We start from the raw sequence: 71,758 nt of genomic DNA, 5'->3' as shown, positions 1-71,758 counted from the left end.
AATTCCTCTCTGGCATAAAATATTATTTTCCCACAGCTTTTCATCCCCAGAAGTCACTTAACAGAGAACACAGCAGGAGTCCTCTCTGCAAGGACAGAAAGGATTGCTCACAGCACACAGCTCTATTCATCTCTTTTGAGCTGGGTTGTATTCAGTCCCTCTCTCCCTCTTCTCCCAGCTCAGCCAATGCCTTGAACAGTTCCCTCCACTTCCACCTCTCCCTGTGTTAAACCCCAGCTCGGTTGCACCCTCCTGGGAGGTGCAGTGCTTCCCAAAGACCATTAGTCCCAAGCCTCGAGGTGCATGGGCAGGAAGGTGGAGAGGCATGGGAGCTGCTCATCCTCTGGTGTCTGGTAGGAGCTCAACCCGTCCCCAGTGTGACTCACACCTCAGGAGGCTGACGAGGCAGAGGAATGCCATTTCAAGTCAGAGTCAAAGGATGACCTTGATTGTCATCACTGGCAGCTCAAATCAGCCTGTGTGCCTGTCCTGGACCAAACAGGAGTGTGTAAGAGCAGGAACAGCTGCCAGGAGAACTCCTTCCCTGGGGAAGTTCACCGGAGGCTCTCCTGTGTTGTCTATTCCCTGACTGCAGCTCCACCCTCATCCCCAGCCCCACATCTCCAGCCCCACATCTCCACCCGCCATCCCAGCCCCACATCCCCAGCCCCACATCCCAGCCCGCACAGCTCCAGCCCCCACATCCCCAGGCCCCACAGCTCCAGCCGCCACAGTTCCACCCCGCAGCCCCAGCCGGTGTGGCAGCTCCGGGTGCAGATGCAGTGTCAGTCCCAGCAGACAGTGCTTGCAGGCAGGACCTCAGCCCATGGATGAACAGACAGTGCTTGCAGGCAGGATCCCTCAGACCGTGGATGTGAATCTTAGGTGGGGTAGAAAGGAGGAGCCTTTTCCACCCCTCCAGGCAAATTTATCAGGAACTGTGGATTGATTTGAGCCAGCAGGTGCCTACAAGTACAGCCCTGCTTTTAGAGAGCAGAAGTGGGGATACATCCTTAGGAGGCCTCTTTAGGAAAGACCCATTAACCCCCCACCACTGTGAATCTGGAGACACTCCAGCCTTGTTTCATCTCTGTGCTCTTCACCTCAGCTGTGAGCTCCTGCTTCAGCCCTGAGAGCTGATTGCCTTCCCAGTTCTCCTTAAGCTGGCAGAGTGTCTTTGTACAGCCCATTACAGCTGCCAGTCATCTAAATTACATCATTTGCATTGATTTGATTAATACAAAGAGTTTTTAACCATTTAGAACAGAAAGTGGTTTTCTCTTGTGGTTGCACACACAGTGCCTGGAGACAAAGGTACCTTGGGCTTTCTGTGCCTTCCAGACACCTCCACTCCCCCCTGGTGCACAGCAGCTCACCCAGGGACCTCTGTGCAGTCAGCCAGGCACATTCCAGGGTGTTCCTGCTTGTTTCCCACCCACCACCAACCCTTTTATCACCGCTGAATTTTCTCTGCACTTTTCTTTTATCGATGTACCTGGTGCTGTGACATAACCACAGGAGAAAGTATTAAACTGAAGCTCATCACCTCATCAGGCCCTGAGTTGCTAAGTATTTATACAACAAATCAAACTTATTTCCATCTGTCTCCTAAATGGGAACCTCCCTCTAATGAAGAAATCCAAGCCTCTATTGGGGTTACAGCTTTGATTCAACACCACTTTTCTGCGGTAGCTGTGGAGGAATGTAATGATGAAAGAAGAAGAAAATGTATTTTATTTGTCAGTGAAAGTAAAATATGGGAAGCTTTAAAAAATAAAAAGTCAGAGATGGTTTTTACTACAGATGGAAGGTGGAACTGAAAACTCTGGAAAGCCAGATCAAATACCACGCTGATAGATTCCCTCAGTGATTAATTAGTTTGTCATCAAATAAACTGGTTTTTACTGTTTCTGGATCCCATGTTATGTTCCCAATGATCCCAAGGGGAACCCTCTGCTGCTGCCTGTTGGAATCCCTTTGCTCTGGTGCCCTCCTGGTCCCAGGCTGCTCCTGCCCCCAGAGAGCAGGGAAGGCTGACAGGCCCCTCATGCTGTGGGAACAGCTGTCCTGGGGGGTGGTGTCACTTCACCTTTTATCCCACTCAGTTTGGAGGCAGCAAAGCTTTTGCTGTTCAGTTCTTTGCTGTGCCATCTGCTCTGCTCAGTGACTTTAGGAGAAAACAAGTTGCTCATGAAAAAAACCTGTTCTCTCATGAAAAATATCCAGTCCTGGAAGGGAGCTGAGGACAGAATGGGGAGAGGGGAAGGGTTGTTATTAGCACAAATTGTCTCACTGCTCTGGTTTGGTTTCATCCCAACCTGCGGGGTAGGAAATGTTCTGACTGGCAGTAGCAAAGCCAGACTTAGTTTTTAATTATCCTCAGTCATTATATAAAATTGTTTTATATATGTAGGCAGTGTAAGAGAAAAATATCTCAACAAAATGTTTGTTTTGTGAAGCCATGGGAATGTTGCAGCATAAATAAATGTGTATGCATTGGTGTCAGACCTTATGGCATATAATACATGTTCTTGAGGGGAAAAAAAATCATATTTAATCCCTGTAGCAGTAACAGTGCTTTTCTGTTGTATGAGACACCCCCTAAACAGTGCCAGCCTGCCCCAGTGCCCAGGCCTGGCAGGGCGAGTGCCCTGGGGCTCTGTGCTCATGGGGCACCTCAGCCCTGCCCATCTCCCAGCTGTGCTGAGGGACAGATGGACACAGAAATGAGGGTTATACAGTGCTCCAGGAATAACCAGTGTCCTCAGTTATGTTTGCTGGGTGACTCTGGGAGTGAAATCTTCTCCCCCACAGTCAGACCCTGCCCAGGAGGGACCAGCCCAAGGGTTTCCAAACGTGCCCGAAGCCACGTTGTCCCCACAGAGCAGGTCTGGCAGGAGGATTTGGGGCAGTTTTTGTGATTCCTCAGCTGCTGCCCGAGCTGCTCTGACAGTGTCCTGCCACAGGCTCGGGCTCCCACCCCCCACAGCCTGTCCTTGCCCGGGGTGCAGCAGGCACAGTGCCCTGCCCGTGCTGCAGGCATGGCACATCCATCCCAGGAATCAGCTCCTCAGCCTCTCCTTTCTTTTTGTTGCTCCTTTTTCTTCTTGTGCTGAGGCTCCCTGGGGCCATGCAGAGCAGGGCATGGGTGAGGTGCTCTCATCCCTGCATGAGCAGGGTGAGCCCAGTCCCAGGAATGCTGGAGGAGAAATCGGGAAATTCCAGATTTATTTCAGGCTGCTGAAGGAGGCCGAGCTGGGTCAGTGACATTTAGCAAAACGTCTGTTTGTCCTGGGTCAGTGGGCACCAGAGCCATCCATCCACCCTGCCCACCCTCCCCTGCTGAGCCCTCACTGCCAGCCAGCCTTTCAGCTCATCCAGCAGTTTCCTGGAAAATAAAGGCAACAGAATCCTCCCCAAAGCACAGAAAGCTGGTTATTTTTCTGTGGTTTGTCCTTTGGGACCAGACCTTCTTGCTGCCACCACTGGCAGATTTGTCCAGGAAATTGGGAACCTTTTCCATTGGGAAGGGGAAAACCCGTGTGAGTGGTTCCTGTGCTTATCAATGTACAGGAAAGGAGCTGGTTGGTGCCAGAATAGTCAGTGATGCCTGCCCTGGTCCTTAAAAGTACAAATAATGTATCCACGAGGATTAAGAAATCAAATCTAACAGAAATAAAGGTCTGATGTTTGTCTGGTTTGGGTGTGGGTGGGAATGGGCTGCCCTGCCTGGCTCTTCTCTCTCCCCATGAACAACCAGCACCAGGCCAGGCAAGAGGGCACGTGGGAGCTCTTTGCCCCTCTATCCAGTGGGGTTATGCTTGTAAAAATGAAAAAAGACTGCAAAGCTGTCCCTTGTGCCCACACAGTGCAGAAGTGATGGGTCCCCTGAGCCTGCAGGAGCTGTGCTGCTCTGGATATCCAACCTGCTGCCTCCCAGCTGGAACACAGGTTAAGCCCAGGGCTCACAGGAGGCAGGAGGAAAGCAGAGGAGAGGTTTTGGGGTAGAGCCACTAATGAGTTCCTGTAAAATATTGTTTCCATTCTCACATCTATTAAAGTTTTTGTTGGTTTTTTTTTTGTTTTGTTTTGTTTTGTTTTTTTTCACACTCAAACTGATGCCTCTTTTCCAGGCTCAGGTTTGATTTAAAGCTCTGTAGGCTTCTTAGATCTATTTTGGAATAGCCTGTTCAGACAAGCCTGCAGGCAGATCCCATTAGCACCTGCTCTTTCCCCCACCTTGGAGAAGTCCCTGTGTGTGACCTGGAGGGTGAATTCAGCCCCCCAGAGTGCAGAGGGAGCAGCACATTCACCTGGGGGGCTGTGGGGAGGGACAACACCACAGACAGTGCAATGCAACATGGACCCACTCGTTCCTTTTGCTGGAACTTCTATTTCCTCTCTCAGCAAATGCCCTGGTGCATTACAAGTCTGATAATTCTTAGGAAAGTTCCCTATTTTTTTTCTTCTGTGAAAGCTTTTAATAATTAAAATATAACCTAGAAAATCACTGCAGGGGACACTTTGTCTTCTCAGTTGTGCAAAGGAGGGCCTAGACCTGTCTCTCTGATGTTGGGCTGCTCAAGATTTCCCATTATAAATTATTATAAGACTAATTTAGCTTTTATTAATTCTGTTTTTCCTAGTTTTAGTTCATGGAGTAAAGAGACTGGCTGGTTGACATGATCCTGACCATAGCTGACCCATCAGCCAAAATCAGCCCAGTTTTGCTGACCACATGCCTGTTGGTTTTTGGCTCAACTCTTCCATGCACGTGGATTTCTCTTTTCCATCCAGGCAGCTCTGGCAGGGGCAATTCAATGGGAAGTTACTGGATTTTGACACTGCAGCCCATCATGGAGCTCCACACCTTGATCTTCAGGTGGGCTGAGAGAGCAGGGGAGGGTATGAACCTGCTGGAGAATAAGGAACTGTACTTATGAGAAGGGATTAAATATTTTGGGCAAACCTTAAGACATGAAACTTTCTTCTTTTTTAACGTAAGTACCTGGAAAAACATGGAACTTATCCAAAATAATATCCATAGATAGGTGCATAGATACATGTATATACATTTTATGGGTGTGCAGGCACACCTTTCAGAGCAGGGACATTGGAAATGCACCTCTTTGCTTCCCGGGGTCACAGTATTTCATGGTTATGTGTTTAAATCCTCCCACTACATCACTGGCAGCATGACAATTATTTTTTGCTTCCTCCTGTAGAGTGTTAATTTTTTTAACGTCAAATGTGATGCTTTTGACACTCATAAAATGTATTAATTTGTAAATTAATTTATTTATAGGCTTTTCTATAGAGTTCAGCTCTGTCAAGTCTGAATGCCCTTCAGGAGTTGCTAGGTGACACTGTCACTCCTCAGCCTGAGGAACAAATGAGAGCTGGCAATGTTGGTGCAGTGGCTTCAACCAAACATCCTGCTTTCATTTTGACAGAGGCTTTTTTATTCCTTTTTGCAAATCATTGTAGGTTTGTTATGAACTGCAAGCAAGCCCAAATTATACTTTTTGCCAGTTATGATTTAGTTCAAAACTAGCTTAGTTCATAAAGTCAATGCAAATCTTTCCATGTTGTTCTCATGGAGATCAGAGCAAATTCATATATTTGCATGAGCAAAAACATTCATAGCTTGATACAGAAAAAAAAGCACAATTCACAGCTTTGAACCTAAAGTGCATTTATTGTAGATGCAGCTAATTCAGTTTTCCTGCCTGCCCTGAAATGGAGTCCAGCTGAGCTGAGGAGCATCTTTGCAAGGCCCCTCCACACCCAGGCAGAGCAACTCCACACCCACATCACCCAGGGCCTGAGTAACACAAGTGTGTTGTGTTTGTGCCCCAGGAGGGAAGAGCCAGTGCTGCCAATGTGGATCCTTACTCAGAACAACCAGATTTTTTACTGGCTCCTTCCCAGGAGCTGCAACCATAACAGGTAATATTAGAGCTTTATGGCAGCCAAAAGGATGAAAAAAAAAGCAAACTCCTTTTTAATTTTTTCTTTTTTTTTTTTTCTTTTCTTAAAACAAATCTTTCCTAATCCCTTTCCTCCCTGTTTTGCAATAGTGATGATGCTACATTGACTCAGAGTGTTCACACACTGTTCCCACTTACCTGGAATTGGTGAGAAATATGTTTCTAACCATTTCCCTGCAGGCAGGAACCTGTGGAGCAGGGAAATGCCTCTGCAGCAAACCGGTGAGTTTGAAAAGGGGCTGGCCCTGGGCTCTCAAGGCTTTGGCCTGGCTCTCTCCAGCAACATTTCTGGGACCCGAATTGGCACTGATTGGAGACCTGTTCCTGTGCAGGGTAAACAATAGCTTGAAGCAGCTGCTAATTAGCTCAGCTCAGCTCTGCTCTTGCTTTTCATGTCTGGATACCTCCTTCAGAAATGAGGAGCAGAAGGAAAACATCCAAGCAGAAGAATCAGAAGGCAAAGGAAAAGAGGTGGATGGGGATTGCAAGAGGAAAATTAATGAGGAGAGACCTCATTACACAAACCTTATGTAAAGCTGGGCTGCATCTGTGCAAGGAGCAGTGACCCAGAAAGGGAAAGCTGTCAAAATGCAGAGCAAGGTGCAAAACTTGGGAGCCTCTTTCCCTGTGAGGTGCACCTGCATTCACGAGCAGGGATCCCTCACTTATGGCCACTGCAAGTTCATCTTTGGAGCTTCTGCCTCATCTCCCCAACCCTGCAGCAGGTCGGGCTCAGGAAGCCACAGGCACTCCCAGCACATCCTGGGAAGGTTGTGTGAGTCCAGAGAACACCTGCTGTGGGCTCAGCAGGACTCACCCCACATTTATCTGGAGATAGCAAACCTCCTCATGCAGCCCTTTGGTTTTGATCCATTCTTCATAGCTAAACACATGTATTTATATATATATGTGTGTAAACAATGTACTTTGCTTCTGGCCAAGGTAAAACTCTTTGTAACACTGCTGCTCACTTGGCTGCCTGATGAGAGCTGCCCTTCTGGAAAACTTGGGATTGTTCCCAGCACAGACCAGCAGGTAAAGATCTGTGTCTGCAGGTGCAGCAGAAAGTTGTTCCTGCTGGGGAAAAAAGTGGAATATAAAATGCCACGTGGATAGTACAAAAACCAATGGGGAGTATTTCTCATTATTTTACAATTCCAACCCTCAGTTATTGGGCATCTCCTTTTATAGCCATTCCCAAAAGAAAAAGACCTTTGGCACCTTGCATAGCAGGGCTGAGATCCTCTCCTAGAATGCTCGCTGCTGAATATCTGAAAACCAGGAGTGTTCTCAGTTCCCCTGGAAGGGGGAGTGCTGGAGCAGTGTGGTTGGAATGACACCCTTTGCTTACTTGCCTGCTGTCCTGAGTGGAAACTCAGGATCATTTGAAATGAAGGTTTTTGTCTTCTCTCTGAAGACCATCTCAGTAACCTGGAGCAGCTCGTGCTCTGCTGGTGACAGGTCTCAGGTGCTCACACAGTGCTCCTCTGTCCTGCTGCCTCCTCCAGCCAGGCTTTCCCCTGCAGTTCAGACAAGGGAGTTGAGGCACCACCTGCTACCCCATCACAGAAGCTTTCCCAGGTTGCACCATCCATTAGCAGGCAGGACAATCCCATTGTTTCCAAACCAGGAAGGACAGCTGTCAGACACCTCCCAGAAGGGACTCCAAGGCTGTAACCAAGAAATCTTCTCCAAGAAGTTGTTCAAAGCAGGTGCTTATCACTCTTCAAGAGGCCATGAAGACAGTAAACCAACCAATCTAATCTAATGGACAGGGGCAATCTGAGTATTTAGTGTCTCGTTAATATTGACTAGGAAGACTCAAAGAAATTTGAGTGCCCTGGTTGTCAGCTGCCACACTGGCAGTGCTGATAAATGTTTGTAGTGGCACAAGAGGTTAATTCCTGTTTATTGTCCAAGGTGTTAGGTATTGAAATCTTTAATGTTTAAAATTCATACTTTGTGAATCCGTTCAGATTTCCCGTTGAAATAATTGCTTTTAGTTCTCATAAGGTTAAAGGAGCAACCAGACAACAGCAGGGATTTCTCCTGAGAAATCTGGGTTCTCTCCACATTTAATACCAATATTTTCTGCCCTCCTCCGACTCCCCCCGTCTGCCCTCCCAGCCACTGACAACTTAGAGACCCTCATGTGGCTGGTTCCAGGGAGGGCAAAGGATTATTATTTCCACTGACAGGCACGGAGAGTGCTCCGCACCCGCGGCAGGGATTGTCTCTGTCAGCACCACGGACAGCGCCCGGCGCTGCTCCAGCCCAAATTCACTGTCCTCCAGGAGAGCTGCCCAGGGCCGGGCAGCGAGACTGGCTGCCTTTAGGGTATCTATGCATTTTGGTTTTATTTAAGAATACTGCTGCAGAGGGAGAGACTATTAAACCGTTTGTTGCACAGTTGGGTCTAGAAAAAGGTCCATTTTCCCTGTTTTGGCAGCACATTTCCATTTTGCTGCTGGCACCTGCATCTCTCCGTGCTGAGGGAAGAGCATCCTCGGGGGCTGGCTCAGGACAGCCTGGGCAGCCAGCAAGTGACTCCTTAACCTCCAGATACTAATTAAAAATTGCCCTTGAGTCAGCTTCAAGCCAGGTAACAAACCAGAGGCCCTGGAGAGGGATGGATGTCAGTAAATAAAAAGACCTGTAAGACCTTTCTGTTGGTGACAGACACTTTCACTACATCGGTCTTCCTGAAAACTGTTTAAAACCACTTATGCACAGTTTATTTGTCAGAAATACGGTTGAGTCGTTCATTTTCCTCTTCCCAAATATCTGATTATTTAGCACAGTTGAACCATTAGTGGCTTAACAAAGAAAGAGCTATACACAAGCTAATAACAGTATTTCTACAATAAATTATCTGGTTTGCCTTTTGTGAGCTGAAACAATCTTTTGGATGCTGACAGACAATTGATTAGAGCTGGATAGAGAGTATTAAGCAGACAAAATATTTCTTGAATGTGAGCATTTAGGGGATTCTGAATAATTTCCTGTTCCTTGTCAATCTTTAAAAGGATTTTCACTTATCACTGAACAGCAGGTAACTATTGACTTTGACTATCTGCTTTTTATCAAACAGAACTAATTTGCACTTTGACCTATTCCTGGGTGTTTTTTTAGGTGATTGTATCTTTCCAGGATGACAATAAAATATTATTATATGTAACAAATAGAACATATCTAAGGACATACTTTCAACAAAATAGTTTTCAAACTTTTGAGGTTTCTGGTTATTATCATGAAGGTTAATGATGATAGGAAGAGGAATAATAGGAATAATAGGATTAATAAGAAGTAATAGGTCCTGAAACTCCTACAATAAAAGAGCAACAAAGTGAATATGAAGTTTTAATGTACTGGCATTTATATGCATCTATTATCCTATTATTTGACTAATTGTAAATTCCATTCTGCTTCAAGACTACTGCATTTTTATACCAAAGGCACTGTATGGAAAGCTGATGTTTTGAAAATGGACTGATCTTATATTAATTCTGCCTTGTGATCAAACTTTTGCCATAAGCCCCGTGACTGCTGTGAGATAGATCTTTCTATTTCAGATGATCTAGAAAAAAATATCAATTTCTGTATATTGGGCTGATACAGAAAGGAAGAGAATCAAGTCTGTACTGACAGTGCTGAAGCCACTTTAATCAGAAAAAAGGTGGAGATACCTTTCCTGTTTCTCAGTAGCTTCAGGTCCCATCTCTGTGCTGCTGCAGAGGCTGTGCCCTGCCCTGGGGGCTGTGGGGAGCCCTGTCCAGCACTGCACCAACCCCTCCCTCCACGGGAGAATCCTGCTGGCTCTCCCAGTCTGCCCTTCAGGTCTGGCATGGGCTGATGGAATTGCTCTAATAAATTGGTGATTACCAATCCAAATATAAAAGTGTGACTTCCCTCAGCAGAAACCAAGGATTATGTTCTCCAGCAAAAAATGTCAGTATTTTCAAATGCTGTGATTAAAAATCCAGTTTCAGAAACACGTCACAAATATAAACCTGAGAGAGCTCCTAAAGCTGGGCTGGAGCTGATTTCCCTGCACAGCCTGGCTCGTATTTCTCTGGTTGCTAAGATACCACCAGTGTTACCTTCCACTATGTCTTTGGGATTTGGAAATTTATTTTCTCTAACCCCTGTACAAGTCTCCTCCACGTGCTGCCTCCCTGCCTTTCTCTTCCCTTTCCTTCTGGCAGAGCAGGTGGGCAGTGGGGGTGAGATTCTCCTCAGTGGAGCTCTCCCACCTTCCAACCACTTACAGTCTGGTCTGGTGGATGCAACTGCTTTATTTAGAAATTAACAGTTTTAAGGTTGTGCCACACCAGGTAATGGAGACTCTTCTATAAATACAAAAAATGTCAACGCCCTAAAAGATGCCAGAAAATCAGAGGGTTCTGATTTTCAAAGTTAACTTTCAAATTCTGTGCTCAAATACCTGATTGCCTCAGTCCAAATAATAATAATGTCTAAATGGTTTGTATTTCAGTGCTCTGCTGTCAGTGCTGAACCATCAGGAAGCCTCCAGGTTGTGGAAGTTACCTTCAGGATTTTATAACTGCTGATGTCCATTTTCAGGAGAGCTGAAGATGGAATGATTGGAGAGAAACTCATTCTTTAAAGTTCATGGCTCTCCCCAAGCATGATTAAACACTATATAATTTAACATTATTTGCTGATAGAAAATCAAAGCATTTGCCCCCAGCATGGTGACATTTACAGCAGCAGGGAAGGCTTGCACATTTTATGCTTCTAATAACAGATGAGGTATGAAATGGATCCTAATAATGCTCTGAACACCCCACAAGTCCTGTCATTTCTCACAGCACAGGGGCTTGCTCTGGCTCCAAACCATTATTGGCATAGATTTCTTTACCAGAAGTAAAGAAAAACTTTATTTTGACAACAGGTAGTAGATGAATCTTCAGAAGTCCAGTGGGCATGTTCTCCTCAAGCAAGCCCCACTTCTCACAGGGTTTGAGGGGGTTTTTTGTTAATAAAGACTCGGGTAGACAAATGGCTGATGGGGATTGTCTGTGGGTCCCTCAAAGAGATTACATTCTCTCCTGAGATACTCAACTGTCCAGTTCTGTGCAAATATGATGGATCACAAAGAACCAGTTATCTGAAGCATTCTCAAGAATCTGCAAATAATTTTGAATTTTAAATGAATGCAAGTCAAATGTACAGGTGGTGCCAGAATATTCCTCTTAAATAAGTTGCCTTCCAAATCAGTATTAGGATTTAAAATATTTATTTGGTGCGTGCTTGGGCTCCATTACTGAAAAGTGCTGGAGAATTAGAGTCCTTTGGGCTCTAAATTTTAGCTTTGGGTTTTTTTTCATCTAAGAACTAATAGCTGCAAGCACAATTCCGGCTCTTTGATGTCTCTGGACTCTATTCCTTCCTCGCTGTGAAATTGAAGATTATGAAGTGGAGCAAAGGATCTTAAGAACAGATTCCCATAATTTATATACATTCCAAATTTTTGAGAAATTGCATCTGAATCTTTACAGCATCACCTCCTCTCCAAACAAGATTAAAAGCAAGTTCATTTTAGCCTCTTGCAAGTGTGTGGCCCTTCTTGCAGTCCCCTGCACGTCCCTGAGAACGTCCATGGGTGGAGACTTTACTTGTTTTACTCACAAACACGTTAGATGGGCTCTTGAAGCCCCCAGTGACCTCTGAACAATCCTTGAAAGTAGTTTTAGATTTTGTTTGGAAAGTTCCAGAAGGTCTTGGACATGTTCATGTTTTTCCTTTATCATTCCAGTGCACTCCTGGTCCTGGTACTTACCAGTCCATCCCCAAATCCATCCCTTGTCCACAGGAACAGAATGCAGAGGCTGCTCTTCACATCTTGATTTAGACCTTGACATTACTATTGGTCACAAGGTACTAAACATTGTGAAAGAGGAGCCATTCAGGTGTTTGTTCTTCCTGGCAAAAGTCTTTAGAATTAAAGTATTAACAAAACAAGATGGGCACTAATAAAATCTCAGCTGAATCCAGCTGATTTCAAATGAGCTCTATTGACCTGCCTATTGATTTACATTTGTCCTTGTTTGAATAAAACCAATAAATGTACAGAGTTCCCTGAATGATCTGTTTGAGGTTAAACAGAACAATGTTAGTAAAATAGGGAGGAATACAAGCATACAAAAGGAAGGCCAATGTATTGGCTAATTACTGTAAATATTTTTACTGCTTCCCCTCCCAGTCCCATAAAGATCCTGCCTCAGCTTTGTGGTGGTGAACAGTACAGGCAAAAACAAAGCAGCAGCTTTGGTTTCACTGAAGTCAAGGTCAAAATTCAGGTTCTGTGGAGCCAAAGCTTGACCCTTTAGTCATTTATGTTGATAATTTATAGAGCTCTGCTCTCCTGCTGGAGAACACAATAACCACACAAGTTCTTTGGGAAAGAAAGCTGTGAGGGATGGTTAGAGATGGGAGCTGCACTGGGAATGGTGGGTAAATAACCTTTGCCTTCAATGCCTGCTCACAACAGACAGCTGCCCCTCTGATGTTTTTGGAAAAATAATGATTCAGACTCTATTCAAGCTCAGTCTTGTTTGTGGAGTTGAGAACAAGCAGAGCCAGGCAGCAAGTTCTGTTCACAGTTGTCTCATGGGCTGATAATGCAGCAAGTTCCAGTCACTGGCAATGTCAAAAGTACTTTATAGATCTTCAGTGTTATTTGGTTGTCTCTCTAAATCCCACCCCCTGTGATCATTATCTTCAAGAGCCTCTTGTCTCCACGTTTATATTTTTACTCATCAGTGCTGCTTACAAGTACCTAATCATCCCCCATCCTGCCTGCAGTCACCTCTCCCCTAAAGCAAAGAGCTCTGTACTCATACACCACCTCAAACTGCAATCAAACAAATGAATTAAACATTGCAGCATCAGCCAACAAATGGCAAAATATATGCGATTCATCCTTGGGAGAAGTGGCTTCTGTGCTGGAGCATGATGCACAGCTATCTCCCCAGAGTTTTAAGGCTGGTTTTATATTTCTGAGATATATAAGAGGACAAACTGGATTCCTTCCTCTCTCCTGCCTGAATAGTTCAGATTCCAGCAGATAATCAGCTGTAACTGTCAGAGACACATCCCAGCTCGCTGTGCTGAGACAGACAAGCACAAAGTGCAGACAGGGCTGTGCCTTTCCTGCACCCTGTGTTAGAAACACCCAGAACAACTCCCTGTGCTGAGAACGTGATGGTGGCTCTTCACTGACCCCTGAGAGCAGCCAGGGATTGCATCTGTTACTGAGCCAACAGACCTGGTACCTCCTGCCCACCTCTGTGGGAGATGCCACCTCCAGTCTGTCACATGGTCCCAGCCCTGCACAGCTCAAAGCACTGCTGCAAATGCAGTGTCATTAAATAATATCACAGACCAAAATAAAAAGAATGCAGTAAGTTCACATAACCCCCATTAATTTTAATGTTTTATAGTCCAAGTGTATGAAATGTTGAATATCACCAGAGGATACATTAAAAAGTGAGACACCTGTTCTGTTGTGAAACATTCACGTTAGAATTAATGGAACATGGATCTTGACAGTATTATTAAATGTGTCTTGAAATAAATAAATAAAGCTACCTTGGAAATCCAGTTAGGTCTAAAGAACCCATTTAGTAAATACACTTCCCCTCTTCCAAATAAATTCCTTAGGGGACTTTGCTGTCTTGCTGTAGGCTTGCTTTCACTGAAAAAAAGAAGTCTTTTAACTCTCAATTTTGCTTCCCAAAAGGATTGACAGTCTCAGCTAATTCGCCTCACGATCAAAGGGAAGTGCCTGTTCCCCAAGTTTTGAACAGGAGCTGGGGCAGGGTCAGCTCTTCCCCGGGAGCAGATCCCGGTGTCCCCAGGGGCTGTGTCCTGGGCTCAGGAGGAGCAGCTCTGTCACCTGGAGGAGAAGTGCAGGGACAGCTTCAGGAGGCTCTGCAGCAGCTGCAGTGCAGGGCCAGCCCTTCCCTGGGCTGCCTTCCTGTTTCTGTTATTCCAGCTGTCTCTCTCCTCCAGGATCGGGGGGGTTCCTCTCTGGTGCAAACTCTGCAGGTAAATTCACCCCCTGGGCCATTTTATGCTCAGCTCCCCCACAATCCAATGAACAGTCTGTAGGTCTGGCTGTATAATTATTCAAGGCAGCCATGTACATCTGGATTCCTTTTTTCTTTTAACTGAAGTAACTATTTTTGGGACTCTTCCACTTCTTTCATTCCCTGACATAGCGGGGACTCCACCACCAAAGAGCTTTTAGAGGCTATTTTGCTGGAGATCCAGATCAATCCTTCCTTCACTTCCCTTCTTAAAAGGACCTTCCCTTAATTCTATGCCATTTCTGTCAGGGTAAAATGCAGGGTAGAACAGTTCTGCAGAAACTGTGACAAGAAAACATTAAATTAATTCTTGGCTTTCAATTCAGGAATGTCTACAGGTCTTCCAGATTTGCTTAAACATAACCTGTGTGGCCCCTTGCACATTCAGATGAGTTTGTTGCCTAGTTTTTCTGATGATCATTCCTACGAGATAGGGGAACAGCCCCTGGAAACATGAGTTTGCTGCTCATGGAAAACCCCTCCTCCACCTCTGTTTTTTTACCTCTCAACAACACACCAAGTCATGACCATATTACATTTATTACTATAAAAACACTTCACATTTTGTAATAAAATGTGTCAGACATTGACATCTTCTTTAAGTTCACAGGAAATGGACCATTTAATATAAAAACATTGCTATGAATTGTAAAGGCTTGATCTTCAGTCTTGTCACCCCAGGTCCATTCCCAGCTGGTGAGCAAACGTTTGAGCAATCTCACACTCCATTAACAGTAGTCTCAGCTATGCTTAATTCCCTTCATTCTGTACATCATGCAAAAAAATCTCTTTCTGAATTGTTTTACAGCTGACAATTAATACTTTAACAATGGCAGTTCTACATATGCTCTGGCTCCCAGAAGTCCCAGTGGCAGATATGCTGCTCAATTTTGCCTGAGTTGTTTTAAAGTAAGAACTTGAAGAGTCCAGTTACAGTAATTATTACAACACACAGAAGTTAAATTAGTATTTGCTAAATAGGTTATTAAACAGATGACACATTGTGATAGGTATTAAATAGCTAAATTAATACAGCATGTATAAAAAAGGCTAAAAACCTACTTAGATCAGAACCAATGGTAGATTCACAAAAGTACAAATAGGTTGAATTGAAAACTAGTTAAGATTTCATCCCACATTGTGCAGAAAAACTGGGGAAATGGTCTTACTAGTCAACATTTCTATAAGAAATACCAAAGTCACCTTTCATTGCATTGCAATAAGTAGTGATGATGGTGACATCTTAGGGGTTTTTTTCCTGCATCTTGTTGTCCTGAGATACTGAAAAGGGTGAACATATCATGCATATTTTGGTCATTCTACACATGTACTTTCTGCAATGTGATTAGTGACCTTCATATATGGCTTGTCACAATCTCCACTGTTGAGATCTCATCAACTACTGACTGTGACCAACTGTGGGGAGGAGCAGGATTGACACTGGATTGAATGCAGCAACACTACATGAGAATATAAAGAATGGAAGGAAGAAACTGAATTTCCAGATGAAAAATCAGGGACAACTTTAGGACATAAATCCTTGAATGTGACTTGTTTTATCTGTCTGCTTTTGTAGGTATGAAGAAGTGGACTCCACTTATCACTGAGTTATCCTGCAGTTCTTGCAGTTCAATATTTGTATTCTTCTTCTTCTTTATAAACTCATTTGTCCTTTTCTTAACAGTATCAGGTCAAACCACTACCTGCATAAAAGTACTGAGCTTACTGTTCAGGGAAAACAGGCTATGGACCTGATATTGTTGTATGTACAAAGTCCATATATTAAAACCTGGAACATTCTCTAGTGTCTTTCAATTTTTTTTATTCTTCAAGTACCTTTAGTACTCAGAGGTAACATTTTTTCGAGGCAGAACTGTAATTTTTAAGTTAGTGAAGTCTTTTTTAGACTTTGATAGTAAAAGCTAGAGTGGATGTGTTGCTTTAAGACTTGGTTTAATAAAGAATGGATTCTCCTTCTGTCACCTCAATAGTATAACATTGAAACCTCACTAGTACAATTATTCCCTATTACTTTGGTACAAAAATAAAGTAATTTGGCAATTCTCAGCAGGTGTGTCATGCTCAGGTAACATCCCTCTAATGTGACAAAACCAGAAGGGTCAAGAAGTCAGGTGATGGCAAACCCAGACAACATTTGCACTTGGGAGAGGCTGCACATTAAAGCCCATTAAGGTCCATTAAAGCTGGTATTGCATTGCCCCACACTCCTCTCCACTTGCAGTGACATTGTGGCTCAGCACAAACAGACTCTTGGTGTGCCCTGGGGTGTCCTTCTCATCCTTCTCTCAGAGGCTGTGGCTCTGTCAGGGTTTGCTCAGAGGGTCACAGGGCTGTGGCTCTGTCAGGGTTTGCTCAGAGGGTCACAGGGCTGTGGCTCTGTCAGGGTTTGCTCAGAGGGTCACAGGGCTGTGGCTCTGTCAGGGTTTGCTCAGAGGGTCACTGCACTCACTGAGCGCCGGTGGCTCCCGGAGCTGGACCTGGGGTCTCTGTCTTTGGGCACTTGGCCACTGCCCTGCCCAGGAGCTGTTCCCCTGCTGGGTGCAAAGGGTCCTGCTGAAGAGTCTGTGGCAGCAGATTCTTCCTCTGCCCACCTGTTGTAGAAACAGTAGCCTTCCTCTGGTGTCCCTCTCCTGAGAGGACTCACTGCGGAGCTGGAAAGCCCCTGACCCTCTGTGTGCCCCTGAGACACAGCTGCTGCTGCTGGGTGGAGAAATGGTGACACACATAAGTGGCCGATGCTTTGGTCAAGGTCATCATTAGGTGCAGGTGATGCACCAGAAGTAGCTTTCCTTGATCTCAGTTTCTGCATTTCGAGATCCCGCTGTCCCTTAGGAAGTTTATCTATTTGCTGTGCTTTCAGGATCAGAGATGCTCCAAAGGTTCCTCGTAGAGCAGAAATAAAGAACCTGATGAAAGAGGAAGAGAATGGATTATTTTAACAGTGGGCTCCTTCCATAATCTGCATCACATAACACAAATCCAGGTGCTAATTTTCCATTGCTCTACAGGCATCTGGTAGGCACCTTATACCTGGCAGATGAAAGCTGACTCCTGGATCTTAACACAGCAGAGAGTAAACTGTAGTTCATATATAGATCATATATATATGATCATTTATTTAGCATTGACAACTACTCCATTGCTGACCAGTGAAGAAAGAGACACAAAAGCTCACCAAGAGATGCAGTATTTGAAAATATTGAAATTCTGTTTGTACTGTTAAAACAGGCTAAAGAAAGGATCTTAATTTGGTAGATAACAGGAAACTAGAAATTTTAAAAGCTCGGCTTTTGGATTTGCTCAGAAAGCAGCAACCAAAAGGTGTCCTACCTGCCCTTTGCAGGCTAGAGAACTTATATAACTATATATTGTGTGCAGTGAGAGAGCACACATCCTCTCTCCATGTCATGTCAGCTTTGTGTGAAAACCAGTGTCTCCTTCAAAGCATCTTTTTATTAGGATTTGACCTTTACATAGATGGCCTCAACATGCATTTTAAAACAAATGTGGGGACTCCATGAAATGGCACTGAGAAAGCTGCTGTTGTCCCATCCTGCTGCTAAATGTAGGTATAAATTAGTGTGACAGGATTAAAAAGGCTGACAGGCCAGACTCAGAACAGAAAGGGCTTTTAAGGCAATGGAATTCTCAGGCTTGCACAAGCAGGAGTGGAGGAAGTCCCTTTGTGTGCCTGTGCTCAGGCTGGTGAGTCCCACAGAGTCTCAGCTCTGGTTGGGAACCCAGAGCACAGCAAGGGCAGCCCAGCGACCTGCACAGACCTGGATCAGACTGGTCTGGCTTTCCCCTCAGCCTCCCTCTGTACCTTCTGGGCCAGCTGCACGTGGACCAGACAGGAGGACAGAGAAGGGATGGAAAACTGTGTCTTCTATCCTGCGAACTGCTCTCACTTGCTCCTGCCCCTCCCACAGCCCTGCAGGGTCTGTTGGGTCTCTGCAGGTCCTGGCAGACCAGTCCTTCCACAGCTGGACAAATGCATCTGGTTTGTGTGTTGAAATCCTTCAGGAGACAGAGCCTTTCCTTGCCACTGAACAAACACGAAATTCAGACCCCTTTCTTCTTGTCAGGCTTGAGGGTTTGAGAACTCCCTGCTGTGCAGTTTGTGTCCCAAGAGTGCAGGGGCAGCTCTGAGGTGCAGAGGTGCAAAGCACTGCCAGATGTTTGTGCAGGGAAAGCCTGGAGCAGGCAGGGCACAGACCAGACCCCCAGGGGGCTGTGGTGTCTCAGGCCTGGCAGCCAGAACAGGAGGCAGGACTAAAAAGGAAGAACTGAGGAGAGCGAGGATTTTAACAAAACCTTGGAGGCAGATACCAGAATGTTTCTGAAGGAGTAGTTTCTGAAGGAGATGGTGAGCAGGCAGCGTGCTGAGATGGACCATGGAATGGAACTGAAAATTCAGGGTGTTTTAGGAAAGGGTGGTTTCACCACTGCTGTGATGGCACAGCTCAGTTGTAGCAGGAACTGGAGGGTGGACAGTCTGTGAATAGAGGACTCTGCAGAAAGTAATCTGCAGGACCTACATGAAGGAAAAGCAGTTCTCCAGCTTTGAAGACACCAAGATAAAATCCTTAAGCTCAGTAACCTGCTGAGGCAGAAAGGACTTTAATTGTGCTGGATTCCCAAGATGGAGCTGTGAGTTCTCTAAGCACATGTTTGAGGCAGCTCTCAGTGAGAAGCTCAGGGTCAAAAATGACTCTGTGAATGAGGCCTGACAGGAAAACAAAACTCACACAGGAGCAAAACAGGCTGGAAAAGGGTGCCCTGCCTAGAAGACATGAGACCTTACTGAACTATGTGTTGTTTATTCTCATCTGAACTTATATAATGGAACATGAAGTCACAAGAGTATCTCAACTCAAATGGGGGAATAATAATAACAATCTGAAAAAAAAGACTATCTAGTCTTGAAAAGGAACTTTTCAGACAAAGTTAAGGCTCAGTTCAAATGCCTTAAAGCACTTACAAAATCAGATACTAAAAATATTTTCCTGATTCTTGCAGTACCAGTGTGCTGCACTACTTCATGGCAATTAGGATAAGAAGGAAACCAGGAAGATAGTCACACCAACTCAAATGGGTGTGCTTTCACTGTCCAAGCACAAATAAAGAATTTAAATAAATGGTGCAACTCAAACAAAGTATATCTGCTTAAAGGATTAGTTAGGGTATTAAGTACCAAAAGTAGTAAGCTTCCCATATACATATATGGAAACAGAACCATTATGTTTTTCAAACCAATTTTTTTTCAGCAATGTATCAAAATAATTATCCCTCTCCAAATATCCAGTCTCAGTTGAAGTTATCTTTAACATACCTGATTTGTTGCAGATAGTAAAACTAAAATTCTGGATGCAGAAAATTTTTTCATACAGAAGCATGTTCTTAAATTTAGCTTAGCAATGGACTGCAAAGTACTTAATAACAGAATATGTTTTGCAACTCTCAAAGCTTACAGGAATATTTCAAAGACTTGCCTTCTAGTCTTGATCAGCTCAACCCCGTTGTGTTCAAGAGAGTGAACAATTCCAGAGCAGATTTGTGCTGGTAAACTTTGAAGCACCCCAGAAAGAAAGGTTTTCTCGTGGGAAAACAAGCAGTAGATATATAGTGACTTATCTGGGGTTATATAACTGAACAAATGGATGGTTTGTGAACTGGAAAGCTGAACCCAGGCCTCTGCCTCCCACACTGAATTATCCCTGTGCAGCACGTGCCTGACACATCCCATATGGACCCAGGTGACTTTGTCCCTTTCTCCCATTCCCACAAACCCCCAAGGAAGAGGAGAGGGACATATTCCCACCTGGGCAGGAGCGCGGCGGGCGGGGTGAGCAGGCAGAGCAGGTAGAAGGTGGGCTCTGAGAGCTGCCTCTCCAGGATCCAGTAGGGGTTGGAGGGAGGGTTGCAGAGCAGGCACACGGCGTTGTAGATCAGGGAGAAGACGAGGTAGAAGCCCAGGCTGCACATCATGGCCACCAGCTGGGACAGGGTCTGGGGAGGGCACAAGAGACAGGGGGGACTGTGAGACCTGGCTCTGGGGGTAACACAGGGGGAGAAACAGCCAGGACTGAACTTAGAAAACAACAGTGAGTTCAGTTCTCATCCTAATGTATTGAAGGATGCAAACATTGTGTTCTGTCCTGTCCAAAGGCACAGTACAAACAAATTCTGTGCACATGAAGGTGTTGTCCCGGGGCTAATAACAAATTCTGGCACATTGTGAAGTCTCAGTGCATCTGTTACTCACTCTCTGTGACCCAGAATTCAGGCAAATGACTCTGAAAGACAATGCCATGCCTACACAGGGTGCTGTGTTCCCAAAACCACAACAGTCCTGTGAGCAGGGCAGGGCAAACACATACCCACGTTTTCATTTCCAGAGCCTGGTGCAAGAGAATGGTAAGGAGGGAGATGGTGTTGATGGGGTTTCCAAAGGAAAACACATCTATGTCAGAGTCCTTGTACACCTAGAAAACAGGCAGAGGCACTGTGAAGAACCCTGACCATTCAGAAGGGAATTTTCTACTTTTTAAGGAGGACAGGAGAATGAGAATATTAATGAGCCTATTACTTACCAAATAGGGGACAAAGAAGCAAATGAGGCTCTGATAGAAGGCATCCAGCATGGTGATAATAAAAGTTGACAGGTTGTATATCTGCAGGAGTTTACAGATAACAGTCATTAGGATGGGACACACATCCCTAGCCTGTCCTGAAGACATAATTGCTGCCTGTTTTTCTTCCATTCAGATACTGATTAGAGCTAACTGGTCTCCCTTCATGAGTAAATGCCTCATGAGCAGCTGATTAATCCAAAGGCTTATCTCTGAACAGACCTTTTCTCTGTGTTAACTAAAGATAGACCTTAGGAACATTAACAGGTGTATTTCTGAACCTGAGAGGAGGAAAAAAATGTCAAGGTGCTTATTGATTTAAGGGTTTGTGTTTTATTGTCACTTTTTGCTGTAATCTTTTTAATAAGCTTTTCTTTAGTAGGTTTAGTAGGTTCTTTAGTAGATTGAGAGTGTTTGAAGCACCAAATCTGAGTCGAGTTTAACCAAGGGCCAGCTAAACTATTTTACCTTCATCTTTTACATCTTTTATCCTATTTTATTTATTTCTCCATAAGCCTTCACTGAGAATCTGTCTACATACACAGTGCAAATATACATGCACACACACACACACACACACACACACACACAGGTATTTGCTCCACCATCTCTTCAATGAACAAACCAATGACAGGGTGATTCCCTGGCATGTCACTTCACTCATTATAATGCAGCATGCTGGGATTGCTCCACACATTTAATGGCAGAATAAACCTTCCATTTACATTTTCTGATCATGACCCAGCACCAGTATCACTTCCAAGAAGCAACTTCAGCCATATGTTCCAGCTCTTCTGACAGCTACAATTACGCCTTTTTTTTTAGTGGACATCAGTAAACTTGACACCATAAAATGGAACATTTGGTTCCAAGTAAGTCTAAACTCCTTCACTCCTTCCCAAACCAAAAAACCTGTGGTCCTTTGGCTCATCGAGCAGTTGCTTCAGCAATCATGACATACCTCTGAATTTTGCCCATTCCTGTATAACTCAGGCAAACCTAGAAGTGTTTCTGCAGAAACATCTTTATCCAGGACTCCAAAGAGAATTGGGGGCACTGAGGTGAAGAAGAGGTTGAAGAAGATCATCTGCCAGTAATCAATCATGGTGCTGCCTGAGAAGCCACAGAAGAACTGGTACCAGAAGAGCAGGTTGACGTAGCTCTGGGGAGGAGCAAAGACAAACCCAAGAGCCTGTCAGAGCTGTGCTGCTCCTCCACATGTGCAGCATCTCATCCTTCATGCTGATGTGGTTCCATTTCTCTTTGGGTTGTGGGAGCCATGAAGCTGCAGTTTTCCTGTGGCCTCTCCCTCCCATCCCCTTCTTTTCCCACTGTTACACCTGATCTGGACCCTTTGCTGTCATGCACAGGGTCTGTGTCTCTCACAGTTCCACCCCGAGGTTGGTGTAGGACACTGGGTACTGACAGAGCCTTTTAGGAACACCCTGCTTTGGTTAAAGGTGGTGCCAGCAGACAGCCTTGCACTTCCTTCCATAAAAAGAATATCTGAAGGCTCTGCTTCACAGCAATCCACTGTGATAGAGCTCTTTAAAAGCCATTAGGTTTCCTTAAGAACATATCAGAGAATAATTAAGTAAACTGTTTACAGCTCCGAGCACCAGATTTTAGAATCCTTCCATAAACTGGTTGTCCATGTGGAATCAAAGGGCTCCTGCTCCCTAATGCTGCTGGGGAGATAATAGAACAGCAGCATCCCATTCTGGAGAGATATTTCACACTGTAAATAAGTATCCTTTGAACTCTAAAAGGATGGTCAACCAGAAAAAGGGAAGTGTTCATTTCCATTACAAAATTTAACAGTGATAAGAAGTAATCCTTATTCGAAATTATTAAAAACCCTCCCAAAAACAGACACTTTGAATTCTAAGTAAATAGCCTTTCATGCTCAGAGTGTATTTCATGTCAAATGGACTTGTTTGCACAGTCTTGTAGAAACTGAATTACTGTCCTTTTTCCACTTTACATTATCCTTCAATGTGCAGCTCATTTGCATATACATTAAATTTTTAATAAAAATGCCAGGTATGACTGCATCATTACTTGCAAGTGGTTCCTATAAAAATTCAGAGGTTTCACAGGCTAGCAATTCTTAGTGCAGAGTCATCTTCTATATTCTAGCACTAATAATCTGATCTTCCTTATGCAAATTTTATTTTGAGGCTCATGGGTATTATTAATAAAGTTTCTTGAACTACCATATAAAGTTACTAAGCCTTGAGTCCTTTTCCCTCTGGAATAATGCTAGTTTCAAAATATATTTAAAGCCCATGTTTTCCTCAGTGCTTTATGCAGCACATTGCTGAGAAAGAAGTGCCACATTATAAACTTGAAAAGTGAAGAAACACGAAATGTAGCTTCATAAAAAGTATGAGCATAACCTGTGAAAAATAAAACCAGGCCAAAAAACCCAACCCAGTCCTGGAATTAACCCTTACTAGGATGAAAATCTCCATAATTTGAATAATCTTACCACATTTTTGTAGAAAAAGTAAATCACCATCTTTGCCAGGCGAGAATAACACCAGTGTCCGTGGACAAGAAGCAGTTTTTTGAGGTGTTTAAATCGGGTTATTGCAAAGTCACTGGCCATCACTGCCTTTGGGAAGAGGAATAGAAGGTCATTTACAAAATATCCTTTCCCCAGCCAATATAATGAATCTTGAACACGGACATTGAAATAATTTCCAACTTTTGCATATTGCAGGAAAAAAAACCAAAAAACCAACCCTCAAGAAAATAGTTGGACCTTTCTGCAGAACTCTCCATTTAAGGAGCGTGAGGAAGGGGGATGTGTGGGGAAGAATTCAGGGCAGAAGACAGTGGAAAAGGATCTACAAACCCTGGGAAAGCACTAGCAGAGAGGATTCAGAAAGCAGATGCTAAGCTACCATTGGACAGGCATCTGCTAATTTTCTAGGCTTATGAGCAAACACACATCTGTCCATGCATGCTAATTGTTGGCTTAAAATGCTGTTTTTTGGCTGGACCCATAATTATGAACTGCATGTTAATTTATGACAGTAATGATGCCAACTTGCATTTTTAAGATGACACTCGAGAGCACAGGGCAGCTCTGGAACTTATTAAGCAGCAAGAGAGCACATGACAAAAGAGGAATAGAATTAAACTGACAGGGTACCTGCATGCCTTCCTGACCAGATATTCCAATTCCAACGTCAGCTGCTTGAATCATACTCACATCATTTGCACCATCACCTAGAATGGGAAGGGGGGGAACAACAGAAGTGTAAGAAAGGGTGTTTAATACATAGTGCCTCTGTCAGAAGGAAATAATCTTAGCTATGTTGATTATTTTGGCCATTCTCTTCTACCTGCATCTTAATTAGGATAACTGATACTTAGCACCAAGTACTCATGATCTCTAGGCTCTGTCCTTGGTAGGAACATCCTCCCTCCCTTCCAGGAGCCCTGGCTCCAGCAGTGGGGCCAGCTGGGTGGTGGATGGACATCCTGACACCATCTCCATCTGCATCATGTGGTGTTTCTGCCTGGTGAGCTCCATATGCTCAGCAACACGCTCTGCAGCACCTACTTGAATCCTCCAAATTGTAGGATAAATTGCATTGCAGATGACAATGTAACAAGCCAATTTCAGGGGTTATTTTGCTCGTTTCAACTCACAGCAATATGTTAAATATATAACCAAATTTCCAGGGAAAGAACAGCCATGGTTGCCACTTGCAGTGTGATGGTAAATCAGGTTACTGGTAAAGCAAGGTAGATGGAGCAGAAGGCTGAAAGCTTACATTTTGAACTACAAGGTAAAGCAAAAAAATTTAAAATACAACAGACCCTTCCTTTTCTGTTTGGTCCACAGAGGTGTATTTTTTAGTTGGAAGTCACAAAAATCAATTCTGCAAGGATTTCAGTGGCATTGCTTGCCAAAAGTGGGGCAGAGAACTCAAAACATTTCACATTATTTGGAGGTAAAAGGCAAATGAGTCACTGCTTAATACCACTCTGGGGATAACTCTGTTTTCACCAGCTGGGAAAATCTGACAGGAAAAGGGCTTTATAAAAAGACAAATTAGTGACTACTCTTGAGTGCTTCACAGGCCCAAAGCAAGGACATTCCAGAGGGAACATGTACATGTGTTTGTACTGATGTGCATGAAAGGGACTGCTGGGAGATTCTGAATTTGGAGCACCTTCATCTTGTTTAAAGGGGGGCCAGATTTGCTTAGTGATAGATGAAGAATGACTTTCATGTGTGTTTTGACAAGGAAAGATTATTCAGTGCTGTTTCCTCCCTGTGTCTATCTGAGGCACAAAAACTAGCGTGTAGGTATAGTCCATACATTTTCCTAGCTCTTCCAGGAGGAACCTGCTCCCCCTGTGTGCTGTGGGGCTCAGATGGGGTACCTATAGCCAGGGTCATGGCTCGGAGCTGCCCCCGGAGCAGCCTGACCACCATGCCCTTCTGCAGGGGCGTGGAGCGGCAGCACAGCACCGAGCGGCAGCGCCGCGCCAGGGCCACAAACTTCTCCTGCAGGCCCCCCTGGAAGATGAGGCTCAGCGTCTTCCCATCGATCACCAGCCCAAACTCGGTGCCGGGGGCCTCGGGGGCCTCGGGGGCCGTTGGGATGATGCCGAAAATCTTCCTCCGCGGTTTGTCCCACTCGTAACTCTTCCTCACCTCTTCCAGGGTTAAATCCAGGAGAGATTCACAAGTTTCCTGTGAGGGAACAGGAGTGGTTTTAGCAATGGTTGTCTTCAGCTCCTTTTCCAGCTCAACACCTCGCCAAGTGTGTGTTTTTATAACCATGCCAGTGGCTTTAAGCCTGTCAGACAAACATCAGGGAACACTGCCTGGGAAGTGCACTCGTTCATCTGGTGGGGATTATTGCAGCAGCATCCTCAAATCCCCCCGTGGAAACACGGAGCATTTCATCAGCCAGTTGACTGAAGAAAGAAATTATTTTAAAAGAAAATAAAATAATCTTTACATCAGGAGGACATATGTGCATTGCAATGCTGAGAGTTCAGAAATTAAAAAGAAAATCCTTTTTTTCTTTTTAAAGGAGATTGAAAAATCTGGTTCTGATATGAATGATGTGATATATTGCAGCGTTTGCTTCCATCAGAAATAAACTGCAGTAGAGAAACAATCAAAATTATCCAGTAACTCTGAGAATTTGACCTTTTCTAGGTCACATATCAGGTGTGTATCAGAGTTAGGAACACAAATAAAACTTCCTACTTTCCAGCACTCTGTCTTAAACACAAATTAAGTCCATCCCTCTCAGCAAATCTGTCTCATTTTGGTCCAAGTCCCCTTTTTCAGATGCAAACAACAGAATTGACTTAATATTAAATACAAACAGATTCAAGGAGAGCACTTTTGTCTTTCCCATACAGATCTTCTAAACTGGCACACCACTATCACAGAAAACCCTGAATGATCTGAAAGTTATTTTGCTGCTGCTTAGCACTGAAAGTCCTCCTTCTGTGCATGGCACTGAATACCTGAGGAGCTAATCATTCCTTTTTCTACCTTTTCTGTCAGCTTTATTGAGTGATGATTCAGTTCTAAAATGTTATTTTCACTTTATGTTGCATAAGGTACATGTGTAGGATGTTTGCAAGATTTAAATTACACTTAAGTGGGAGGTTCTGGAATCAAATGTCAGCATTCCTCTGACATCTAATAAAAATCCTGCACGCTTAAAACATCTAAAAAATATTGAAGCAGCATCATCTTTCTGTGAACAAACCAAAAATTGTAGTGGAAATTCCTGGTTTGCCTTGGTTTGCTGTTGAAATGAATCCCCCAAGCTCCCTCCTTATGTTGCATCTTCCTGGAAGATATTTAATTGTCAGTGTTTGAATGAGCTGCTGGGCTCAGGGGTAAAGAGAAGGCCTTCCACCGACACCACTTGCAGGGTTAAACTTTGTAGGTGTTGTGTGTGTCCCTCACTGCTCTGGGAGCCCCTTCCAGAACCAGGGTCTGTCCTCAGCTGTGTTTTGAAAAGGAGGGAACTAAATCTTGTGGTGGTGGAACTCCAGTGCCCAGTGACCCACTGGGATTCCCCACATGTGCTCAGCTTGTGCCTGGATCCAGAGGGTGCTGGGGGGAAGTGTTTCCTGGAGCCAGGGTGGTCCCCCCTGCAGCATCACTTCCCTGGCACAAACCATCTCCTAATTTCCATCCTAAATGTATTCATTCTGCCTCCTGTTCAGGCAGATCCCCGTATCAAATGAAATTACACATTGAAGCAGGGAAAGCATTCCGTGCCAAATTCCATATCATCCTTGCGTGTTCCCCTATTTCCGTGACATTAAAAGAGACAGACATTTGCATAGGATTTGAATCTTTTTTGGAGAGCTACTAACTGCAGACAAAAGCAGTTAGAAAGTAGGCCATCTCACTGCTCTCTATAAGTGCCTATCACAGAAAAACAGTCAGTATTTTAGCTATATTTAATTGATCCTCACAATAGCTTTGTAGAGAAAGGCAAGCTCACACTGGGGACCCTGGTTCTGTGGGGAGAGAAACAGAGGCAACCGAGGCAGGGACTGCCCAGTGACAGAGGGAAGCTCCTCCTGCCCTCCCCAGCCTCCTGCCAGCCCATGGAAAGGCTGCTCTCACAGTGCCTCCTGTCCCTGCCGAGGGGGCCACGACTGATGCTGCACAAAAGGGACAGAGCAGCACTGGGGAAAGGGCAGTGGCCGCTCTGGGGGCACCTCAGCAGCTTCCAGGGCTCTGTGGCAAGTAAGAGATTACCAGCAAGAAAATGCAAAAAGGGCAATGGCACATCTTGGACCCTGTTTTTGTGTTTAGAAACAGTCAGAGCTGATCTCTCCTTAGCAAATGGATCTGGTTTAATCATAATGTTGGCCTCTCTCTCCCCTAAATCCATCTCCAAAGCCAGCTGTCCCCCCCAGCTGCCTGGAGGGATGAGGTGAGGGCCCTGCACAGTGGTGGCCACTCCGCTCTCTGGAATCAAGGTGTGGTTTTTCTGTGTTGCTCCACAACCCCCAAAAGCCAGAGTGGCTTTTCTAAAGCCTTTGACTTGCACCATCCATGATGGCAGTTACCATCTTGGGAAGGCAGGACTGTGTTTGTTCTGTTCAGATGTGTCAGGAATAGCCCTGGATTGCACCCCAGACTGCTCACAGTGTGTCAGTGAATCACAGGAGCTGACAGACAGCTCGAAGTGCTTATCCTCATTTTGGAGTGTTTGCTTTGCCTGCTGCCTGCCCTTCTTGTCACTCATGGAAATTCAGGGAGTATCTGTGCACATCAACCACGACGTGCACCACCATGGAATGCCAAGGAAGTGACTGTGTTTTTAACTGACCCACCAGAACTATATTTAGGTGTTCAAGAAGGTGAAATTCTGCTTACACAAAAAGATACTGGATAAAATTGTTCACTAATAAATTTCTGGTTAAGTCTAATCCTGTTGGAGAACATGCAACTAGAAAATTCTCAATTTAATTAGATCTACACCTGTAGACTTCTTCCTGGTTGACTCAAAGTACTTTCCAAATGTCTTCCAATAGATATACTAGGGTTAAAATATCATTGCCACTGAAATTTCCATTGTAAGCTGAAAATCCAGATATCAATGTTATTAAGGAATTAGGCACTTAAACTGCATATTACCTTCTTTCTAAAGCTAGTAATTCAGGTAATAGCTAGTGATTTGGGCAATTTTAAAAAAGAATATTTTCATTTGGAAAAATCAGTGTATTCTAATTGAATGAAGCTCTACATAAATGTCTTGTATTTCAATTCATCCTGTTATGTGTGGTCTACAGAGTTGCTGGCCTAATGCTATGGGGGTTTTTGCTGAATTTTTTGTGCTGAATGTGGTCTAAAGCAAAGCAGCACCAAACTGCAAGACATGAAAAAAGGACAGTGTAGCAAATTCTGTAGCGAATTCTTGTGCATCTTGTCTTTCTCTACCCACCTTGTTTTCGGTGTTGATGGTGAAGACAGTGTCCCTCTGGTCCAGGAGCTTACAGGAGTATGCAATGTTCACTGCTGTTTCCTGCTTGTCTCCTGTCAACACCCAGATCTGTATCCCTGCTTCCCGAAGGGCCACAATAGTGTCAGGAACTCCATCCTGCAGCCGGTCCTCGATCCCTGTTGCTCCTGGGCAAACAGGAAAAGAAGAGAAACAGTTTTCTTTATTTGGAAATCACATTGCTGTTTTCTTGTTTAAGGAAAGCTCTTTGATTTCCAGTCATGCTCCTGAACTTATCGAGAGTTGAGCTAAGGTATTGTCCAGCAAATAAACACACAGGCACAAGATCTGCATTTGGATTAAGGTCTGAATGTGTCAGCAGTCAAGTTCTGGCTCTTCATTTTGCTCATTGCTAGAACAATGAATTTCATTTCTTCTTAATAATCCAAAATGACAACGTGCTGGCAGAGGAATCACACCATATGCATTTTTAAAGTACTGCATTAAGTCCCATCAAAGCAACCAGAAAAGATGAACTTTGAGTATTTAAATGAATGCTGTCCCTATTGTCAAGTTAGATGTTTCAGCCATCAAAGGAGAAGAAACAGTACAGTACATTTTCTTTTTGAAAATGCACAAACTTAGGAGCAGATGCCAACGCTCATCCTGATGATGTTGGTAAATCACCCTTTGAGAGTTACAACACTCCTTGTCTCTTCCACTAGAGGTCAGTTTGAAGATGCTGTAACTGTGGTACATTAAAGATAGACATTGATTTAAGCTAAAAGAACATTTCTTGTAAATTAAAGTATGAAAGCACACAGACCCTTAGGAGTTGGCAAAGGTAACAGATTCTGACAAGATCTACATTACCTCTTATGTGTTCTGCTTATGGCATTTACCATTATCACTCTAATTTTTTAAATCACTGCAGAGATTATGAGAAGCCATAATGCTAATAGCTTGCAATCACAGAAATTCAGGATAACGAAATATGGGTGCAAATTGTACTCACAGAAAAATGAGACTGAGACAACTCCAAAAATCAAAGTTATAAAGACCAAAATGTTTGGAAACAAGATAGAATAGAAAGCACTGAAGTGCTTCATAATTTAACAGAATGGTGTTGTTAGATAAGACAGTGATGGATGATGCAGAAGTGCCAATGAATGTAAGTTTTAACATTAAACATCTTTCTACAAAGTGCAGAAAGCAAACTCACCAATGCAACAACAACAGGAATTCACTGGCAAAATGCCCCTGTGTTTAAGTTACTGGTTTTTATAACACAGTTCAATTACCAAAATTCCCTTGGAACTTGTGCTCAAAACTGAAGTTAATTTATAGCATATTATGGGTTTATCTAAGGACATGGACACATGATTGAATAGGAGTGGTTTCATTATCTGCTGTGTCAGCTGAGCCACAGTAACAGCTGATATGTGTGCTCTTTGCTCCTGGCACATGAGAGTTTCAGTGCACTTTTTCAAAGTTACTGCTGCTCAAAATGCACGAGAACTTGTGTAGACACTGTCATTGGATTGTATCTCCCTGGCCTGGAGATTTCCAAACCTCAGAGGAAGACTTCTGGATATAAATTAGTATAAGCTGTTGTCTGTCTGATTGCCAAGAATATCACAGGAGAGCCAGTGCTGCTTCACGCAATGACAATTGTTATTTTTAGTACCCAGCAAGGTGAGTTTGGTCTCCAGGTGCTGGGCTGTCTCCATTAGCAGCTCCTCTCTGTTCTCAATGGCAGCTTCTGCCTCCCGACGAAAATTGGCCCATTTTTGAAAGTCATCTTCATTTAAGACCTGCATAACACAATTTAAACAGAGCTTATTTTAAATTTAAATAAGAGAGGAATGCCAACATTCAGGATCACAGAGACTTAACTCCTATCCAAGCTGGTAAAGTACCGTGTCATCTTTAAAATAACACAAACTTTTCCAAGAGAAAACTGCAAGAACTAGTAGTTTGTACAAATGGCTTTCAGCTGAGACTCAAAAACACGACCTCTAGAAGCTCTTGATCACACAGCCCTTGGCTGGGGCTCTGAACCAGAACACACAGTTTCTGAAGGTTGATCTACATTTCTCCAGAGCTTGGATGTGACCTATTTGTTGCACATAGACACCTTCTGCATGAAAGGATGACACTGAGGTGCACTAACCCAGGCTGAGGGCAAGATTCGTGAAAGCTGAATGCCAGGCAAAACAGAAGAAGGTTGGCTCCTCTGCAGATTTTTTGTTTCTTACTTGGAAGCATTGTAGGGGAGGTCAGCTGGAGTTACCATTAGAGAAACAGAAATAAATGTTTTGAGACTGACTAAAAATCCATCATCTGGTCACATTGAAGAAAAAGGGGAAAAAAAAGAGTGGCTGGTCTGGCTGGTTCTCTGAAGCAGAAAGAATTATAACCATTATATTTTTCTAGTAAATCTACTGACACATAGAGAGATAAGCTGTAAACAACACTAGGCTGGTGCTCTCCCACCTTCTTAGCTATGCACAGAGTTCTAAGTCCATCACGGGCGTAGAGGTCCAGGTGTTTCTGTGTTTTTTCTTTTATTCTTTTCATTCTCTTCTCAGCTAAAACACAAGGAAAAGATTCTGTATTTTAAGCATTTAGATCATTTCAGATCTAATGGCCTAAGGTTAAAAAACGGTGGGCTTTAGAGAAAAGTGGGTTCCAGTATAACAGAAATTTCTTTAAAAGCTCAAAACTGTTGTCTGTGCAGCAGCTGAAGGCTTGCTAAAGATCTTTGTTCCTTTAGGATAAAGTTCCTTGTTTTTGTTTGTTTGTTAATGTTATAGCAATCTTGCTGACAAGCTGAAAAACAATGGTCAGGCCCTTCTGACAGTATTACTGCAGAGTACACAATCCACACGGGTTAGCGCTGCCAGGGAATTTTAATTAGCCCGTTCCATGTTCTAAGAAATACTGAAGTTAAATAAATACCTCCGTTCAGATCTGCAAGCATAACACTAGAGGAAGCTTATTCTTTTTTTTATACTTCTAATGGCTAGATATAATATTCATGTAGAAAAGAGAGCTGAATTCCCCTTTGCAGGAGACACAACAGAAACATCTCCCCGGCCTGTTACCTCCGTCAGAGTCCTCCAGCAAGTCCATGATGACCGAGTCGGCGCCTTTGGTGTAGACAACGATCTCCTTGGTGAGGGGGTGTCTCACCACCACAGACATCCTTTTCCTGACGGAGTCGAAGCCCAGGGTGTGCAGGATGTCGAAGGTGAGCAGGGTGCCCTGGGGCAGGCGGACTGTCACCCTCTCGGGGGTGCGGGACACCAGGCTGAAGCTGTAGGCCTGGGCCGCGTGCACCAGGGCGGCCTCGTCAGGGCTCTCGGCCTCGTAGCACAAGGCTGGGGGCAGAGAACTGCTGCTCACAGACTGGAGCATCTCCTCCAGGGAGGCAGGGCCCATGTCCGTGCTGTCACCGCTGTCACGTCTGTCACCGCTGTCACCGCTGTCACCTCTGTCACTGCTGTCATGTCTGTCACCGCTGTCACCTCTGTCACTGCTGTCACCACTGCCCAGGGCAGGGAGAGGCTCCTCGGGGCCCCTCGCACCGAAACTCGCACCCAGCTCAGAGCTGGACTGGGATGAGGAGAAGGACTGGCTGAGGCTTGCTAACTTTAGCCTTTGAAATATCTGATGAATCTTCTCCAGGGTGATTCCCGGAGGTTTTATTGGTGGTGGAATCGTGACCTAGAAATATGAGAAAATCTGTGGTTAAAAATAAATAAAGGTGAACTACATCATCATCATGGCTGGGCTTCATGAAAGAAGATTTGGGAAGGGCTCTATCCATGTTTGTTACAAGCTCGCTGGTGGCTAATGAGGCCAATAAGAGATAGACATGTCTGATTGCAAAAGGCACAGCAGAAAGACTCCTTAGGTGGTGTATTCTGCAATACATGGTTCTTTTTGCGTTGTCTTTTCTCCTCCAGAGTGACCCTGTGGGTGTTCTCAAAGGAGACAGCAGCGTTATAGACCGTGTGTCTGCAGAGCTCCCGATTGGAGGCCAGAGCAGACCAGTTCTGTTAATCAATATGGCCAAGAGGTGAACTACCAGATACTTCTCAAAACTTCAGTGTATTTTTCTGTATCTAAATGACAATAATTATGAATGAAACTTTCTCCCCAGCCACCTATTTAACTGTGGGGGGAGAATTCACCAGAGGAGTTATAGGTGAGGTGGTATCCAAATTTGATGGTGATTTGTGTCTCTGCCTCTGAAGCAGAGATGCAATCGAGCCCCTTGGAGTTCTGTCAGTGGCCTGGCAGATCAGAGAAAACCCAGTATGTTCCATATACTTCTTATAGCACAGGTAATATAAAATCTAAAGGAAAAAGTGCAGATCCTGTGGTAGACATAACTATTCATCAACCTTAAAAAGCCCTGTTAGAGAGGAATACAAAGGCAGGGAAACAGTAAAAGGAAAAAGAAACGGTAAAGGAACGAGAGGAGAGCTCCCAAATAAACCATTTTTCACCATTTCAGCTTTCACTGAACACTGCTCCATGTTGTTAAATGGGAGCATAATCAAGTTTGCTCATGCACTTGAAGTCAGATTACCCGTTGTCTTGGCTCGGTGGCTGTGGACACCAGCACTGTGTTGCAGATGGCAAGGGCAAGAAAAAAGTCAGCAAAGGCTGTAGAAGTTCTCGTAGGAATAAAAGGAGAAAGGCTTTCAGTCTGGAGTGCAGCTTCTCTCACCCTCCTCAGCAGCCTGCTGTCAGGAGTCACATCCTTCTCCTGCAAGAGAAATTACTTCGTGAGGATTATTCCCACTTCCCCTTGGCCTCAAGGAACAACTGGCAACTCAATAGACTTCTTGCCTCTTATTGAATTTACACCTAGAATTATGTAAGGTAAATGCCTTTTGTACTTTACTTCTAGGGAAAAAAAGATATATTTCTAAAAGCTGCATAGCTAGAAAATTAGAAGGAAATGCATCTTGAAATAGAAGAGGATTTCAGAATTTTTTTTTTTGAGATTTACTAAAAATCAAGAATAATCTATACTGTATCCCCCAACTTTGAAACTGCTGACTCCTCAATTAAAGGGCATTCCAGATGGAAGTATACTTGGGATCTTCTATTTCAGTGTGGAAGCTGATCATTATTTCAAAAGAGAATATTTTGTGCTTGTGGCTTAGTTACAGCAGTATCACTTTTTGTTTCCAGAGTAATTTCATTTTGCACCCAGAAAGAGAAGCTGCCTCAGACTGTTCCTCCTCAATTCTTACAATAAATAAATAAATACATACTTGTTCCTGAAATGTTTCTGTAATTTTACTACCACTCTCTTTCTAATAAGACCTAATTTTGCAAGCCAAACTACTTAAGAGTGTCACTTATCTACAACTTAATTTGGTGAAGGGCTATGGGAGTATTACTTTTAATGGAAATTTCATGTTAGCAGAATCTGGTTTGGATTTAATTCAGGGCCATATTTAACAAGGACTTCCAAATTTAAAAGACAACTTCCTGTGAGCCAACAGTTTTGGATGTCTTCTTTGAGGAACTGCCAAATTACTGAGCTGCTTTCTAGTTCATCCCAGCTCTTCCCCTCTCCTGGTTCAGTCTGGTACAGTTTTCCCCACTTCTGTAAAATTCCAGCAAAGTCCCCCAGCCCCCTTCAGGGCTGGGCTGGGCTGGATGTGCTGCACTGGAACTCCTGCTTGCTGCAGTGAGGAGTGCTTCTTGAATAATCCTAATAATTGCAAGGAAATCCACTGCTCATTTTGCAGCTCAGCTGAAATCCAAAGCTGGAACAAGGTTTGCACTTTCCCTGCTGTGGAAGGCTCTGGTTCTTCTGGCTCAGTGTTTTCAGGCTTTTTTGTTTCACACACAAGAAAATGTTTGCAGTCCTTTCTCTAGCAAACTAATATGTGCTAAGGATAAGCCTGATTTTTTAGTTGTCTTCTCAGATCTCTTAAAAGGAATCAGAGACTGATAATAATAATAATTAAAACATGTCAATATTTATCAGAAGAATTTTTCTCTTTTTTTTCATATTCAATGAAAACAAGGCTGACCTGAATTTCCAGCCTGAAAATATATAAAAAACTCTAAGCAAACAAAAAAGAAAGCAAAATAAGACAGCACTAATGATGATGATCAATTAAATTTACCACCTTTTCTATGTTAGCAATTTTGTTAGTGAAGATGTTGATGCTGTAAGATGGCTGGTGCCATTCAGTTTTTAAAATTTCCTCATTAACTTGATAGCATTTTTTCTACTTGGTGGCATTAAAACCTGATGACAATAGGACCATGGAAATCTTCATGAAACATTTCTAATAGCAAGGCACTACTTATTGGAACTATCAAACCTAGAAGGAAATGTGCTGTCATTGTCTTAGTTCATAAGAACCCCTTAAGGAAGAGAGAGTAAATGTTAATTCTCTATCTTGTTCCATTGTTCAAAGATGGATTTTTCTTCAGAACCTCTGACTGCTGACATCCACACAGGCCCACAAAACTCTCTGAATACCTGGAATTCTCAGGATGCTCCAAATTTGGAGCAAAGTACAAATGAATCAGACAAGGAGATACAAGTTCCAAAGGGCAGGAACCAAAGAGACAGAGAGAAATTTATTATCCCCATTTCATTAATAGGGGATTGGCACGGCAGGTAAAGAAGGATGCTCCTATGTGTAATTTAAAGGACATCAACATACAGGACAGCCCCTGGGCAGTATTTAATTGTCTCCTTTTTTACTACATCTTCAGATTTGTCATAGGGGTCAAATGATTTATCCAGATAGAGTGACACCTATGAGTCCATGGCAGCAACTTAATCTTCCTCTGCAAAAGAGATATTTGATACCATTTCCTCAGATTCTGCTTTTACAGTGGAAAAAAAAAGGTTTATTTATAGAAGAAACTGAAGAGGTCTGTCAGTAAAAAATCTAACTGGGAAATATACTGGCAAGAAATTTCTTTGTCAAACTTCAAAAGTCATGACCTCTAAGAAGTTCTCAAAAGTCACAAGTCATGGGTTCTCAAGAATCCATGGAGATGTTCTCAACATCTCATGAGGATTGGGCTGGAAAATCCTGGGACAGCAACTCCCATATTCCAAGAACAGGAAGAGTTCTGGCTGATATCTACTATATGACAGAGGAATTGAATAAGGTAAGTAGGATCTTATAATGAACAACAACTGCAGAAAACGAAGCTCTGAGAATTTTGTATTTATTAGACTTTTTTTTTTTAAATCAAGATTTGGAAGGGTTTTCCAGGCCTTTAGTTTTAATTGGAATTCTAATTTTGAAAGTGTGTGACCTTCTCTTACTGTTCACAAAAGCCTTGTCTGAGATGCTTGTTAAAAACCCTTCCAAGAGGAATAATAATTCGGTCTGACTTTAAATAGGTTGTGTTAGACTTTGGGAAGTTTCATATCTAAAGTCCAGCAGAGTCTGCTCCCCCCTGACTGCACTCTGCACCCTCCAAAGCTTTGGCTCCTCCTTCCCTCTCATAGCTCCAGCAGGGAGGATTTTGCTGTCTCCCTGTTGGCTCCCCGTCCCAAAGGGGGGCTGGAAGGGTGGCTGGGCTGGGTGGCCCAGCCTGGTACTCACGATGGTGCTGCTGAAGGCCACCTGGGACTGGCTGCTGTCCCTCCTGCCCAGGGACCTGCTCCTGGCGTGGCCCTGGACCCGCGCGCGGGCGCTCTGGCAGCGCCGCAGGGCCCCGGGCGGGCTCTGCTGGGCACCGCCTGCCCTCCCAACAGTCGGGGGAGGGAGAGTCAAGGGCTGAAGTTTTGTAAAGTCCTCATCATCCAAATCCAGCTCTTTGTGGGTTTCCAGGCGCTTGGCTGGAAAAGACAAAATGAAAGCTCACCTCTTCTTCTGTTTTTTGGTTGGTTTGTTAGTTTTGCTTGTTTTTATTTTATGGTTTGTTTGCTTGTTTGTGGGTTTGTTTGGTTTTGGAGGTTTTTGTTTGTTTGCTTTGGTTTTAGTTTTGTTTTTTTTTTTTTTTTTTGCATTGCTTGGGAGGAATTCCTGGATCAGTTAAAAAAACTGAAACAAACTAAACCAAAGCAAAAACATCTCCAAAGCCAGCACCAGGAAAACCTCACTGTCCACTGCAGTTTCTGGCAACTCCCACTGTTTATTATTGCAAGAAAACAAAAGTGTGTTTCCAAAGCAATCTGTCACTTTTATGGACTTCTGCTAACGCTTGGTCTCTTCAGCTGCAGTTTGCAGTTGACTGGACCAGGAGAGTGAAATATGGTAGTTGAAAAATTTGCTAATGTTTTCAGTCACAGAACACAAACATCTTTTTTGGCAGCTGCCTGCCAGCCTAATAAAGTCCTTTCCACTGTGTGGAGCGAGAAAGTGGTGACCAAGGAGGGGCCTGAGTGACTGGGAGCCCCGAGTGCCAAGAGCCCTTGGACAGGGACAGTGGGCAGGGCCCACCAGGGCTTGCCCTCCCTGTCACACACAGTGTGCTAATTACTGCTGGACCCACTGAGCTTAATTACTATCAGTTTGGGAGCTTATCAAAGGCTGACTGGTGTTCATCCAGAAATGAAAGAGGAAATGTCCTCTTTGCATGCTCAAGTGGGTACTGAATGCAGGGCAGAACCTGAGGTGGAAAACCTTTCCCATCTGATTCTGAATCGTTTAAAACACCTTGACTCTCGTGAATCTCTGCAACAGGAGTCCCTCACAAAACTGAGACAAATGCACAAAGCTCTATGTTCAATCAGAAGGCTCAGTAGGTTTAAGTATTAATATTTAAATTAATAGCATTTAATTGCTCAGAGAAAAAAAGTTAGAATAAAAAAGCATCTCACCATTTTCTTGATGGGAAAACTCAATTCCATCAACAGTACAGCGTCGAAATACCATCTTGTTTTCTGTTAGTGTCCCAGTTTTGTCTGAGAAGATATACTGGATTTGTCCAAGATCTTCAGTAATATTTAGGGCACGGCACTGGATGGGCAAATCTGCTGCTTCATCATACAGGTCAATGTCGTTGTGAATTAAGAAGACTTGGCCCAATTTAACCAACTCAATTGACACATAGAGAGAAATGGGGATTAAAGTCTGAAAGAGAGTTGAAATTCTCAGTAAGGGGTGAGACAAGTCTTACTGCTTTCTGTCAGCAATGTCCTGGCACAGGCACACTAATGATTCCCAAAGAAACAGTTCTTCCTAGAGACATAGTGTAGCACAGATGAATAACAGTTCAGGGGGAAAAAAATCCTGCACAAAATAGCAATGGATAAACAGAGACAATAAGTGGCAAATTTAAGACAGAATTCCTGTAATACCAAATTCTGAGATGAGTCTCTCAGAGGATGCCCTCACAAAGCAGGTTTTCTGGACATAGGACTGTGCTTGCCCTTACCCTTCTGAAGCTCTGAAGGGTTGCACCACCCTCAGACTGAGGGCAGCAGTTTCACAAACCATTACTTGGCACACACTTCCCACCCACGAGCTTCCTTGCCCTGAAATAATAATGAATTCTTAAGATGCACAGATATTCTCTTTCAGTAATGAAAAATAATCCCCCAAGGAATCTCTGAGCTGCTCTGAAAGTTATTTTCACATTTCACTCGTATTAAAGAAATTCTGTCCACTTAAATCTCAGCAGTGACATCAAGAAATCTGAAAAGTAAATGTGGTTTTTTTCCCTCAACCAACAAAATGTTCTCCCCCAATTAGGCTTAATCAGACTCAGATATACAAGTATTCTACTTCTAATTTAGCTTCCTTCCTAGACCAGCTGAACCATAACTAGTTATTATTTCCCACTGGCAAAAATGACAATTTTTGTTTCACTGTTTTCCTGAGATGTTAAGTGGAATTATTATTTTTGAATTCTGTATATAGGCAAAAAAAAATAAAAATCTGACATTTGGATGTAAACATCCTCTTTATTACATCTGCTAGAGATTCTGGAGTGAAAGATAAAATACATGCCTTTCCTATCTATATCCTTGTGGGGTTTCAACAGCAAGAAAGAAAAATCTGCAGTTAGAAAGAAAAAATAAAGAAAAGGAAGATACATTATTTCACACTTGGATGGTTTGAAATACAGCAATTTTTTCAAATAGGATTAAGAAGATACTGCACAGCTATTAGTTAATATTAATTGTTCATTAGTGAATATACTTAATTTTGAAAAGCTTCTTCCTTGGAGGTAACAGAGAGGTTTTTGTTTTTTACCTGCAGCAGGATTATCATTGTCAGGAACGTGTAGAAACCAGCAAGGGCTGGAGACAGAAAATTGCCATATTCATCTGGGACATCGTAAGGGGGGTGCTCTGAGAAGGTTCCAGTCCAAATGCCATGTCCTGTGGGAACGAGGGACAGACTGAAATGGGCTGAGCCCTGAGGGGATGGACAGAGCTGCTGAGATGTGCAGGTGTGGAACTGCCCTGGTCACTGCACAGAGAGAACATTTCCAGGGCAAGAGGCCTGAGCAGTGCCCAGACCTTGGGAGGACACAGAGCACGTGCAGAGCTCTGGAGCACACACACCAGGGATGTGCTGGGGACAAATAAGCAGTCAGGGATATTTGCATTCCCATCAGCTGGAGTCCCCCAGGGCTCTCAGCTCTGCACACACCTTTCCTACTCTCCATCTTGCTGCTGGAGGCTCCATCTCTACCTCCTACCTATAAAAATCCTCAGTGCTGGAGACACTTCTTTCTGACTGAAACAAACCTTAGAACCTTTATGGAGACAAACTGAAATATTTCTTATCCTTCCCGACCATTCTCAATTTCAATGTGTCTTAGAGTTGAGCAATCCTCTATAATTCAGTCTGGGCAACTCATTTTTACATTCCCTTCAACCAAATCATATCCCAAACTCCTTCTTGCTGTGTCTTAAACACCAGTAGACATCTGCTACAACAACAAAGCCTCTGTTTCAGGACTCAACAACATCCCATCACGATTGCTTTACCACTTTGCATCCTGCCCTTATGGAAATAAACTTTGCTCAAAGAGGTTACTAAATATACAATATCAGAAACTAATTATACCACAATTAGAAATGCAGAGCCAAGGCAAACAATTGGGTTTCCCTCTTTGCATCATTGCTCCAGATGCCAAAAGTCTCAGTTAGTCCCCTTCACATACCCAGCTGTGATCAAACTCCCATTAGCACCACATAAAGAAGCAGTTGTTTTGCAGCATCTGCCTACTGAAATGCTGCCAAAGATATTCAGATTATTGCAGCAATGCTTTCTGGCTGCTAGAGACCAGAGTCACATCTGAGCAAGGACAACTCTGCTCTACAAGCCACTTCTTACCCTAATTCATCACTGTGTGCAAGAAATCCTGGTACCTGACCCCCCAGGGAAATTTCTGCCTGGAACCCCACGTTCAGACAAGGATGCACAGCAAGAACTCATGGTGGAGCCTCAGGACATTTTGGATGGATGAAAGCTAATGGGCTTGGTACTGTTTCACGTTTCATTTAGACTAACAACATTTTGTTTCTTTTTTTTTTTTTTTTTAACCCAAGCAGATTAGCTGTTTTTCAAATGCTGATTTTTTTCATCTGAGACTACTTCAAACCTTAAATTGAAGGACTTCATTACTCAAGGGTCCCTACACAACAGACAAAGGCAAGTCTCTAAATCTACATGACAGCAGCCAGGGAACAAGGAAAATAAAGTCTCTCTCTCCCTCACACAGAGCTCAGTTGTCAAGCTGAAATCCCATTTCAGTGCCAAAAAAGCCCACTGCGACATGAAGCAGGAAAATTAAAGAAGCGATTAAGTCAATTCAATTGTTCATCTGCTTTGGATGGCTCCTACTTTCAGTGGTATTACACTGAGCACTGGCTGTGTGTCCCATCACATACCTCCAGGGCAGGTGCAGGAAAACTTGGCAGAACCACATGCTTTGACTTTGTCACTAAATCAGAGCAGCAGCACTAAGCAAGTTGTCACCGAGACAAAATCCATTAAAAAGAAAAGGGGCTCATGGGAGCCCCTGTTATCTCCTTAAAGCAGTGACCCATTCAAAAGACAGTGGATTTAAAATCTGGTCCTTCCCTCAGAATGATGAGATCTATTAATTCTGGCCTGCCTGAGACAGGTTGCAACCAGAGCTGGAAGGAAGCAGGTGAGGAAGATGTTTTTGAGATTAGCAATCCAGCAAACTCCAGTCAGCTAACCCTGGTTGCTGTGTTCACATGTGCTCACCTGCAAGGACCCCAGAAAAGTACAGGCTATTCCTACCTAAACAATGATTCCATCTCACAGCCTGCTCAAATTTGTCATTTTAACTCATCTGTTGGACAGACCAAGACACCCAAAGCCCTCAGGAGCGTTCAGCTCTAGATCCCACTCGTGTCTGTAAGAGCAATTTTAACACCACTTAGAAAAAAGCAATGAAACAGAAGAGGATTTTTGTCAGTGCTTCCTACCTACAGCTCCAATGAGGCACATCACAAAGAGGAGTCCCACACACAGGAAAATGTCCACGTTCATCCTGCGCTCGATGCGGCTGCGCTTGTACCGGGGGCCGTTGTTGTTCAACATGGCCTTGGTCTCGTGCCCTTCAAAACACAGAGCAGGGTCAGCAGGTTTGGGGGACATTCTGGAGTTTGGTTTGCTTTTTTTAAAGTATTTCTCTCCCAGAATGAGAACAGGATGACTAATGTTAATCCGACTCCAGTTTCACTCAGAACTTTTATTGCCCCTCTTCCCATTTGCCTGAGTGTATCAGAGACTAAATCCAGAGAGTGTATCAGAGACAAAGGGCCTCCATTACACTGCAGATTTCAGCTGTCATGTACATTTTGCTCTCCCAATGAGAGCAGATTTATTAGGATCACAATTCAAAAGCCAAATCTCCATAAGAACAAAAGGAAAATGAACAATAATATTATGTTTTTGTATTTTACAAACAAATTGCTTAGGTGTTATACAGATTCCTGAAACCTACATTTGAGAATTTTGCAGCAGCTATTTAAAAGCTACTAGATACATTTCACATATTAACTTAAATAAAATTCAACAAGCAGTGAAAGACGCTAATGTTATTTAGCTTTTCACTATGTGGTTGTAAAGTGCTAACAAAACAGTAGGATAAGAAATTAAAAAACCCCCATCCCTTAAACTTAGTGAATTAAAATTGAGTTGGTTTATTTGTAATGGAAAAAGAGGAGTGCTGTAAGAAGTAAAGAAGTCGAAATTGCTTTTTTCAATTCCATTAATATCATCTAAACTGTGGCTCCACAATTGGGATGTCTGGACACCATCTGTTGCTATATTAAATGGCATCTTTTATGTTTATTTCTACAGTCTTTTTCCCTGAAAATACAGACCCCTCAGACCCATATTTAGTTGTCATGTGTATGTGCATGGTGTGTGTGAGAGGGGCTGTTTTCCAAGCTGCCTTTCAGCTTTCTCTGGGGAAGTGATTTAAACCCAAAGCTGGGGGTCAGGTGCAATTCCATCACACCTGCTGGATTCAGTCCAGCTTTACATCAATGGTTATTAATTAAGGCAGAGAGCAGGAGAGAAAATGAGTCTCCAGCCTTATGTTCAGGACATTCACCCAAGAGCTGGGGCTCCTGCCCTGCTGTTCCAGTGAGTCTGTAATTATTTACACAGCCTGGAGCCTGTTGGTGGGCCCAGTCCTTGCTGCCCCTGCTCCTTCCTGTGCAGCTCGTGTGCACACAGTTCCCAGTGTTCCCAGGCCACTGTTCCCAGTGTTCCTGGGGCAGCAGGAGGGGGGTGTTCACTCCCAGACAGGCAGAACTGAGACCAAAGCCCAGGTCTGCCCTTCTGTGAGCAAATGCTCCAACCACTGAGCTGCACAGAAGAGGAGGGCACTGCCCTTGCACTCCTGTTCCTCCAGAGCTGTGTGAACCTCGTGCCTCACTTCTCTGTCATGTCAGGCTTAATGGAATGTTTTGTGCTGAAAACAAAACAAGCCAAAACCCTCAAATCCCTCCTAGAAAATACTTAAAGAAATGTTGATGGACTTATTTCACGAAGAAAACGTGAAGGGCTTTCTTTCCAAATATCAGTGCTACCATTCCTTTGCACTTCAGCTGACCATCAGGAGAAGGACACTTCTGTAGCACAGATATCACCTTGCAAGGGACAGACAATCAGGAATATGAGGAATAAATTACTTTGTTCTCCTCTAACCCTCACAGTTTCCTTTGCTGTGCAACACAGACCCTCACCTACCACCCTCCTAAAACCTTCTCTCTCTGTTTCTAGATGCTGATGGGCTCATCTAAAACTTCTTTCTGGTACTTTATTATGTGAAAAGCCTGTAATTCTTGCTGCTGTCCCCATCACAATGAGAAAACCACAATGGCTGTCACTCTGTGATGAGGTTTTTGAGCTTTAGTGCTGCTGCTTTGTGTAGAACCATTTGGGTGGCCACGAGGAGTGCAACCCTCCTGGGGTCAGATGAGAAGTGCAACCCTCCTGGGGTCAGATGAGAAGTGTAACCCTCCTGGGGTCAGATGAGAAGTGTAACCCTCCTGGGGTCAGATGAGAAGTGCACAGGCCAAGCAATTGCACTAAGTAATGGTTGTGCTCTTCACAAAGGCTTCCATCAGAAAGTTTGAGGAGTAATAGAGTTATAAAAATGGAAAATGTGCCCTCTTATAATGTGACTGATCTTGACTGTTCAGAAAAGGTCACAGACCATGATTAAAAGCCAGAGTATAATCAATGTCAAAGAACCCTGGAAATGAAGCTGGTACTGACTCAAGCCAGTCTAATTTTAGGAAAAAAAGAATAAACTTTTCTGCTGACATGAACAATGAGATGTCAGTTGGGAATTGAATTGAACACTCATTCAGACCAAAGCCACCATGTCGTGGGAACACCTTTAGAACTCCAGCCTTTGCTACCAGCAGCTTAAGCAGCATAAACAGAGATCCACATGAGGATCTGTGCTGGTGGTCAAAGGAACATAATGGGAGATCTTAACTAAACAGAAGAAAAATAAGAATTGCAACAGGAGAAGGGGTGACAAGTTACTCCAATTCCATAGGGAATGATCCCTACTGAGGTTGTTATGTAGTGGTTACGTCCAAAAAAATGAGGGCTGAGCTCGGCTCTGGCTTTCCCCCTCTCCCTGGCAGGCACCACCCTCACATGTGCTGTTCAGAGAACAATGAAAGGCCCACAAAGACACAGCTACCTTGGAAACATAGGGGAGCTACAGACATTTAGATCCCAGTTCTGCAGTACTGAAATAAACAGTTGTCAGGTAAATTGTTCTGTGGATTGGAGATTAATCCAACCTAAATGACTCCTGCAAAGTTGGTGACTTCTATTTTCTCTCAGGTGGCTCAGCCTTGAAACCCTCGCTGCTGATTAGACATGAAACAAGTGATGTAACTCTACTGGAAAGATCAAATTAGCCCATGGGATTAATTGTTGTGTTTGAAGTGACCTCCACTTAACCTACAAAGAAGAGGGTGGCTGATACCCCTTGTCTGGAGCAGAAGAGGGCACAGCTGGCAAAGCCAGTGATAAATCATGCTCCCTGAGTCCCAGCAGTGGTGACACTCCTGAGGTAAAAGATGATGAGGAACAGATGAAATGACCCCCTGCTGACCCTGGCACTGCTGCCCTTGATCTGGGCACTGGCATTGCCTTGGTCCAGGTCTGTGCTGCAGGAATTCATGGTTGCATGGACACCCTGTGTCTGTGTCAGCACAAACCTGTGCTGCTGCTGCCTCCCTGTCACCTCCGGCTGCTGCCTCCTGTGTGCTGGCACTGCCACAGATCAAATGGATGGATGACACTCACAGATCAAAGTCCCTTTTTGTTTTGTTCTGGGTAGATCTTCAGCTGCACCAGTTTCCACCCTGAGGAGCCAGTGAGACCTCCCTCAGGGCAGCTGGGTAGGTTTTATGACAGATGGAATTAGTGTTACAGCCAGAGCTGCAGAGCTGAGGGTTAAACTCACCTCAGCAATTCCTTACTTGTCTGGATATTTTTGCAAGATATTTGACATGCACAAGGATACTGGCACTTGCCAGAGACCCAGTGCAAGACTTGCTGGCTTTGGAGATGGATGAGTAATACCCTAAAAAAAAAGTTATGTAATTTTCTTCTGCACTCCCAGTTTTTAAAACAAAATGTTGAGTTATGGTGCAATATTAGATTATACTTATTTCTTTAGGGATATTTACAGCGAAATTCTCAGTTTACCTGAATAGAAAGTATATCTTACCTGCATATATAACAATTCCCACTGCAACCTCAGTATTTCTGATTGTACATCCACGGAGCAAGAGGCTTTCAATGTTAAAACCAACCCGTTCATCATTTGGCTGCTCCCTAGAAGAAAGAATATCAAATGAAGCAATTCCTTTTTCTCTTCTAATAAAGGGTTAAACAAATTTTTTGTGTGCTTGTCTGTTATAAGCTGAAATCAAGTAAATTTGAAGGCCCCATTTTGCTTTTATTTCACTCAACTTCAGTGAAGACTCCAGCAAGAAGTCAAGGGAAGAACAAATCTGTCTTTAAAGACCACTTGCATGGGGCGTGTGTGTGATGAGGTCAACACAGAGCAAGTTTGGCTTTCCCCTGGTGCCTCATCAGGCAGATTCAGTATCTCATGAATGAAACCCAGACACATTATGTGACTTCTCACAGACACAGTTCTTTTGGAAAGCTGAGCAGGGTCTGCCTGCAGGTCGTGGCTCAGACAAATACACCCACACCTTGCAAGAGCCTCTGTCTCTGTGTCAGCCACCAAAGGGCTTCCCCTGTCTGTGACCCTCAGGTCACCTGAGCAGTCTCCAGGCTGAGATCTCTCCCTCGGTCTCACCCTGGATGCAAGACTTGTCATCTGGCTAAAGGTGTTCCCTCACAGCCCAGATCCTTCTGCCCACAGCACCAACTGATGAAAGCACCAGGTCAGTGCTCCAGCAGGGAGGCACTGTGTGATGTGCCTCTGAAAATGAACCTCTGTCCAGCTTTTATTGGACACTCTGGTAGCTTCCTCCTGAGTTCTTTACCAAGGCTGAGATTTTTACTGCAGACACTCCATCTTGTTATGTAAACATCAGGGTCAGAAAAGATTATTTTTTCCAAGAATATGCATCTTTCTCTACTTTGTGTTTGATGTCTGGCACTGCCTTCACCAGCAAACAGCAGTGTCCCTCAGATGGGGGCACAGTTGGGTGCCATCTCAGGCTACATTCAGCCTTGGTGAACTCATTTAATAGAAGGCTTCTTGCACCTCCCTGAACAGAATGTGCTGTGGTCAGGTGTGTCAGGTGGATGGCACTGAGTTCTTTAGGATCATTTTAGCAAAGGCAGTACTGCTGCTATTTTATAGCAAGGCAATAGACCCTCAATAATTTATTAAGGGTTCTTGGAGAAAAAGGTAACCTGTTCCAAGTAATTTGTGTTTACAAAATAGCTCAAATCTCAGCAGACCAAAGATGGAAACTCCACTAACTCTTAGCAAGTAATTTTCCCTGGTAACTTCTTTCATCTGCCCCTGAAGCAGGGAGAGAAAGGCAGCTAATTCCACATTCCAGCAAGCAGGTGAGATAATAGGCATTTACCAAAGAGATTTCTGTTACAGACTTTCAGTAGAGTTGAAGATTTTGAAGCCAGTCGTGTGCCCTAAGGGTGTGTATTTGTGTGTGTTTTCCTGTGACACATCCCCCACATTTCTATAATCTCAGTGCTCCTGGGCTGTATTACTCAGGCTAATTGGAAGGATTGCTTCAATTTAGATTAAACCCAGCAGTCCCAAAGCCAGCAAGCAGAGCCAGCAATCAATAGAAACCTGACCTCTCTGTGCCTGTGGAGATATTGCAGGAGAGGAGAAATGGCACTGCTGGGGGAGGCACCACCCTCACAGGGCAGGGACCCCAACCCAGAGCAGACAGGGTCAGTGCTGATGGGGGACACCCCTCGGGGTCACCGGGGCTGATCTGGCCCTCTGCAGCTGCTCCAGCTGCAGCTCTCCTGCTGCCTGCAGGGACAGGAACTCCAGTTCAGCTACAGGAACACTTGAACCCAGGCTGTGGGTGGGATGTGGCACAGTCAGGCAGTTAAATGGTTTGCATAACACAGGGCAGGGATTTGGTCTGGGACAGCAGGACATTGGTGTGGGAATCAGCACGGACTGAGACCTCTGAAGAGCATCTTGGGAAACAGCTGCCCTGTGTTGGAGGGTGAGAGAGTTTTAGGACATGAGCCACGTCCTTACAGTCCACAGAAGGGCTTTAGTCTGCTGAATTTGCTGGTATAGATTTCCTTGTTATGCCTGTGCCAGAATTATTCAATGAAGAAACACTAAAAAAAAGCACATTTTTGCACCAATCTAATACATTGGTTCAATGGGAATTTGCTTGTTTGCTTTTTCTAACTTTCTAATAAGAAGAAAATCTGGATTGCTTGTTAGTTCTTGGACACGTCCCTGGGGCTGTAAAGATGAAGAAACTATAGCCATGAAGCTGGGATTTATATCTAAAATCTAGCCTAGTCTAACCACTAGGTGAAATTTAAATGAGCTTATGTCTAACTTTTGAAGAGAGTTGAAGCCTTGTGAGAACAGCTTGTATGGAACAACCACAAACTCAGTGCCAAGCCTTGGTTCTGCCTCCCCTCAGAAAAGGAGTCCAGTCCATGTTTTATATTGACTTCTTAATCCAGGAATGGGTAATAGTGACAACCATCAATATCCCCAAAATACTTCCTTCCATCCAGTTCCTCCAAGAGAAATACTGAACCTCAGATACAAAATGCATTTACTGATGACAAGCACTTACATGTAACCTTGGAACTTATTGAGGTTATTGTTTGGCATCTCACAGGTGATGGTGCTTTGGAAAAATTCAGGTTCAAACAAAGCATTCTGCAAGAGAAAATGCACTGATAGTTAGTGTCAAATGCAATGAATACTTGAAAAGTCAGAGACCAAGAGAAGCCTAATTTAGACCCTCAAGGCTGGAGCACTTCCCTGGGAGAGACAGAGTCAGTGTAGCTCATTCAGCCTGAAGCAAAGCTTCAGAGGGGCTGAGGAAAGACCCAAGATTTTCCTCTCTTGAACTAACAACTGGTTAAATTAAATGAAGAAAATGCTGTGGGAAAAGAGCCCAACCTCCCCTGGCTCCCCCCTCCTGTCAGGGAGTTGCAGAGAGTGAGGAGGTCTCCCCTGAGCCTCCTCTTCTCCAGGCTGAGCCCCCCCAGCTCCCTCAGCCTCTCCTCACAGCACTTGTGCTCCAGTCCCTTCCCCAGCCTCGTTGCTCTCCTCTGGACCTGCTCCAGCCCCTCCATGTCCTTCCTGAGCTGAGGGCCCAGAATGGACACAGCACTCCAGGGGTGGCCTCCCCAGCGCCGGGGAAGCCACGGCCCCTTGGGCAGAGGGACCACGAGCCTTCCCCCAGCCCCTGCAGAACCAATGCCCTCAGGAGCAGTGGGTGCAGAACTGACCCCTCAGCAGCAGAGGCTGTGCAGTGTGCAGCCAGAGCTGTGTCCCAGCCCAGCCCGCTCCCAGCTCTCACCTGCCCGGGCAGGCCCCTCACCACCCGCCGCTGCTTCAGGTTGGTCTCCCCGTCCAGGTTGGCGGTTTCCAGGTGGCAGATCCCGCTCTGGTCGGAGGAGTGGAGCAGCAGGATGTCAGCTGGGATGGTCTCGTTGCACTGCAGCTGCACAAAGTCCCCCACTCTCACGTCCTTCCAGCACCTCTCCACGTAGGCACGTTCCTCCCTGGGGCACAAAAACCCGTCAGGGGAAGGGGGACACGGGGGGGGCAGGACCCGAGGGTTGGGGGCTTCGGGAAGAGAAAACAGGGCTTGGGGGCACACTGACTCTTTTTTTTTAAAGGACACAGAACAACAGCTAGAAATTAATGAGTCAGACATTTCCATAGTGTCACTTCACCACATGTCACATTCAAACCAAATCTTAGAATTAAATAATGGAACTGAAAAACATCCAACTACAACTGAAGTTCTCTTTCATTCTAGCATTAGCCCTACAATCTCCACAGCAAAAGTTAGAATGTAGTTTAAACTAATGGAAGTATTTTAAAGTATCTTATTGAAGAAATTCAGACACTTCACCAAAACTGATTAATTTTTTTGACTATGTGACTACGTCTCAGATACTTTCCAACATCAGCACACAGATCCTGAAAGAAGCAAAGTGATACCTCAGCTACACTTGCTTCAGGTCTTTACAGTTTGTAATTCTCAAGAGGGAGCTACAAAGCTTGAGTTTAGTGCACAGGAACAGCTGCAAAAGGTAGAAGACCTGACAAATGACCCTTAGTATTGAGCAAAAAAAAAAATGCAACCAGAGCCCAAGTTCAATGAAAAAGTTAAAGTAAGAAACAAAGAGCTTCTAAATGATTAAAAAAAAAAAAGGAGAAGAAAAAGAGCCTATGGGGTTCAAGGAAATGAGATTACTATTTCATCAACAGAACAGTGCTCAGAGGTTCAGCAAATAGCAGACTTTTTTTGGCATTACATTTTCAATAATTAATCCTTCAACTGCTCTTAACCATCTAAGCCAACCAAAAACTGCACAATAAGTTTTAAAATTAGTTAATGGGAAAACTGCTCTGGCAACAATGGCTTGGTTCCTCTAACTCTTTGAGAGGAAATTATTTTTTCAAAATGAACAATTAAATCATCTTATGCCTTGCTCAGTAAGAGGGAAAATGCTCATGATACTTTAGCAGACAGACACTAAAAGGCCTCTTGTAATGAGAGTCTTATTTTCTAAGTTTTTCATCATCCCCATCTATTGCCTGAAGAACCCTGTTGTTCATTTCAGCGTTTGTACCCAGAGAAGGGAGCAGTGATAGAGCAGATAAAGGGGTTTGCTCCAGTTCAAAGCACATTTCCAAGCTCTGCTTCAGAGCCAGGCCAAGGGCTGCTTCCTGCTAACCTACTTTCTGCCTTCTGCAGAGCAGAGCCAGCCTGTGCTGCCAGGCAAACCCTCACACTTGGCTGCTGTCCTTCAGAACAACATCAAACACAGCCACCTGCAAAGGTTGTGCAAGCAATTAAATCCTCTGTATTTCCCAGTGGTATCCACTTTTTATTCAAAAAAAGAACCCCTCAACCTAACTACTTAAATCCCTTTAATGCTGGGAGGTGTTTACTAAATTATGGTGTTGCAGTATTATTTTTTTCCTTCTTACATTAATTCTTCTTTCCTGAATTTTTCATTCTTTCTTATTTTGTCTGACTCTACTTAACTGCACATCCTTTCTCTTTTGCTCAACAACAGACATAAAAGACCACATTGAAGAGTTGTTGTAAGTTAATTTGATGTTGCTACACATTCAAAAAAAATCTAGATCAATTTCTATTTAAAAAGTATTCAAGCTGGTGTACGTTGTGTATTTAATGCTCTGCAAAATAGATACTAAGTTAATATAGCAAGTCAACTAAATAAATATGAATCCTTCCCATGTCAAACACCTTCTGTGTAGGACTTCTAAATTTGTTTGTTTAAAGCATAAAAGAGAGAGTATAAAATCAGTTCAGAGACAGCAGCTGGCTTGTCTTGCCACGCTGGACATTTGGAAGCCATGTGCAGTTTGCACACAATGTTTGCTGTGGCTCCTGCAGGACAATCCCCCTCCCTGCACGTCACCTCCTGCGCAGGTGGGAGGTTTACAGGGCACACTTCTGATTTCCCTGCTCACAAAACGCCACAGAAGGGCCTTGCCCAGCTGGCTGTGTTCCACACCAGCTCAAAGAAACCACTGTAGCTGGAATAATGCACAGAAATCCCAGATTTGGAATATCTTTTCAATAATTCCCTACGAAACACACATTACACATAAAGCTTCAGGGTCCTGCCCATTCACTAATTACAGAGGAGAGGGTGAGTCAGAAAAGCCAAATGACCTCTTTCAGATCAGAGGAAAAGCAGAACTCAGCACAGGGACTGGAGCTCAGGAACTGCCAGAACCCCAGACCTGCTCTCAGGTGAACTGCCTGTCCCTCTCTCCCAAAGAACATTCAGTTTGGCAGAGAAACACGTTTTCTGCTCCTGACAGGACCCTTCAGTTGGAGCTGGAAGATAACAGTTTCCTGCAGTACAAAGGTTTTCTACAACTTTCTAGAGAATAACCAGTGGATGAAAGGGAGAAAAACATTTCCTGCTGAGCCTGGTGCCCCCATGGCAGCACTGGCCCACTTGCCTGACAATGTTTTTAGATGAAGCAGATTCCTTCCAGCAATCCCTGGAACTGGGAATGCTGCCCATTTTCTGCTCACTGATTAAAGTTCACAGCACAAGCTCTGGTTGCTGAACAAACAGAGGAGCTTCATAAATCCAAGATGGTCTGATGAGAAACATAGAAAAAGGGCAAATGCATTTAACCAATAAAATAAATGAGATGTGATGATTTTCAATAGATGGGAATCTGGAAATCTGATTCTTGCAGCACGTGGCATCAGGGCTGTGGCACATCAGAGACATGAGGTAAGAGAGAATTCCTCAGTTCCTTCTCTCCCTTAGCAGCAATTTATCAACTGCACACTCACAAGTGTTCCCCTGCTGTCCTGGGATAATGGGGAGCAGGATAATGCCCAGCAGAGGACAGTGCCAATGAAAAGAGCTTCCCTTGAACAGCCAAAGTGCCAGAACTGCTATTGGACCCATCAAATCTGACCAGAAGACCCAAACTAAATAGACTTTATGAAGTCATTTCTGGGAAAAAGGATCATAAAAACACCCTGCTGCCACTGGAGATCATGGGGAAACTTGAATAAATTATTGACTTTGTGTCAACAATTTGATTTCTCATTCTTGGATTCAATGAAGATAAATCTCAAACAAAAACTGGGTCAAAATGGATGGTGAATGGGAGCAAATAAAAATTATTGTTCTGCTCCCCAGAGGAAATTAAATAAAAGTAATTTTTCACATGCACTCCACAACATATCTACATGTCCTAGGTTGTCTTAGAGAAAGATCTTCAAAATCTTTATCACCTAAAAGCATTATATCAGCCAATTAGAGTTCACTGAGTCTTATTCCCTTGAATTACTCCAAGCTCCATCTCAGGATCTTTTGCAGCTCAAAGTAAAGCTTGTTTTCTCTCCCTTTCACTCCCTAAATTGCCACACCTGGAAAAATATATCAGTGTCATCAACAGAGAAATCCCAATGTTTGTATTTTATTGTATATAAATTTGCTAAATTGTTGTATTTGAAAATGGCCTCCTCAAGCATCACCTGCTTTATAAAAAATGCACATATTCTGAGATCTCAGTTCTACACATACAGCAGGGTGAATCACACAGGTTCTTACCCCTCACAGTCTATTTCTGCAAGTAGAAATCTCACACAGTTTTATGCCATCGAAGATTATTCCAGTTTTTATATGTAAAAAACCTCACAGAATGTTTTCAAAGACCACTGTCTGTCCAGGACCTCACAGTTTGGAGCTACTGCCACAGAACTTCACAAAAGTGCCACCAAAGGAGCAGGTTTAGGACTCGAGGAAGGCACTGGACCATCCAGGAGCTGACTGTGAGAGCTGTCCCAGGTCAGGGTGCAGCACAACCTGGCTGATGGCTCCTGGCTGGAGACACTGTTGGAGCACGAGGAGGAACCTCAGTGTTGGCTCATCCCTGGCTTCTGCCACAGAGCCACTGCAGGGCTGGGAAGGTGGTTTGTGACCTGGACATCAGCCCAGCAGCATCAAGGATGTCTTTGGCAGCAGCCAGGGCTGGAACCAGCCCCAGCCTTTCCCACATCCCCAACTCTCCCAGGTTCCCCACCTCGAGTGGGAGGTGTCCCTGCCCATGGCAAGGAGGTGGGACCAGGTGATCCCTCCCAACCCTCACCATTCTGTGATTTGGACACTGTGTTGAGACAGCAACAGCACCTTTGAAAGGTAGTGGGAGTGAAATTTTTCTAAATTCTAATAAAATACAAACACTGCCATGGTTTTGGCATTCCAAATTCCTTGATGTTAGTAACAGATCCTATCTTTGATGTGCTAAAGCTGCTATAGTATTGTACCAAGGAAGTTATTCTCTCCATGATAAAAGAAGCCTACGTTCAACTTCAATAATCAATTCAAGTTTATGAGAACTTTAAGTAAGTGCCAGAGCTCTATAAACGTGCTGTGTGTTCATATACAAGGGTTTGGATCTCTTTTAACTTGCCTTTGAAGAAATAAAATAAAATAGGAGTAAAAAGCATGTTGAGAGTACATTTGCTTAGACTTACTGGGTTCATTTTGTAAGTTATAGATCATTGTACTTAAGAAAATCTATTTTGTTTTTAATACTGCCTTGAACAAAATGCTATTGTTACTATTCTTCCTGGCACCAGCAGGAACTAACAGGTAACTCCAAGGTCACTCAGTGTCCTTAGCGTGCATTAATCATTAGCATTAGTTTCTAAAGATTCTCATTAACTTATGAAGTTTCTAGGACCCACAGTCTATATCAGATTTTTTGGTGGTCATATCCTTACATGACCATGTAGGTCATGAGGTAGAAACCTGCTTCTCTACAGGTTTTAAAGGTATTTTAAAAATCCAGACAGTAGGATGGATCTTAATGCCACGAGGCCACGATTCTGCAGGTCTGAGTCAAACCCACAGGTTTTCATTTATTTCCCCTAATGTTTAGTCATTAACTCCTGCTGCCACTGCTAAACCACTGCACCTTTTCTGGGAAGCAGCTTTAATGTCTTGGCAGGTAATAAATCTTGGAGAAAGCTCTGATAAAGCAATACACAAACCAGTGGTAGCATTAGTAATGGATTTATGGATTTTCCCCCCCAGAGAGCAGGATCCTCACTGCAGCAATCACACACTCACCTCCTCCTGCCTCGCTGCTCTTTGGCTTCCAGGTGCTGCTGCCCAGACCAGCTGAGTGTTGGCATTTTAATTTTGCATTTAGTCAGCCCAGGATGTCCCATATTCCTTCACCAAACAATCAGCACCCTCCTCATAAGATGAATTCAGGTTTTCATTCCTTCACAATTTTGGTAGCACTGGTTTCCAGCAGTGTCCTGGGGACACAACACCCTTGGGTGTACTCTTGGCTAAGGACACTTTCTCAGCTCAGTGGGAGTTTGAAGAATCTCCTCAGCTTGCACAGAGTGTTTGGGCCTTCACTAAAAGCCACTGTTAATTCATGTATCCAGAGCTAAACTAGGTGCAAAATTTCCACAGTAGCTGAAGTGCACACAAAAAGCCCAGGGATGACAGAGCAGAGGATGCCCAGTGCAGTGCCAGCCCCTCGTGGAGAACAGCCCAGCCATGGTGACACTGGGCAGGGGGACAGTGGCTTTGGGGCTGTCCTGGGAATGCACCTACTGAGGAGCCCTTCAGCCCCCAGATACTGAGATCCATGCACTGTTCAGAGAGGCACCACTGAGGTGGAGCCTTGGTATTTCTATATCTATGCCCAAGAAAATTCATTGCAATTTTGCCCGAGGGAATGTGGTGAGATTTCAAGTGGGACAGAGGCTTTAGGTTTTTTGGTGTATAAAATGAACACACTAAAGCCTCCAGCAGGCTCCTAGTCTTTAAAGTTATGCTTTGTTAGAAAACAAAAATGATAAAGCTAAAAGAAAAGGCTCTTTAACAAGTGAAAACTCAGAGTTGCTGAACAAGACTTTAATTTAAAGTTTTGGCAAGAAATCTTTTTGCTCACTGTGCCCTTGGCAGGATGGTATTTTCCTCTCCTCCTGCTTTCTACTTTACAAACCCTCAGGTTCACCCTGGGCAGAGTGAGCTGCATATGTTTCCAGGGTCCAGAGAGAAATAAATTTTCTTTTCTTTTTTTCTTTCTTTCTTTGCTTCTTTCCTTCTTTCTTCTGAGATTTGACAGTAGGTTAATTCCTGTTTTCAGGTCTGTTCCTTGCCCTTCTCTGCTGTCTTCCAGAAGCCTCTGTTGGTCCCTGCATCCCTGGCCAGCCCCAGTCACTCTCCCAGCTCCATGGGGAGCATCCTGGGGAGGTTCAGTCTCTCCTCCCTTCCCAAAGCCCAGCTGACCAGAGCTCTGAGGGAGGTTCAAACAGAACCACTGCCTTTGCTGCCCAGCTTCCCTAAGGAAACATAAAGTATAGGATACGTCCAGAAGCCTGTAGGAAGGCAGAGCTCCATTGCAGTCATAGAGAAAATTACAGCACAGAATTACAATACTCCAATTGACTGAAATATTTTAATTCTCTTTCAAAACAGGGAGTTCAGCTTAAGCCACTTGCAGCTTTTCAGCTGTTGGCAGTTCTGGTTTTGTGCAGCACAGTAGTGAGTTCTTTGTTTTTATCTTCTTTCCACATCACTCTGTAGGACTAACCCAGAGTTAGTGCTGATGCAAAAATCTTTAAATGTTCTAAAACCTCACACTAAGCAGACAAAGAGTTCCAGTGAAGGGCAGCCTGAATTTTTTGTATCACAGACATCAATGGACCTACAGAGGAAGAGGAGATTGATCCTTGCAAGAACTACTTGAAAACCACAGGCCCTGGAAGCATCACAGAGGAACTTTCTATTGAAAAAGTAATCAGGTTATCTCATTTAGGATGCCTGTTGACTTATCTGCTTATCCAACAGCTCCACAGGGTGATTCAAAGCATATAAACTAACTAGGCTTCCCTAAGTCACTGACTCAGATATCTGAGTTTAGGTGCTTCAAATTAAGCAATGTGAACAGCTTAAATGAAGGGAATGTTTTTGTGGCTGCTGCTGTGCCATCAGAACTGTGCAGTCCTTGCATTTGTATCTTAGTGTCTATTGAAACACTGAGAAAAAATGAGGTTAATTCTTCAAGAAATGTGAATTTTGATGTAAAAACCTGTCTGGACACTATGGAGTATTTGCAGACCTCTACAGAATCCGAGGGGTGTATCACATCCAAGCTATGTATTTGAACATTATGGAACTTCAAGAAAATTAAATAACAGCTTTTAGCAACTGTTGCCCTGCCATTCCCTCTCAGGGCTGTGCCTCCCATTCAGTGGCAGCCCCTGTTAGTAAGGGAGTGACAAACTGGAGAGAGTTCAGAGAGAAGGAACCACAGCAGGGCTGGGGGGACTGACTGACAGGAAAGATGAAAGGAGTGATCTCTGTGCAGGTCTTGACTAAAAGGTGTCTGGGTGCAGCAGAATGAACTTGATAGAAATCACACATATTTGAAGATTATAATTAACTGTTATGGATGGAGAATAACTAATTAGGGTTGTATGAAATCAGGTGACTTGAGAAATTTAAATGCAATGAAAGAGGGATAGTAAAGCATAGTATCACAGGAAATGCTTTGACAATCACATTTTGTAGTAATTGGAGCCCCCCCTTGCTTGCAAAATTTAAAAGCAGACAAATTATATTTTAAAGAACACCAGGAGAAATGAGGCATTTAAACATAGGTCTGTACTATCTGCAATTCAGTTTTCTGTCCTCTCCTTTTGGTGCTCTGTGATTTGTTCTGACAGCACAAGTTTGTCTACAGTTGGGATGATTCCAAAACCTTTGGTTCTGAAATTACAATCTCCAAAATGAAACATTAGATCTAAGTTATTGCATCTCCCCAAAATACTTTAATGCCTGTTAATTGTCTCTCATTTTCTCAATTAAACATTCCTTAAACACACTACTGGAAGAGTCTTTTCTTTCATTAGATCAGCAGCCTGGGTTTCCCATTCCAGCTGATCTCTGGGAAAATAAAATTGGAAGAAGGATGTTTACAGGCCAGCCTATTTAATTTCAATTTCCCTTGCTCTGTGTTAAAAGAAGACAAGTTACTGCATTTCTTCAAGAAAGTTTTGGAGAACAGTCAGCATTTGGGAAATGTTGGTCTGTTTTTGTATTTCCTTTGGAGCAGGAGCCAGAGTTCTTGTTATTGAAATCTGAAATAAAGGCCATATGCCCTCCAAGACTACCCCTTAAAATCTAAGTAATCCCTCATCTTAGGATGAAAGATCAGTTGCTCTATTAAGAAAAACTTTTTGCCGCCACAAGATTAACAAAATGTGCAGGGTCCCAAAAAGACTTTCACCTGTGTTAAAAAAGTCACCTCCAGCAGATGATTCAGAAGGAAGAAAATTAGAAGACATCACGCTCTCCCATGACTTTGCAGCTAGCAAGAAGAACAAGAAATATCAGCTTCCCAAAGCACTGGAGAAGCCTGATTAAAATTATTCATGATATAATAAGCTGTGGTGACTGATCTGATGGCAACTGTAATTACCCACGTTCTTTTCAGACAGGATGAATCCTACAGTCTGAACTCTTCTCATCTTCCTTTCCCTTACATCATCTTTTCAGGCCATAAAACCTGGGTGAAAGACAAGATTCTAGGCAGGATTTATTAGTAGATCAACATCTTTTTTATGGCATGGGAAACCCAATTTTAAGGCAGGCCCATGTCACGTTTCTGCATAACAAAGTACTCACGGCTGTGAGTTGAACCTGGGTTTGAACGTGTGTGTAATTCCAGGAGGGACATTTTTCCCTTGTACAGAACAAGTTTTACTGTATTCCCTGCTTCTCATGTTCCCATGGTAAAAGGCTTTCAGATCTAAATTAACATGGTTGCTGTCTGTATAGAGGAAACAACTAAGATTCCTCTGTGGATTCATTCAGTAGCACCCACTGCCCCACCTTTCCCTCATCCTGGTTTTAACAAGTGTTAACAAATAATCCATTGCCTCATGGGCTAATGCAACACTGAAAACATTCAGACATCCAACTAGATTGTTGTCTCCAAGACAGGCAGAGGAGACAGCTTTGCCTCCCTACCCCAAGAGCTCCAATTACTCACACTCTCCTCTGTGGGAGAGAAGGAATCTTAAATGAACATTATTTAGGAACTCATCAAGTGCCTTCTCTCGTGGACAAGTTGGCAAAGAGAGCAGTGCAATTTTGTTTCTGACAAATCATTATCTATATTTGGGGATAAGTCTAGCCTCTAAACAAGCAAATCCATTGTTTTCCTGTTTAACCAGCAGGATATAAAAATAAAAACCTGACAAACACACGCAAGAGAAACAAAGAGAAATGACAGCCCCATGTGATAAAAGCCAAAGTTCTGCAATATCCTGCCTGTGAAAGTGCACGTTATGTAAAGCACTGCTGATTAATTGGAGGGCTGACAGGTACATCCACAGAGATGGAAAGTTTTGCACTCCTGACTCCCAGATGTGATATTTTAACAGGGAGAAGGCATTTGCTATTTGCTGAGAGAACAGTTTTGATACAATAAAACATAATTTTCAAATTTAGGAAAGTCCTGAGAGCAAGAAGTCAGGAAGCATTTTAAGTGAGCACAGACTAACACGCAGTTAATTCATTTAGGGATGACTAAACACAGGCACATGTCACTATCTCCTGTTTCTAGACTGCATTTTTACAGTTTCATTTTGAAAGCTCCAGAGTAGAGTACAACATTAAATGGGTTTCAAAGGGCCAAGACTTTAAGAGGTTTCTTGGCATCTAAGAATGCAAACAAGTCCCATGACAGATCTTGTTCTGTGCCCCTTTACACAGATAGAATTAAACCCTCCTGAAAATTTCTTAGAAAAGCAGTTGCTTGTAGCTCCTCAAGCCCCTATTTCCAGTGCTCTCCACATCCAAGAGGCCCACAGTCACACCAGTATCATGAAACTCAAACTGATCTTCCCAGTCTAAAAGTGCTTTAAAAAAAAAATCAAAATCAGTACAAATACCAGGTGGGAAATAGTGGCTTTGAATTTTCCCCATTTCACTTAATCACTGGGATTTCCCAGCAGCTGGAAATGTATTAATTTTTTTCAGCAAAAAGCCTCACCATTGATAAAAGATCTCAAGCCCCACGGTTTTAGTAACAAAAGCTGCCCCAAGCTCACCTGCTGTAGATGTAACACCCCATGTGATTGATCTCTTTGTCTAACTTGTACCTCCTGAAGTCCTCCCAGGCATCTTTGATGGCTGTGATGACCATGATGACACAGATGGGGATCAGAGACACCTCTGGCTGGAAGGCATTCACCACTGGCACAAAGTTCAGCAGGGCAATGAACACGAAGTAGACGTTGGCGAAGCGGTGGAACTGCTCGTAGATGTTTTTGGGGAGGAAGGTCAGGATGGTGTATTTTGTGGTCTTGATTTTATTGGAGCCGTAGTGTCTGTTTGGATTTTCCTTCCACTTCTGACTTCCAAAGGGCAAATTGGAGACGATCACTCGTTTGTTTTCATTTTTCTTCTTTCTTTTCTTTCCTTTTCCTCTCTTCTCCAGCTCCTCATTTTGGATTTCAGTGTCTGGGGAACCACAGCGACAGCAGCTTTCCTTGAAGAAATGTTTCTTCCACACCATTCTAGAGAAGCAGCCTGGAACAATTCTCCTTGACATCTTGTTTTCCTCTCAAAAAGTAGCTTCAAAGTGAAAACCAACCAAGTTAGAAGAGTTCAATAATCCAAATGAACTCCCGAGTGGTGGAGGGAAGAGCTGAGGTGTCTGAAGCCCAGAGCTGCCTCTCCTTCTGTCTGCCCCAGCCTCCAGCTCCCCAGGGCCAGGGCTCAGCCTGACTCAGCTGCAGGTCTCAGAGCCTGCTGGGGCTGCACCTCGCTGGGACAGGAGCATCTGGAATGTTGGGTTATTCCTGTTGGCTCAGACCATTCCCTGGCACTGCCTCTGCTCACAGGGTGCCTCTGCTCCGCCCCAGAGCAGGGACAGAGCTCAGAACACTCCCAGGATTTCCACAGGTCACTCCAGGAGTTCCAGGATCACTTTATGGCCCTGGGAGTTGCCAGGAAGCTCAAAGGTGATGGCTGGGCTGCACGTCCCAGATGTCAACACGAGATCGCTCCAAGCTCAGTTCAGACACTATTTCTCTTTTACTTCCTCTATCTACTACTTGTTTTCCTGATCATAACATGGATCATAACATGGATTATTGAACAACAACTCCCACCCCCCAAACCCAGCTAACCTCTGATTTGGCACTTTTGGGGATGACACACAGACACAGGCAAGTGAAGGGCAGTGTACCTGCACTGCCCCTCAGACCAACCCTTCTCCTCTGATAGACCCAAAACCTCCTCTCGCACCCAGTCACTCCTTCCAGTCTCTCTTTTCTTCTCCCCCTTTGGTCCTCATGCCTCTGGCACATGAATGTGTAATTTCCAGGAGAGCTAATGACAGGTATGCAAAGCACAGTCATTTTTTCTCTGTAGTCTGGTCTTAAGGGGAGGTGAAAAAAGGAAGAGACCTAAATATTTAAACTTCTAAATGAAAACTCTTATCTACTGCATTATACAGTGATAAGCTGAGCAGTCTCAAGTCAAGTTGGTGCTTGGACAAGAAACTCTGATGAAATGGAAATGTTGCAATAACAATCACACATGAAAGTATTTCTTCCTTCTGAGTCACTCCTGAGCAAACAGCTCCCTGCAGGTGTTGTACCATCCCAAAGCCAGGCCTCTATTGATCCCTCTGCTTACTGGAAGCCCTAGAAATTGTTTTTCAGTTCCTGATCGTGATTCACCTTGAATGTTGTTGATCACTAATTCTTTATTAATGGGTTCAGTGTGAAACATCTTACATGTTTTTAAACAGCCCCAGTTATCCTTTCCAGACTTGGATAAGTTTCATTTTTCCTCCAGATCCTTCTGCTCCCTGGAGAGGATGTTGTGTGGGTTGGCAAGCTGGTTTGAAAACTTGGAATGGAAACCTGTATATCAGCACACACTGCTGGGACATGGAACAAAGCTCCAGTGATACTGAGATGATTTCAGTGAGATAAGTAAGGCATTTTAAAGGTAGAAAAAATTCTTTTCTAAGAGCTTTTCCAATTTTACAGTGCTCCAAAGGGTCAATGAGGGAATTACTGCACAACCAGATGAACAGTTTCCACCCCAACAAACACAAGGGAAAATAATTGGGTTTGTTTACTTACTTGTCATATACCCTGGTTTTAGAGGAGTTTATTGTCTTGTCATACTGGTGTTTTCTGTAATCCTCAACAGCATCCTTAATCATGCTGGGAAGCAGCACCACAACCAGAGGCAGCAGAGTGACCCCCCTGCAGAAGATTTCCACTTGTGGGAACCAGCTCAGAACTACCAGAAAGAAGAAGCAAAGATTGCCCAGCCTGAAAAGGGAGAAAATAAATTAAAAGTAGTCAGAAATGAGAACGTGTCTTTTCCTTAACGAACAACACCCATTTTGTGTCAAAGGAACATTAATCATTCCACTCCTATGCCCTCCTTTTCCTTTCTCCAGAATGGATTAATCAGTTGCTTAACTAAGATGATAATTATTTCTTCAGAGGAGCCTGTGAGATACATTTTCATACTATTATAGCTAACTCCATTTCCCCACATCTTACAAACACTATTTACCAGGAGCTCCAAGGTCTTTAATGACCCCCCACTGCCTCAGTCTTGAAAATAAGCACAAAATCAAACAGAAGCCAAAGAAACCTTAAAAAACCAAACCAATGAATGAAATGTCCTGGTCAGGAATCCTTGAAGGATTCCACGAGTGGAAGGTCAAATTATGAATGTGTAAATCTAATGTACAGAATGAAAATTTCAAGGCTAGAGATGAATATACAATTTTCATTTCTCTTTATCATAATGATATTTCCCTGGGCATCTTTTTGACATGATTAATTCTGCTGAGGGGGTACATAATTTGAAATGAGCACTCGGACAGAAAGCTGACCTGCACCTGCACATACATTTATACTGTTTATGGGCTGGTAGAGAGTCACTTCAGGACATTAAAAAGATATCAAAACTGAGCTGCTGAAATCCACAATATTTTCGCAACACATCCAATGAATCTTTTCTGTGTTCTTAAAAATCAAGAGTTTAGGAAACCAGAGGGATTTTTAAATAAAAACTTGAAATTTTTACAAAGAAAACTGTTCCAGTATTCAAACAAGACAGCTGGTCCCAGCAGTGTCAGACACTGCCAGTGTTTACTTGCCTTAATCCTCCATTTCAGTGTGAACTGAGTGACATTTGCTTACAAATAATCACCACCTAAGTGTTAGTCCTGTGGCCACTACACATGGCCCTTCTCCATTGCTCTCAAATATCACTGTTTCAGAGAGACTCCTGGAATCTCATGGATCACTGAACGATTTTTTTTACCTGTGAAACTGTTCAAAAAGGTTTTGGGGCACAAAAGTGAACCACGTGTATTTTGTGGTCTGTATCCCGTTTCCAGAATAAAAGGTAGAAGCTTGTTTCCAGTCTTTCCACTGTCTCCCACTGCCAGGAAAGACGACCCTCCATTTGTTCAGGCTGAGTTTTGGGTTGTCTCTGCCAGGAGGCAGCAGTGGGGTGGGTTCTGATGGAGCCTGGGATGGAGCTCCCAGACGCTGCCAACGGTACCAAGCTGAGTCCACAGAGAAAGCCATTGCCAGGGGTCAGGCTGCAAGACAAAGGCATGACAAGCACTGACAAACAGTTCCACTCTGGAGAAAACTCACTTGGTGTCTGTGAGCAGAGGTTTAACACCACAAACAATCCTCCTGCTCCCTGCATTGCATGTTCAGCTTCCGAGCTCAGAGAATGCACAGAATAAAAGATACAACAAAATCTTCAATATGGAAAAATCTGTTTCTATCTCTGGGGGGAAAAATAATCCAAAACCTATTTTAAGGTGTTATAATACCAAACTAACGTGGACAAAGCCAATTTATCAGAGGGGAACAATGGCTTTTCCATCACGAACTCTCTATCATTTTTCTCAGTCATAAAGTGCCACCAAATTTACTCAGGCATTTTTCTTCAAACGTCTGACTTTCATACAATACCCTTTCCTGTTCATTCTTACTTAGAAAGGGACTGGTTCAGGTGTTGAATGTTAATAGCTCAGACAATAAAGAACTGCAGCATCATCCTAATTTCATTTACACTCACGTAACAGTTTTCCAGAGTCTCCAAAGGAACCTGGTTTGAATGGAAAACGCCAGAGTTCAGTGCAGCCCAACAGCAGCTCAGCACCTGTCAGACCTGGAAACCAAGGGGGACAAAAAGAACCCTCTGTGTCCTTAAAGCCACAAAAGCTAATAAGTGGGAGGCAGCCTGGAGGAATTATTCAGGTGAGTCACAAGAGGAATGGCCAGGACCATTCCCCTCTGCTGCTGTACAGTCACCAACTGCTGCTGTCTCATCGTCCAGTCTGCTGGGAAGTTTCTGTTCCAGAACCTCTTTGCCCTCTTTCTTTCCATTCCATTGCTGAGGGATGGACTGTGGGCAGTATCCAACAGGGCAGACACAGTTTTCCCATTTGGTTTTCTAGGGAGAAAACATCAGTGCAATCCAACCTAGGATAAGTCCTCTCCCTCCTTGTGTAGATGCCTCTCAAAGTTTCCACACCCACAGAGATATATTATTATTCATTATATAAAATTCATTATATAAAATTATAATGGACCATTACCTATTTTATTCTTCCTTTTAGGAAAAGTGCTCCTTCCCACAGTCCCAATTTTTGTCACTTTTCTAACTGTCCAGTGGAGTTACTGCAGCATCAAGAGAGGGGCAGAAAGTTAAACATGTCTTGGTGTCTCAATTCCTGAACTCCTGCATTTGGGATAAACAAGATAAGCAACATACAAGTGATTAAACTATAAGCTATTTATAGCAAAGGTAAGTTGGCCACACAAAAAAATGTCAGCTACACACCCAGATATGCTGAGATGTGAGAGGGGAAATGTGTGAGCTGGTGTTAGCACAGGAGGCCAGATGAGCACTCACGTTATTTCACAAGCTTCAGCAAAATCTATGGAAAGTGAGGCAATAAAGAAAGCATGAAAACCTTTGCACCTCTCCCACAAAACTATAGAATAAAGTATGCCCCAGAAAGTTTTCAAGATTTCTGATGTTTGGTGAAAGAGTGAACTGACCAATACCCTGCAAATTAAAATGGTACCATTCACAAAGTTGTCAGGCAGCTCTTGAAAAGTCACAACTTCTTAGCAACAAAAGGAGGACAGACATATCCCTTCTGGAGAACCTGGGGTGCCCTGTGGTATCTGGTATCATCAGGCAATTCAGCTGAACAATGTCATTAAACAATTTTTTCTTTGCCATGTACATATGGATTAAAACATCCAACTTGTATTTGCTAAAAAGAGTGCACGATGCTGTTCCTGGAAGGGACATATTTTGCCTGACACTTTTGTAGTGGCACTCTGGAAAAGCTCCTGTTGGTGACAAGCCATCCCCTGCCCTGTCCCTGGGGGGATTTTGCATGTGCAGTGAACACAGCAGGGATGGATCCACTGCAATCAGAGCTGTTAACTCCACCTTCTAAAACCAAAGGCCACCACTTGTGTTTGGAAAGTCTCTTTTATTTCCTTCTTCCTGTAGTTAATCAATGAATGGAACTGCCCCCACTGATAAGACTGGAGTTCTGTGTCTGCCCTGACCATCTGGGAAATCTGTGCTGGTGCTTTACCTGCACCCTGATGAGCCTTCACAGGCAGCCCTTGCCTGTGTCCATAACATAAATTATACAGGGCACGTGAACACACTTGGAAACTCGAGAGAAACAGGATAAAGGTATATTCCTTTTGCTGGGAGAAGAGCTGGAGGGCACAGTGGGTCTGCAGAGGCAGAAGGAATCACAGCCAGCCCTTTCCAAGTGTGGATTCCAATGTGTTCAGATGGTTCTGCTCATCCCAGATAAACTACCTCATACTTCTCTGGCTCCAGCCTTCTCAGGCAGGCTTATGCCTATTTTAAAATTATTTTATATATGCCATACTATATTGGGAACTTGGCATTCTTATACAAGTTGTGAACTTTCTTGTTAAGAGATCTAACAAGTAAGAAGTTTGCATGCAGTTGCTAGAATTTGGCATTTTTATCCCCAAATGCTTTGAGTTTATCTTCCATTTGCAAGTATTGCAATTGTAAGCCAGTAAAAGTATTTGGGAAATAGTTTTTGAAAAAGGGATGTTGCAACAGACCATTGATGGTAGGAGTTTTCCTCTTGCATCCCTGTGTTGATCTTGCAAAGAGCCTTTCTCAATTTTTCATTGTGTGATTGGCATCCTCCCTTGGGGTGCTTTATCTCCTCTAATCCTAAAGGAAACTTTCCCCTTCTGTGGCAGAAGCAGAACTGCACTGGAGAGCTGTGCTGGTGCTGTCAGCAAGGAAGGATTGGTTCTGACACAAACTTCAGGAATATTTAAGTGCTCTCTCTCTTCTGAAGACTCTTGTACACAAAAAGGTATTGCTGACCAGAAGAGAAAGCTCATCAGAAGGCAGCAGTAAGAAAACAATTTTCTCTCTTTTGAAGTTGCCTCATTCCTGCCAAACATCAGGCTCAGATCTCTGCATCCCACACCTGAGAGGCTGGAGAGAGGAATCCTGTCCCTCCTGTGTGTGCACAAAGGTTTTTACACAATTGTGCCTCCTGTGCTGTTTGTCAAAGGGCACGATGGATCCACATCAAAAGAAACCCAATCCTGCTCACAGGCACATGGAAAAACAGCTGCAGAAGGCAGCAACACAAAGCAGTCACTTCCAGAGCTATCAAAGAAAGGCAAGGTCTGTATCTCATTTTCAAAAGCTGGTTGGGTATTTCTGAACTTCAGGGCAAAATTTCAGACAGGGTGGAGCTTATTTTTGCAAATCAGGACTGTGAGAACAGAATCAGCACTAAGATGCAGACTGTGCATCATCAGGAACCACAACTAAGAAAAGCTGATATTTTTACTTCTACATCTTCACTTCTAAGGCAAGAAGACATAAGATAACAAAAGTCCTGTCTAAAATATTATCCCAAAACTTTTAGTTTATTTTATTTCCTAAGAAAGCAGCAATGATTTTTCTTCTTGATGCTCATATGGATGATGTGGCATCCACTCAAAAGAGCCTTGCCAGGGAAGGTTTGGCCAAGGAGATAAACAGTACCAAGTGAGCTGAGTATTACAGACATTTCAGCCACAAATGTACTTCTTTATCTGCTTTGTAGTTACCTGCTAGAAATGTCTTTCATTTTTTGGTGGTACTGTATAGAAACTCTTCCTCAGTCACAGTTCAGAGAAAATATTTTGTGGTTAAGACTACCAGAAAAAGGAAAGGAGATTGGGAAGAAAGAGGAAGGCAATTACATTGATTAGCAGGATACAGACCATAGCCTAAAATTATCCTTTAGCCTTACAAATTAGAGACATAATACTTGCAGTATGAAAGAATGTTGTAGAATTAAAAAAGAGCTCAAAAAATCTACTTCGTTCAAAAAAGCTGGTCAATCAGACTGTTGTCATTCAACTAACAAGAGAAATGTCATATGGATTAACAATTATCTAATGGGTTTGAGTGCAAGTTTGTGTTTGTGAGGGATACACAGAAAAGAGCTTTTCATAAATCTGGTGTGTCATTAGACCACAGGGCTTCACTCTCCTATTACTGAATTACACTGGTACGTTTTTCATGTCTTGACTAGATTCTCCCTCCTCTGGAAATAAACTCCAAAATCTTGCAATAATAGGTTAATTAGAAGGCTCTGTGCCGAGGACAGACCAGATTTCAGTGCCTGATGCAGAACTTTCCTGGAGCTTGAGCATGTTCAGGCACAACACTCTTCCCCAGGGCTGCAGCTGGGTTGTTAAGACTGGTTTGAAAATAGATGTGCTCTCAGCATATGCTGACATCCAGGTCATGCACACAAGGGTGATTATCAGATATTATTCAAGAAGGAAGTTTCCAGCTTGCAAACAGTAATGCTGGGTGCTGTGTTTGACTCCACTCTGTGGAGCTTGCTCTGGTCTCCCACATTATGAGCTCAGTTAAATAGAATTAGACTGAAATGGTCTGGCTGGTGCAAGGAGGGTCCCTCTGCCAGCACACCAAAGCTCTGGGGGGCTGTTCTTGGGACATTTGGGCCACTGCACTTCTCCCAGTGCAGGCAGAGGTAACTCCTGCACCATTCCCACCTTCCAACAAGGGGGTTGCTTCTGCCCCCTCACCTCTGCAGCTGAGGACACTTTGGGAAGTGGGACTTGCACAGAGCTTTTACAGAGCCCAGAATGGCAAGGTGCTACCTGGAGAGTCAGATTGAAAGGGCAGCCAGGGCTGTGGTTTTCATGACTTTTCTTGAGGCTTCCTGTGGCAGTGAATTCCACTACACATCCTCAAAAGGTTTTATGTGCATATATATTTTCATGTAAATTTCAAACATGGTTGGGAAAAGTCCATCTTTAAGGATTTTAAAAGTATTTAAGAATTTTGGACCCAGTTATCAATTTTCTTTTTGGGTCCTGAACAATCTAAAACCAGTACTGGAGTGCAATAAGGCCTCCAAAACATAATGAGGTGTGACTGCAGTAACTCAGCAGAAGCAAAGCAACTTCCAGGGCAGACACAACCAGGTGGCCTCAGCAAAGCCCTGGGATAAGTCACCTCCAGCCAGATCCTGGGGAAAGGGAAAGCACAGAGACAGGGATGGTGGGGGGGAGGCAGGTCAGAGCCAGGGAAAGGCAAAGTGAGGCAAATTGTAGAGCCACTGTGCTGGGAGCTCCTTTAATCAGCAAAGATTGCCTTGGAAAGCTGAAACCCATCCAGCCCAGCATCTCTGTCTGTGTGGGGCTTTGTGCACTGCTCTCTTGTTTTCCTGAATATAACACATGAGAAACATTCCCATTGCTGCAGGTTGGGGAAGCATTCCCTTGTGCTCTCATCTGGCTATTCAAAAGTCTTTTTTTGCTCCTGAAAAGAGACTAATATTTGTTTCAATCCAATGTATGTCTCTATCTCCAGCTCTCTGAGTGGTCCTGCACACTACTTAATTAGAAGACCATGTGTTTCAAACTCCAGCAATGGCAGAATTTAGTCACATTTTAGCCCAGAAATGAGGACACCAAAATTAGAGCAATTGTCTGAGCACTAATTTTTTTTGTTTGTTCCACTTAATATTCAAAATCAAAGTGAAGTGGCCTCTAAAAGACAATCTAATATTTATAGAGTGTATGATTATAAAGCACTTAGGATCAAAATTATGTTGCAGATGTTCATGTGGGAACTCAGCAATGCTGAAAAATTCCAAAAGGAAGCAGAAAAATTGAAAATAAACTGGAAAGTGACCAGAAGATCCTTTATATGTAAAAACCTTTTATGCAACTATGTTTTTGTCAGAATGTGCTGACTCTAATTTCGGTTCCCCAAATCTGAATGTTAAAGTGCCTCAAAGAGAATAGTTACTTATTTATGTGAATGGAAAGAAAAAGCAGAGTGGGTAAAAAGGTTGCCAATGCACCAGGGCACAGTTCCATGTCAGTCAAAGATCCAGGGAAAGCTCCATCAGGATCCAATCACAAGCATTGTTGGGGGAACATCCAGGGACACCTGGGCTGGGGAACCAGGGGTGGGCACAGACAAACCTGTTCTGGTTCTGTCCAGAGCAATTGTTGTCAGACACTTTTGAAAGAAGGATGTGAAAAATCCCTTCAGTCCAGACACTCCTTCCTGGCAGTGCTGAAGCACAGGGACAACACCAGGAGACCTGAGAGGACCATGGGAACTGGGGGAGGATGGACACAGGTTAAGGTGCAGGAAGCTGATCCCCCCTTCCTGCTCACAGGTTTCCTTGGCCTTGAAGACCACCAGAAATAAAAGAAGCTGAGCACAAAATGCATAATAATAACATGTACCTGTGAAGTGCTCCTTGGAAGCATCAACTCCTTTTTAAAAGCAGCAGCAAGATTCCCTACAACCCTATCTCTCTCTTTTTTTTTTTTAATCCTGTACTGTCATCCTCCATAGATAAGGTAATTGGGATGCATATATTTGCATTTAAATAAACTAGATAGTAAAATAAGATAATACAACAGAAACTATTTTATGATGCCACAAAATAGTCTAATACAAAAGTTCCCTTGCTGGCAGAGGATTTCCCCCCAAACCCATGGTAATAAAATCTGAGAGACCAAAGTTTACACTATGCCAGGTCAATGCTAGTTTTCCTAGAAATGTTTATAACCACAATATTCTACCTACATCTCATTTCCTCTGCAATCTTCCTTGTTCCTCCTGCCAGGTCACAGAGATACAACATTTACCTGAAGAAATGTCACCTTGTTCCAGAGCAATGAGTAACTGGGGCAGCTCAGGGGCAGTACTGGGAAGAAGGTGAAGCTGCTCCACTCACACCGCAAATTATTGCAGGTGCCTCAATCTACTGGAACCAGTCTGGCTCTTCCTGAAGCAGGAATTCAGAGAAAAGTGGTCTACAGTATCCCACAGAGACAAAGGGTGGTTGGGTTTGTTCTGCAAGGTGACCCAAGCCAGACCTTTTGGAGGGAACAGCAATTATTAAGTAATTTTGGGAAATGTCACATCTTATTCCTGGAGAAAAATACATGAAGCAAGAGAACTTAACCCAGTCCTTTCAGAAACTGTGTCTTTACAGAATATCAGAGGTGCTGCAGTGAGGGACCACAGGCAGAGATTCACAAGCACATTAAAAGAGTGAGATCTAGGAAAATTTCAGAAAACTTCATTTTCTCCATTCACTCAGGCTGCATTCAGAGCACACAGGGATTACAATGTAAAGAGCAGAACTGTTAAACAGAACTGGACCAGGCCTGATGAAGCACCTCTGTTATTCAGCAGTTACTGTATAAAACCAGGCAAGGCCAAGGAGAATGGGCTGAGGGAGGCACAGGGTGTCACAGGGTGTCACAGGAGGCACAGGGCTGTAACACTCCACACTAGCACAATTTTGGGTCTAACAGAGGCTGGTACCCTCTCTGAGCATCTCCTCACTCTGGGGGCAGATCCTTCCTCATCAGAATCTCTGGAAGGTCAAACTCCCTCTCCCAATCTATGTTCAAGCTCTGTGTTTTCAGTAAGGTCTGAAAACACAAAAAACCTTAAGATAAAAATCAAACATGTGCTCTGGCACACTGAAGACTCCCCAGGCTTGTTTTTTTGTTGCTTTGCAGTAAATGACTCGTGCAGTCTTTGCATGAGTGCAAAATCATCATAACGAGCAACCAGTTGTCTGATTCCAAAAATGAGAGGCAGAGTGGAATCAAAGTGATATCAGAGCAGCAAATGTTAAGACTGAACCCAAAAGGAATTTAAGAAATCTAAATTCCAAACCTGATCTTCACTTACATCTGATTGCAACATTTGAGATCATATTATCATAACCTGTATTGTTAATTACTACTTAACCAATGGAAAGGAAGAAATTTTAATTCTGTTCAAAATTACTTAAGTCTGAAATGTGCCTTTAAAGCAGAATGATAAGTATCAGACTGTGAAAACATTCTGAAGAATAGCCTTAAATGAAAAATAGCAAACTCCTTTTTTTGCTATTATTCTTTCATTTCCAAAATACCCAAGAATTTAAGACACTAAATTCTAACTCATGCAAAGCTGGTTGTGTTCATCTGTTCTAAGGGCTATTTTTTGGTTGTAGAACTTTATACCATCACAAACACTGGCCCAAATTTCAGGTTTTAATTACTCTGTAATTAAAGAGCAGAACATGAAGCAGACAGGCACTCTGATGATTTGTAGCCAAGGTTTCAATGAAAACAGCAAATATTTTTTGCTTGCCTGTAAAGTAGGAGGGTGGCTGATTTCTGATGCAAATTGAAAGACTGGTTATTCAAAGCACTCCATTTCATTTTGACCCAAACCAGATGACATTCAAAGTCAAGCACAACAAAAAGCATTAATAAGCACAAATGCTGTGTGAGTCTGATGGACTCTAGGCTGACTTTTCACATACAGCATTTTCGACTGAAATTGCACTGGGGCATGAATCTGTTCTTGAGTCAGAGGAAAAAGGGTCTTATCATCCTCTTCTTGCTTATACTGTTGACACAGGAGAGACCTGCAGCCAAGTCTGCCCAACAAACCCTGAACTGTTACAGCTGATCCCAGAGTGTGTGGAAGAGCTTCTCCACCACTGCATCCCAAGGTGGTGTTCCTGTCAGAGCAGCCTAGTACAGTGTTACTGAAGTGATTTCAAGCTGATGGTTTTGCTTTTAAAAGCACCTGATTGTAATTTATATCTTCCCCTTGAAGGTGGTTACAACCTGCTGGTACTGGGGCACTTGACTCACTCATCTCCAGTTATTAACTGACCTGGGCTTGGCTCGGACCCTGAAGTGGATGATGGAAACCATAATTGTTTAACAGCTTTGCTTTGACCAGGCAATACTATGAGCCTGGGAAGTTGTCAGTCTGATTTCCTGGAATTTTACTCATTTGTTAGTTATCTTGTGTAAGCCCAGGTGACCTTACATTGTGTTCCTTCTTTTCTACTTCTTAATTACTGTCTCTGCCTTGAGTGCTGTGTTGCTCCTGCTGTCCCTCCTCACTCCCTCACACACAGTGAAGTTATAAATACCCAAACAGGGGTGCTGGGAGTTCCAGCCCTGCAGTGACGGTGCCACATTTGCGGCTCCCTCAGGATAACGTGAGTGGGTGAAGGTTAAACACAACCCCAAACTGGAGCTGCTGTTGCACCAGGCTGACCCTGCAGCTCCTGCATGGCAATTTCACAGCTTTTCTTGGCAGCAGAAGACAAAGTCTTTCGGCAAAATCATCTGTTTCTGTGTCTGGTACAGCATCTCTTCATTCCTCACTGCACTGCAGAGCCCCAAGACATGGTTTGTTACTTGTCATGTGAATTCTGCAAAAGAAACTATTTGCAGGAGTAGAGTCCCCTTGGACAAAACCCACAGGTCACATCTGTCAATTCTGCCATTACACAACAGTCCAAGGAATCTGTCAGACCTGAGCCCCTTCTCCAGGGAACACCAGCATGAAAGGCAGTGCCTACACCCTGAGAACCTTGTTCACAAGAGCTAATTGTGACCTCTCCCCCAAGGAGCTGTACTGCCCCTGCTGAGAGAAAAGGGAGCTGTTTTTAAAACTGAAGTGTCAGTGTTCCTAATCTGGGGCATAACATTGCATAACCTGACTTCCTAGTAACACTTGCCAATCCTTTTATCAAATTCTTCCAATATTAAGATGTGCTTGATGGAATTTTTGATTTTATAACACCAAGAAATAAAGTCGAGGTCTCTTCTAAAACATATTACCCATAATTTCATAAAATACAGTTATACAGCATATACAGACACACTCAGG

General features: G+C 43.5%; 1 protein-coding gene across 1 annotated transcript; it reads right to left on the bottom strand.

The window, feature by feature from the left end:
• Nucleotides 1-15,631: 15,631 nt before the first annotated feature.
• ATP10B (ATPase phospholipid transporting 10B (putative)) lies at nt 15,632-63,209 on the bottom strand. Its single transcript, XM_029962995.1, has 23 exons — nt 63,078-63,209; nt 61,781-62,063; nt 60,577-60,771; nt 48,220-48,424; nt 47,485-47,570; nt 44,925-45,031; nt 41,137-41,268; nt 38,921-39,048; nt 37,543-37,795; nt 36,323-36,558; nt 33,313-33,492; nt 31,820-32,441; nt 31,209-31,324; nt 30,400-30,526; nt 28,716-28,900; nt 25,162-25,474; nt 23,918-23,994; nt 23,249-23,374; nt 21,719-21,919; nt 20,719-20,799; nt 20,506-20,610; nt 19,947-20,134; nt 15,632-17,031 (listed from the first exon to the last, which is right to left on the bottom strand). Exons 2-23 carry the CDS (start codon nt 62,047-62,049, stop codon nt 16,554-16,556), a joined length of 4,410 nt encoding a protein of 1,469 aa, XP_029818855.1. The 5' UTR covers nt 62,050-62,063; nt 63,078-63,209; the 3' UTR covers nt 15,632-16,553.
• Nucleotides 63,210-71,758: the final 8,549 nt, after the last annotated feature.

The sequence above is a fragment of the Manacus vitellinus genome, unplaced genomic scaffold (assembly GCF_001715985.3).
Source record: "Manacus vitellinus isolate BGI_N305 unplaced genomic scaffold, ASM171598v3 scaffold_51_pilon, whole genome shotgun sequence".
Taxonomy (NCBI): domain Eukaryota; kingdom Metazoa; phylum Chordata; class Aves; order Passeriformes; family Pipridae; genus Manacus; species Manacus vitellinus.
This window is presented reverse-complemented; position numbering and strand designations above follow the sequence as displayed.

Coding starts and splice junctions, on each gene's coding strand:
- ATP10B (XM_029962995.1), bottom strand. CDS start 62,049: ATGGCTTTCTCTGTGGACTCAGCTTGGTACCGTTGGCAGCGTCTGGGA. Junction 37,796..38,920: donor CAATGATAATCCTGCTGCAG/GTAAAAAACAAA, acceptor ACTCTCTTTCAG/ACTTTAATCCCCATTTCTCT. Junction 30,527..31,208: donor CTCTGTGCATAGCTAAGAAG/GTGGGAGAGCAC, acceptor TGTGTTATGCAG/GTCTTAAATGAAGATGACTT.